This window comes from Paralichthys olivaceus, chromosome 1 (assembly GCF_024713975.1).
Source record: "Paralichthys olivaceus isolate ysfri-2021 chromosome 1, ASM2471397v2, whole genome shotgun sequence".
Classification (NCBI taxonomy): Eukaryota; Metazoa; Chordata; class Actinopteri; order Pleuronectiformes; family Paralichthyidae; genus Paralichthys; species Paralichthys olivaceus.
This window is the reverse complement of record NC_091093.1, coordinates 25648309-25709256: the sequence shown is the minus strand read 5'-3', so window position 1 is coordinate 25709256 and position 60948 is coordinate 25648309. Positions and strand designations below refer to the sequence as shown.

At 39.8% G+C, this 60948-nt stretch overlaps 2 protein-coding genes across 3 annotated transcripts; both read left to right on the top strand.

The window, feature by feature from the left end:
- The first annotated feature begins 1168 nt into the window (after window positions 1-1168).
- glceb (glucuronic acid epimerase b) lies at window positions 1169-44425 on the top strand. The gene is made up of 6 exons (XM_020099526.2): window positions 1169-1338; window positions 15897-15996; window positions 25697-26226; window positions 31818-32063; window positions 38802-39094; window positions 39597-44425. Exons 3-6 carry the CDS (start codon window positions 25710-25712, stop codon window positions 40326-40328), a joined length of 1788 nt encoding a protein of 595 aa, XP_019955085.2. The 5' UTR covers window positions 1169-1338; window positions 15897-15996; window positions 25697-25709; the 3' UTR covers window positions 40329-44425.
- A 7447-nt stretch (window positions 44426-51872) lies between these two features.
- paqr5b (progestin and adipoQ receptor family member Vb) lies at window positions 51873-60186 on the top strand. Of its 2 annotated transcripts, XM_020099455.2 has the most exons (8): window positions 51873-52026; window positions 52718-52845; window positions 55279-55484; window positions 56026-56152; window positions 56609-56653; window positions 57365-57461; window positions 58202-58346; window positions 59341-60186. In XM_020099455.2, exons 1-8 carry the CDS (start codon window positions 51973-51975, stop codon window positions 59619-59621), a joined length of 1083 nt encoding a protein of 360 aa, XP_019955014.1. In that variant the 5' UTR covers window positions 51873-51972; the 3' UTR covers window positions 59622-60186. The 2 variants fall into 2 exon arrangements, with proteins under 2 accessions (XP_019955014.1, XP_069381973.1); XM_069525872.1 differs by lacking the exon at window positions 56609-56653.
- Window positions 60187-60948: the final 762 nt, after the last annotated feature.

Below are 60948 nucleotides of genomic sequence, written 5' to 3'. Positions count from 1 at the left end.
TGGAGATATAATGAGCCAGGCTTGGCCTGAACAAGGGGAATAATACATTATACAGTGAGTAATGCTGGGCAAGATATGTGAAGCCTCCTGTGGTGCAAGTGCATTTTCTTTATAAAGTAATTAAATATTGCCTTTCGACTGTTCATTCATTTTCAGATGTCATGAAATGAATGTATCACTTAACATTAATCTCTGTACGTCAATGGGTGATTTATAAGAGTGATTTATGTTACAGTCTGTTGGTATCTTTAACTACATGTTCCACCAATAAACACAGACTAGAAAGTCTTCTGTCAGATATTGACTGATCGGTCTTCATGGAATATTTTATTTTTATTTCATTTTATTGTATTTTATTTTATTTTTATATTATTTTATTTTACTTCATTTTATTTTATTTTATTTCATCTAATTGTATCTAATTTTATTGTATTTTATTTTATATTATTATTATTACTTTATTTTTATTTTATTTTATTTTATTTTATTTTATTTTATTTTATTTTATTTTATTTTATTTTATTTTATTTTATTTTACTTCATTTCATTTTATTTCATATAATTTTATCTCATTTTATTGTATTTTACTTGATTTTATATTATTATTATTACTTTATTTTCATTTTATTTTACTTTATTTTCTATTATTTTATTTTATTTTATTTTATTTCATATAATTTTATCTCATTTTATTGTATTTTACTTTATTTTTATTTATTTATTTATTTTTAATTTTATTTAATTTTATTTAATTTAATTTTATTTTATTTTACTTTACTTAATTTTATTTTATTTTATTGTATTTTACTTTATTTATTTATTTTATTTTATTTTATTTTATTTTATTTTATTTTATTTTATTTTACTTTATTTTATTTTATCTCATTTTATTTTATTTTACTTTATTTTATTTTATTTTATTTTATTTTATTTTATCTCATTTTATTTTATTTTACTTTATTTTATTTTATTTTATTTTATTTTATTTTACTTTATTTTATTTTATTTTATTTTATTTTATTTTATTTTATTTTATTTTATTTTATTTTATTTTATAACCCTCTCCTGAGAGCTCCAGCCGGCTCCTGTGATTGGTTAACAGAAGTCTCGCAGCTGTCGCCACATCTCGCGAGGCTGCGGCTCCTCGCAGTGAGAAGCGGACCTGAGGCTTCGCTCAGTCTCAGTTGTGACTGAGCAGGAAGCGGCGGAGCTTCCGTGGAGGAGCCGACGACCAGAGCCGAGATCCAGAGCTGAAGCTGGACTGTTTCAAACTCACCCACCGAACCGAACCACCCACTGCGGAAGAACTAACTCCTCAGGACGGGTTCAGCCCTCCAGGTAAGCCCGCTACAACGTCTCCTCTGGTCCAGACCCTGTGTCCGCAGAGCTAGCTGATGTTTCCCCACACTTCACTTTTACATCAGCGGACAAACGTTCAAACCGCAGCCCGCTCCCGTCCCCTCCTCTGTCACCGCTCGTCCCCGCCGATAAGTGTCCGATTCAACCTTCAGCTCGTCGGCTCGTGCGACCAGAAGCGGAGGGAGAGCGCTGCAACTTCCCATCTCTCTGTTGACTGTCTGGGAAATGCACACACCTCTGTTAGCTTCTATGCTAACTGCTTAGTATAAAGTAGCTGCTGGCTGGCTGGCTCCCTAGCTAGCTGTCTGTCTGTGTCGCCACGTAAATAACGTTTTCTCCCCCGTATTGTCCTGAGGTTGTGATGAGGTGGCTGCGTGAGGAAGCCATGACAGACGTGTTGTGTCTGAATGAAGCAGGTTAGAAAACTGACAAACTAAACTTGAGCCACTGCTCTTTGTTTTTAATATGTTTGTTTTTAGCGTCAGTTAGCTGATCTTTTCCACTTAACACGCTTTTATCCATTGCAACAGAATCGCTGCAGTGCTGGGCAGAAGTTAAAAACACCCAAAGTAAACAGAGTGTGCTTTTAAGTGTTTTTCATTGTCAAAGTGCAGTAAAATGAAAAAGTTTAATATCAATGTTCAATCAGTGTTTGTGGTGACCACATAGATCCTTTCCACGGTTCTGTCCTGAGTCTTAAATCTGCTTTCGTGTCCTCTGCCTCTTCGTGTAATCCCAGAATTGTTCCACGGTGTTGAGATCACAGCTTTGGTGAGGCTCCACCATCTGTTGCTGGACTCCTTGTTCTTGCAGCTGAAGATGGTGACAGTCACATGCCTCCCTGATGTAGAATAATCTAAACATTAAAAGCGCTTAAAAGTTTTGACCACTATTGTCCTTCTAATTGCAAGAGTACTCCTTGTCACTTTAGTATGACTCCTTAATGTCTCTTTAATCTGCAATAACTTCATCCTACTCAATGGTTTCTTTAGCCCCCCCTCACACGATATCTCCACCCACAAGCTGCACACATTTCTGCAGCTGTGTTGTTATTACAGACTGAAGGGAAAAGACCACTTATGTCAAATTGTACTTCCAGGAGTAAAGTAATAACAGATGCAATGACACAAACTTTACCTTTTAGTTGTAAGTAACACACTTGACTACACATCTTGTTGTGTCTGTCCACACCAGTTAGTTACAGTCTGATCCCAGATCTGTTTTGGTAACATGAAACATTTCCTCTTAAAAATATCCAGTATCTTATTCACAGTTCTTTAACAACCAAGTTTTAACGATTCTTATCAAATGTTTTAATTTCTGCATATTTTAATATTATATATTGTCGCATATACATCTCTTTGCAAACTCAAATGACAAATAAACCGAAGATTTCAGCGTTTACATATTGTAATAAGATTTAACAAAATACATCCTGTATTTGATTCTTATATTAAATACATGGGACATTCTACATTTAAAAAAAATCTACCTTCGACTCGAGACGTTCATGAGATATGTTGAAGAGAATGGTACGTACATACAGACAGACGGACATCCTGAAAACATTCTGTCTCCAGCCCCGGATGTTGCCGGCGATGAGGAATAAAGAGCTTTGAAACACATAAATCTTCACACCTGGCAAAGTAATCCTTTAGTCATTGGTATCAATCAACAGCTCTACCCACCCCTCTTAGATGTTTTAAGGCCATTTCCTGCTGTGGTGCAAAATGTACCTCATCAAAAGTTATACCTACAACAGAAAGAACAGTGCAGCCTTGATGTTGTCCTTCACGCTACAGTTCTATTCCATATACGTTGCAGTATTATTAAATCACTGCCAGTTTGATACCATTTTATGTTTGTGTATTAAGACACACATCACATAAAGAGATAAAGAAGTCGAAAAGATTTTTGTGGATGCTATTTCCCTGTATTTACATACATGTTAGGCCGACATTCTGACACGGTCATAGGTAAAATCACAAAGATGCCGCTCTGGTCTCTTGGCATGTTGCTGTTTTTTCACAGCTTCTCTGCAGAGTCTATTGCACAGTTTTACTCAATCCTAATGATTGAGTGGTATAAAACATGCCACAATTCTAGTCTGAAACCAATATCCCCTCATTCAGTTTGTAAACTCCAGTAAATATTAAAAACATAGGGTCTACCTGCAGAGTTTGGCAGAGTGCGGTTTTATGTCTCCGAGCTTTGATTTATTGTTGATGCATGTCCTTCCAAAGCCATTTCAGTTTCCTCCCTGATGAGTGCCCTTAATCAGCACATTTCACCACACTGCATGAAGTGTCCTTGTGGATGAAGTTCTCTCATCTTATTTCAAATGAGTGGGACAGTGAGCTGTCAAATGCTAACTGTGTGTTAGGTTGGACTCTTTTTCTGTGGTATTTGTTCTGGAGAATGAAAGCAAAGTTGAAACCAGTAATGTGACTTGTAGCATGTCCAGGCCTTTGCTTTGTACACCGTAGTAATTATGACCCTTAAAGACCATTGCTAGTTGACTTTCATCTGCCCACTCTCTGAATTATGCAGTAGTCTATAAAAAATATAATTCCTTGCTTTTTGCCAAGTCTAAACCTGTTTGTCTGAACAAGAATCCACAGGAGAAAGATCTACTCTATGTCAAGGCCTGATTACACATTTTAATGTGAGCGTGACATTTGTATGCCCGTAGCTTTTTATAAAACACTGGTCACTGTGTGGCACTAATATTAAAACCTACATAATCTTGGCAACAATTGCAGCAGCAGAGTCTCATTGTCCAGCTGTCCTTGAGAGTCCACACTGTCATTGTCTGGACAAACCACACCCTATTATAAGAATGTTTTTCATTTAGTCTCTCACGGGGCTCTTAAACATTCCCAACTTACTTCCCCTTCCTCTCTCCACATTGGTGCATCCATCGGAAATGAAATGCTGTTAAACCAACATTATGTACGTTTTATTGAGTAGCAGCACCCCCTGCAGCCACATGGTGATTTATTCTGTTGGGCAGTGTGTCCAAGCGATTAAGGGGTTTTCATGTAGAGAAAAAACAAAGCCAATCAGTCTCTTAACCGGAGCTCTGACTGTGTCTCACTGAACTGAAACACAACTGAATGGTGACTATTCCTTAAGATCCAGGCTTCCTGAACCAGAGCAGCTGTCACTGTTACAAATACACCAAACTCTGTTTAGAAATCTTGATATTTTAAATGTTTACTTGCTCAATATGAGAGATAAATGCTAGTTTTAATGACTTCTAAGTCTGTTAACCAATCTACAGTTGGTCATTATTCTTAAACTTACCGCAACTATCTGTTAGTTATGCACTTTGAGATTGTGCCCACTCACTAAAGTTACATAGTACAAGAACAGCTGTTCAGAGTGATTCTAAACTATAAAGCAAACCTTAAAAATCAGTAAGTGAAAGTCAAAGAAGACTGTGGCCTTGTAATTGTTGGTTTCCGTCAGCATTGCACCCATTTCAAAGACTAGATAAGAGATATTGTGTTGGTTGAGAGGAAGTTGCTGATGCTGAGTTGTTATACTATCTTCCTTCAACTTCCCTAAATGAGTTTGATGTCTGATAATCACTTTGCGTCTGGCCCACTGCTGCAGAAGCTTGAGCCTGCTCATGCTGGGATTTTTGTCTGTAACACAGACAAAGCCAGAGTGCCCCATGGAGCCTAATAATAGGCTAATAGAAAGAGGTCTGCATGCATAACACTTCCTAAAGCCGTAACCTCTTTAGCCCAAAATTTACCCCAGTCATTCACCAGGATTGTTGCAGTCCCTGATGACTGGCTAACATCTGTGCATGTAAGTGGGCAGGTGGAGGAATATTTTGACTGCTTTGTGAAGTTTGTGGGTTTATTCAGGAATATTATAGGTAACAATTAGATGACATTTAGATTCTATTGTGTGGGTATTAAACAAAACAATAATTTTATCATTTGAGATGCTAACTGTGTGTTATTAGACGATCGGAATCATAATTTCTTGCTGTGACTTGGCAGAATACACAATGGACCAACCAATCATGGGATGCCGTCTTTCGAGATTAGACGATTGATTTTCTGGAAGGAGTTGCATGGGACTGACCTCGCCGTTCCTCCTGAAAGCACCAGCATCCTTTTGTGTTTGCTTCTGCATAGTTATGAGTATGCTGCTTGTGCTCCTTTTCGTCAATGCCATAAAACTAGGGAATCGAAGGCCAAAAGTTTGTATTTGCTCATGTTTTTTGTCTGGATGCCATGAGATGTCAAGACGCTGCTCCACTATGAGACACTACATGTATTAAATGAACAAAAAGTGCTCCAACCATCCATATTAAAAAACTCAGCCATTTTCTTATTAATGTTGTCAATAGGTATTGCAAAGCCATTATAATTGTCAGCATTAAACTTCAGGGTGATCAGCAAACTGTAATTTCTAATTAAATTTCTGAATATTCAACAGTTCACAACCCAACAAGCCCTTCACAATGGCTGCTTTTGTTAGCATTTAGTCAACATGTTTCTAGTTATTCTAGCCTAAATACTTTTGGCAGTAGGTCAAGGTGGTCTGATGAGTTCAGGCTCTCTGTGGGACTCTGTTGTTCTAAACCTTGGCCCTGTGACCCTCTCAGTACAACCAACCATGGCGTGCTTTGAAGGCAACTCATGCACAGCTTATGTCTGCATACTTTGGAGCCATAACCCTCCCCCAGGCATCCTCCTCTATACCCCCCACCCGCCCATTTCCAAGCACCAACCATCCCATACAACAAAAGAAAAGTGGCCCCAGATGCCCTAAGGCACACAGAGAACAGAGACGCTTCAATCTTCTCATTCCTCATACTTTTAGCTTTCATTGAACAAGTCTTTCAGAAAAAAAATTGTCTAACAATGGTTTTGTATTGTGTGTGTGTAGCCAGATTGAGAGTTGGTAGATCCAAAAAAGCTTTCCAAGGAAACGTAACACTCCACAGGGCATGAGATGCTCTGGTTGGCAGTCTCATGATCATGTGTGGACTGCTTGTGCCTTTGCCTTCTGTGCTATCTGTCACAGCATCAGTACCTGAACCCAATAACCTCACTGCCCTGCCCAACTTAAGCCAATAATATAGTGCAGCTCTTCTCAGCCAGAATTGTCAGTTTATGTTCTGTGCAACCAATGTTAATCACCCTCACCGTGTTGTAATAAAAGGTTGAACGCTTCTCACTCCATTTTTACACACTTCAGACTCCTCGTGTCATTCTCTTTTCCAAACAATTGTCACCCATAATGGAAGTGAGGTTAAAGAACTTGGCACCAGCTAAACAGAGTACTTGTCTACCCTGTCATTGGTTGTTGGTGCTTGTGCCAATGAAGTGTGTGCTTTGACATTTAATTGGTTTTTCCTGCATTGTATGCTTAATGACTTCAAAGTAGAATTCCTATTTTCACCAGTCTTTTTGTGTAAATGTGTGAACGCAAATGACAGAATGAGAGCCACCAGAGTTTCTGCAGACTTTCTCCACCATGATTTTTAAAAAAGATTTAACACACGACAAATGCAAAAAACAATTAATTTTGACAGTTCTTGATAATCTTCTTATTGTTTGAGCCAATTTTAGCAAAATGCTAAACATTATTTAATTCCAACTTCTTATATGTGAAGATATACTAATTTCCTTAAACGATGGTAGTCAGACATATTTGACACTATTGTGTAGTCAGTCAAAGCAAGTATTTCCACAAAAAGCTTGAAGTAATGATATAATTGTTAGTTACAAACATCTTTAATTACAATTCAGACAGATCCATCTGTCACACAAACATTAAAAATAGAAACTGAGAAGTAGAATGGACCCCTGCTTTGTAAGGAGCTACAAAATCACTGAACTGAACGTGGACGTTAGAGCAGTCAGCCATGATCTCAGTGTAGCTCAGTTGGTGGTTGTCATTCATTGGCATGAAGCAAGACATACAAAGTCAGTGAAGCTCTGCGCTGTGATTTATTTATTTTGTCTTTTTTCAGGGAAGTAGTTAGTCAGAAGACTAATTTAAGACTATAATGATTTTGTGTGAATGAGTTCTTTTCCATCCAGCTTGATAACTAATGGGCTCAGTGTAAGAAGCTTGTGTAGTGAAATGTCTCTGGACTGCCATTTTACATTCACTCTCAGGAGAGCAATCCAGTCTTACTCCCCAGTGTGGATTAAGGATGTTTTTGTTAATTGTTTTAATAGCCATCTTTACAACCTGACTCTCCAATATTGGAAAACTGGGAGAGTCTGATGCTCTCTCATCTTCCCTGAACAAAATGAGCCTTCCTCAACCTTCCTTTGCTATGCCACTGTGACATTCACACATGATTAGGCTTGCAAATTAAGTTTTCCTTCTTTTGAGGTAGGAGGCTCGACCTTGGCCCCAGAGACCTGTTAAGTCTTGATTGGATTGGCTGGACATACTAAGCTAGGACGATGTCCCAGCAGTGTTTTGCAGCAGCCAGTTCACCTGCTTCATCAGCACTTGATTCAGGCTTTCTTCATGGCTCTTCTGTAGTTTCATGTGTGGACACCTGATATACAATTTGAGATAAAGATAAACTACTCGGGGTCACAAGAGCCCTCATTTGTTAGTTGATTTACAATAAATCAATCCAATATATCAGCAACTTCAGTTCTTATACGGTTAGTAGCCAATTGGTCAAATGCTTGTAATGTTAATTTTAAAGTCAGTTACATTCAGTTTAGTGGGTGTTAAAAATAATTATTTCAAGTTGAAGTGTCATGCTCATACAATTTCTGTCAGATACCATGCCACAGCTCCACTTATACTTGTCAAACTAGGAGACTATACGAGCTGTACATGATTATTTGGTTCTGCACAAGAGTTTAATGATTCCCGTTTTTTTTTTATTTTACATTTTTTGACATCTGCCTCGTCATGATAAATGGTGCTGAAGTCAATAAGCCCCAGGAATGCTGACTCCAGAAAAGGGGGTGAATTCACTGTGTTCCCCTCATATCGAAGAAGTGCTGCTGAATAAATAGGCTTCGCTGTGCTATCAGAGCACAGAAATGTATCTGCTGCTCATCCACTGCCCATTACGACCACATACCCACACCCATGCCTGAGCAGCACATTTACCATTCAGCTCAGCTCTGACAGCAGTGATGATTTTGATGGACCGTGCACTGTCTCAATGTCATGTCTTCAAACCATTGTATCCCTCTAATGTAAAAGAGACTGTGGCTGTCCAACCAAAGGGAAGGCCCTTATTTATGTGGGATGCATCATTGAATCATGCTGTACAAGAGATGGGTTTCATTCATATAGGTAAGAAAAGTGATCAAGCACAATTACATTTTTAAGCTGTGCTTTGAGATTTAATCAAGTTGACTTTTGGACTTTTGGTTAAGCATCAGAGAAAAAAGTTGTTATTGGTCCATATTAATTGATATTTGACTTTGGGTCCATAATGTAAATGGGCCACAGGCATCCATACCAGTTAATTTCATTTTTTTAAAGCAAAAATGAAAACACAGATGAACATAAACACAGACAAAACCACAAGAGCACATACAACTAGTAGGATAATGACATGACGAGTCATAGCAGAGACCAGACCAACTAGAAAGAGACATTTTACCTACTCTCAGGCTTTTATCTTTCCCTCTGAACAGCTCTTTTCTCCTTTGCCAAACATGTTCCACCTTGTTGCTGAATGGCCCACAGGCTGTTGCATTCTTTAGCTCAGGGAGACGAGATTTTACTTATTGAGTATCACACAACACATTCTGTCGTCATTATCTGTGAAGTGACTCTGAAAGTCTTGACCTTTTTCTCAAGTTGAAAAGTTTTGTCTGTGAAGCCTCTTTCAAGGACAGCAACCTATTTTTTCTGCGGGTGAATGAAGGACATGTTATCAGGCTGAATCTAATCTCCTTGCAAAGTGATTGCTTAATTTTCTCACTGCAAAAGGAGTGCCCTTTATTAAATCAACTTGTTTGTCTAAGAGTCACACAAAGAAATACACAGTGCTCGTTCATGACTTTCAGGAGGATTTTGTAGTGTCTGGAAACATTCCCGCGAAGACCTCTTGCGATCTAATAATTTAGTTAGATACTTGAACATAGATTCCTCTAAAGAAAAATGAATGAAACAATTCCTTCCATACAGAGATCATGGTAAGGATTTCTGATATGCTTCCCACCTTCATCCTCTTTACAATGAGTATCGTCACGGTCTTAAACCTTCCGCACCCATCTATGAGGAAAGGCTAGAAATCAAAAGTGAATCCTGAATCATCCAAAATTTCAGTACATTAGGTGTTCTCTTTCTTACATTAGCTTCCTTTTCAATGCAGAATAGAGAAGTAGCGTTGCTAGGCATGATAGCACAGACCAGCACTGACGCGTAACTTATTAATGTTGTAAATGTGGTCTGCATTTGGACATTACTGAATGTGAGAGTTTGCCTTACTTGAGAGTGCCTGTTATGATCAATGACCCGAAACATTTTGGTGTCCCACTTTCCTCTTTTTCTATTTCTGTCTCTCTTTCGCTCTCTCTGTCTTCTCAGTCAGAAGTCTTGACATTTTAAGAGCAAGACTCACTGATTGAGGAATAATGATATATGCATAGGCAGAATTCTGAGAGCAGAAGAATAACCCCTGTCACCCTCCTCTCCCTGCAGCTCTTTGTTTCCCTGTCTTTATTTTTCAATTCCCTCATATCTGTTGGAGATTGAGCGATATATACCATCAAAGCCATTTTGAAGCTTCCCACTCTCTTCCAAAAACCTTTTGATTTCCGACAGCATGAGCTGCTTAATATTCCTAACTAGTCGGTGGCCTTTTCAGAGAACTAACAAGGTTCTGAAGCTGCAAGTCTTGTCTTCATGTGAAAGGCAGCTGCGGCACAGCCCTCCTCTTTTTCAGAGCCCACACCGAGGTGTCTGTGCTACTAAAAAGTTCAGAGCTGTTCGTCAGAAGAAAAGGGGCAGATAGGACATGTTGTCATGTCATTTGTCTTTTTGTACTTGGGGTTTGGTCCTGTCAAAGACAAAATGTGTTTTTTCACGCAGTCTTTGTCTGATTCTTTATTTAGTTTTTTCTTTGAAAGAGGGAAAGTCAGGAAATAGTTCTGTTTGTTTTTATTATTTAAGTGTCTACTTCATTTTAGAGCTGAAACTATTAGTTGATTAGATCATCAGGAAATTAATTGGCAACTATTTTGATCATTGATTAATGATTTAATTATTTTTCATCAAGCAGAAATGTCACACATTTCCAGTTTCTAAAATATACATTTTTGTTGTCTTTCTCCATTTTATAATTATTGTTAACTCAAAAACCAGCAATTTCAAGTCACTTTGATCTCTTTAAAACTTGTTCAAAACATCAATTTTTTGGCAATCTATACAGTATATTAAATAGATTGATATATTAATTAATTAATTATGCAGTAAATATGTGTATTAAATGTAGTATTTAATTTAAATGTATTAAATTACATTTTTATTTTCAGTCCATTTTATAGAAATCAAGATTAAAAGAAATGTTACAGGATGATCGTCACCTCGAGGTTAGCCAAAGTGGTGAAGTCTTATGTAGAAAGATACTTTGGTGTCTGGAACTTCACAAATTCAGCTCTTTTTTGAAACCTACTTCATGAGATAATGAATAATGCCATACCAGCTTTATTGCTGTTGTGTGTGTGCTTACTCTGTGGCTTATTGCTGGAATCTAATGGTATATTCTTTTCATTGCCAGCTTTTGCCGACAAGCATGAAAGCAGAGTTCATTACAGAGAGCACCACAGAGGCCTGACAGGCACCAAGGGAATTTACTCAGCTTCCAAAAACTTTCAAACTCTTATTTACTTTCATCTTGGCTTCCTCTTGCAAGCTTGCCTTTGCTGCCTCCCACTCCAAGTTTCATCCTCTCATCCTGTTTTCTTCAGTGTGGAGCTGGAGTGCAAAGCAGGAGTGGCTCTCAGACACGCTTCAGTTTTCAACTTTCTCTGCTTTGTACTGCATTTGTGCACCGACTCCATCTGCCTCTCCAGAGCCTGTTTGTTCTTGTTGCCTCAGCCTTAAACTGTGTCACTCCAACGCTGATATTACCATGATCTAATGACTGAATGCAAAAAGTGGCTTAGAGTGTTTGTTTATTTTAAGTATAACTAACGAAAGATGCAGTTTATAAAGCAGTGTTTACCATTGTAGACTCGGCAGACCACTCGGGTATAGACCTAGTTTGAGCTTTTTTTTGTTGCTTTTATTCAATATTTGTCTGATAATGGCACCATCTGTGATCGATTAACTAGTCTCTTTGGTCGCTCTCTTTGGTCGCTCTACCTCTTCTATACCTGTTTATTCTACAATCACAAGAAGGTGCATTGACAATGGCACATTCTTGATCATGAGAGGGGTCCATGACAATCACACATGCTGTGCAGGCCGGTTAGCTTCTGCCAACAGTATGATGTAATTCTTTGGGAAACACCTCAGTGTAGATGTATGTCTGTTTATGAACATTTGATTCTTTATTGGAAACAAGAGACCAAACTGTGAGTGAACAGTTGCACATGATATGGGTGTAAGTCGCTTCAACAGAGCTGCATTTCTTCACAGGCACCAAAAGGAGCGACAAAGCCCTTAAATGTATGCAAAGCACCACTAAATAACATCAGAATTTACCGTCTGCATCCCTGAACACTTGTGACAGCCACAACACATCTCTCGACATGTGATGCCGGCACACTGAAACCCTCTTTGTTCGCTAAATCCAGTGTGAAAATTGCCCTAATGTTTTGAGAGTTGGGAGACGTTGGCATGGGGCCAGTGGAGTGGAAGAATATGCCTAGCATTGGTGAAGAGCTTGGGCCCTCAGGTTTGTGGCTCATTAATTAAACTCTGGTGAAATAATAACATTGAGAGGTTCATAAAGAATAATGAATAAAAATAATGAAGTAATGTTTTCATGGTGGAGTGTAGGGGATTCATTCAGTAATGAGGAAAGAGACAGTTTCGAAGTCTGCCGTACGGCAGCGAATCTGCATCGCTTGCCAGACCACAGCACTGTGAACCGTTTTTAGGGTAATTTCTTTGATTTGACCAGTATTAATGAAGAAGCATTATATTATTTCAGTGCAGTCCATAATAAAAGGTTGTTGAAAATAGTTTCCATGTCATTGCTTCTGACATTGAGCTGGCTATGAGCTGGAGTTACAGTTACTTCAATCGGATTGGTATGCATGATCTAGGATGGAGTGAAACTCTGCCATGCACGGGTTCTTCCTGCTTAAAAAAGTTTCCTTGATATGGAAATGTGACTTCTTTGTCATTAAATCCAGGATTATTTCTAAATTTACGACTTTATTCTTGAAATCCCTGAATTCCATAAAAAAGTCTTCTGAGAATGTGATCTGTGATTTTTCTGACTTGGGTGTGTATGCTTGTGTGTTGTGTGTGGATAAAGGCATAGTTGTTGTATTTTTGTATGATAAGTTAGCAGATTTAATCAGTTTGCTCTAACTCCCCCATAACTCTATTAATTGAGCTCCTCATTCTGCAGATTCAGACTTCTTGGATGTCGCTGTGGGCATCAGATGGTCAGTGATAGCTGGCACCATGGTGGCATCAGTAGTGCGATCATTCAATGTTTGGCCAGCCATTGATTCCCTTGAGAAAATATATAGAATGCCCAACAGATGGGCCCCCCTCTCTCTTTTTTTACCCTGAGTTCAAGTCCTGATAGATGACTGCCTTTGTCAGAATGGTTGCAAATGAGGAGCGACTGAAATAATTAATGACCTAATATCATTCCCAGTCAAGCAGCTGTAAAAGAACTATCCTCAGCCTAATGTTCAAAATGTATTCACGGGAGAGTGCTATAAAGTTGATGTCCATGATTCATATTCATGGTGTTCGTCCATTGCTTAAGAAAGGTCGACTGAATAGGACACTGTGTAAAGGCTATGAAAATGGTGTCAGTGCAGTGCTAAGCTTACAGAGCTACATGCTAAGCCACCTTGAAGAGGAGCTAGAGTGCTGCTTGGCTTTCCTTACCCTTGATTATGCATCCTTAAGAGATTTTATTATGACTCATACTTTGCCCTGGTTAAACTTGAGAAATGAAAATTCAGCCGCTTTGACTTCTCAGTGGTTATTGGACAGTTAATCTGTGTTAAAAGAATTCTGCATTTGAATATGAATAGTCTGTAGGCGAGGGACAGTATTTTGGGGCTGGAAGTCTTGTAGTTTGACTATGTTTGAGCAGGCTTTGGTTGCTGAGAGCATCTTGACCGAAATACACTGTCTATTGTTTTTTTAGTTTATCCCCATACATATGCAAATAGCTGTTGATGGAGGTTAGCCATCAGATGTTTCTTTATGCAATTAAAGGTTACATCGAGATGTTCAGAGGGAGGATACCCAGAATGCAATGTTTCTACTGGATGCCTGGATGGTGCAGGAGTGGTTGCAGAAAGAATGAGCTAGGGTGACATTTGCTCTCATTTTCTACTTCTCACCATCTGCCTGCAGCACACCTGCCTCAAAAAGCATCAGTACACCAATACAGTAGCCAAGGAATATTGATTAAGACTGCTGACATTTCAACTTCCTTTTCACACAGGCTGGGTACAACATGTGCCATCTTTCGGATGAAGGCAGGCTGCACACAAATACACTCACCATCCTCCCTTTGTGTCATCAGACCTTCATTATGTCTCAAATATTTACATAAAATTGAATTTCAGGTTACAGATTTTGAACATAAATTACTTTTATTCATTTTAGATTCATTTTAGGAATTTTGCTTCTCTAGCCAAGGCTGGGGTGCAGTAAATCTGCTAACAGACAGAAAGGCTGGAAAGCAGGTCTCTGCTTCTCATGCAGTCACTTATTTGAAGCAGACAAGCTGATGTATATTAATGAACGAGTTTTGGTTCAGCTCGGCAACAGCATGCTGATATTTTACTGGTAAATCCTGCCAATCCATCATTCGCTTGTAGTTGAAAGAGAAGACCCTGAAGAAGAAAGACAGCAAATAACATGTATGTGATTCAACGCTATTTCTGATGTTATTTTGGGATTACTTACAGTGGCAGCTAGAATGGCACTCAGTAGAGCGCATACCTCCACTAAGGTCCAACAGCCCCCTTTAAATTCCATCAAGCCGCACTTTATTGAACACATTCATTTATCAGTCTCCTAAATATGTCAGATTTTTATCATCAAGATCTATAAATTATTCCCTGGGAGGTTGGTGAAAATGTTGAAAAACGCCCCATCTCACAATAATAAAAGTATGGAGCAGATTTGCATCAAAATTGTCTTTTTTCTCTGAGTCATGCCTCATCATCAAGTTTCATGGAAATTCATCCAGTTGTTTATTATGGAGTCTTGCTTACAAACACACAAACGAGCTTTGATTCATACATCATACTTTTCTCTAATTTGACTGCATTATAATGTGATATTTTAACTGTCGTTTTCATCTGTTCACCTTCAACTGCAGTGAAACATACAGTGATTTCATTTCATTTATGGTTTCATTTCAACAAGATCTAATTTAAGTGTTTCGTCAATAAGCACATTTCATGAGAAGATCAATATTCTCTCCTTGATATGGCCATTTAGCACCCTTTTTAATTTAATTGCCTGTTTCAAAAGGGGCGAGAAATACATTGGTGAGATTAATTGTGGAGTAAAGTATCCATGTCACTCTGCATATTTGCGCTGATAGATTGGTTGTACATTAATGACCCTGCTGTCGGAAAGCCTATGAATTCATCATGGCTGCAATTACAAATATGAATTTGTTTCCTCATCTAAATTTATAGTGCATCAGTGTCAACCGTCTATGGAGCATTGATTTAACGTTCTAATTAGCACAATGAAAAAAATGACTACAGTGGACTTTGTTTCGCTCCAAAAAAATGTTTGTATTGAAAAGCTGCTTAGTGTGCAGCAGCAATCAGTCATAATTTGCATCTAGAAACATTTGACGTGTCGAAGGATTTCATGTGAGCAGAGTCCGGTAAAGCTGAGATGAACGGAGAAGGGAGAATTTAATTCTTCTGTGTGATTACAAGCTGATCAACAACTGTGACTATGGCTGTCACAGTCCCTGACATCTGAAGATCTGACTTGACTGAACTGAGCCTGTGATCAGCTCCAGGGTCCAGTATTTTTCCCTTACTTGCACTCAGTGCAAGCTAAGAAAACCCAAACTAACCTTTCTTCCCCTCCATGTGATTTTGAATAGCTATAAGCACTTATTAAGTACCAAGAAATTGTGCCTGTGCCAGATTAGGTTCAAGGTACTTAAACACCACCTACATTTCATACTTTTTCCTGCAGAGATCACTGAAGAGTTGATATTAAATAATGTAAAATTCAGATCAGTACAAAATCTCAAGTAAATATCAGTCAGGCTTTTTTACATACCCACAAATACATGCTCTAGCATGTCTTGCAATAATACAGATTGGATTGCATGTTTATTGACTGTCACACACCCTATAAATTTTAAATCCACCTTCTCCTCTCATGTACAGGTGCTGAGGAAGCTGCAGAAGAGCCAGCTGTGTCAAGACTCGGTGGTGACGTTGAGAGGATGTCCAGCCAGTTGGCCTTTTCTTTGTGAATGGAGTAGAGGTCAGTGCCTATAAAGTCCTCACTGTCAAGAAGCAGGGAAACGCAATGGTTTCTTTACGGTTACAACAAGCTCCAGCAGAGGAAAGCTTATTCTTTAGATGTAATTTTTGTGCAGAAAATGTGCTCATGCACGCTCTATATATGCAGCCTAACCTCTTATGCAGGCAGATTTGTGCTAGACTTCATTACATAGACAAATTAAATCCTCTACATATCCACTGTGAAAGTGGCCTGGTCTTATTTGTATGATAGAATAACTAAGCATAGCTGTAACGAGTCCCCCAAGCTCTGCATTCCTCCTCTTGTCAACATTGATTAATTTTTGATTGCATAAGGAAAGACTGGGCTCTGAACAAACTCTGGCTGCATTAGCTTGTACAGCAGAACTGTGGTGATTTTCTGTCTGCACAACACACACTCCAATACAACAGTATTATTATTATCATTATGTGAGAGGCCATTACGTCCCATGGTCTTTGTGTTATTTGTATTTTAATAATGTTTATTTTGAAACCTCCATGTACAGTAATTAAAGTCACCAAAGTGAACATGCAGTTTTTTTCTTTTTGGTTAACATGTATAAAGATAACAGTGTAAAAAGTAATTGTGTTTATCGTCAAATTTGTACGTATATTACATTCAGTAATCCTAATGTTGGGATTTAGTCTAGATTTAGCCATGTAATTAAGCAGATTTTAAATTATTTGTTGATATCAAGCACAAAGAAAAGAAAGAGGAGCTATTCACTGCAGCACAGTCCAAGTCCAAGAAAAGCAGAGACTCTGGATTGCAACATGTTTTAAGTCTGGTTTTCCTATGAGCTTAATCTTAACCCAACAAGAAGAAAAAGATGAGAAGAATATTGTTTAAAATTCTTACAGCGTTTTATTCACTGAACAGGACACACCTGCATGATTCATGTTTACTTCAGTAATATGAAAAGACATAGAAACCAGTTAAATCTGTCAGGATCAACATACAAACACACGCATATACTTCAGTATATCGGATTTGGAAATGTAATGTTTACCTTTAAAGTGAATGTATTATTTGTCTATCTTAGCTTGTTGATCAGCCTGTGCATATGCAATATAACTGAAATCTAGAACACTTCTCCGAAACAGCCAGACTTTATACAGACCAGATTCTTGTTGCATCACTCGTAGACTTTGTGCAGTAAATCCTAATATAGTATTATTTTTTTCTTAGCAATGATGTTGCAAGACAAACAGCTAGCATGGCCTGCCTCTAAAATGATGCATAAATGTTTCTCTTGTCTCCCGTCCCTTTGATTAAGAGTTTGCTTAATCCCTGAGTGGGCCTCAGTTTTAGTAATGACCTGCTTAATCCTCCAACTGGAGATAAAACACAGGCACATTAATTCAAAGCAGTCTGCTCTAGTATCACTGAGCAGGGACGCAAGTTTACTAGTTTGGCCTGTTGTGGTGTTTTAGGTGTATTTTTGTATAAGCATCTGCCATTTTTTTAGCAGTGTGTTGTTTATACGCCTGGAGTTATTTGTCTAAAAGTTTTTGTTATATATTTAACAGTTTAACAGAGATCACACTCAAAACTATCATTGTGTTCATACATTTAAACTTCAACAAAGAATTAATTTGTCAATTGATTAAAAATGTTTCTAAATCATTTTTAATTAACTGATCATTACATTTTAAGTGACCTCGACTGCTGGAAGATGACATAGAAAAAGCTGACAGCAAAACAATATGGAGACATCACAGTGGGCTTTAGGGAATCATGTTTTGTGTGTCTGCTTGCAGTTTACAGACTAAATAGTAAATCTGATTGAGATGATATTCTGAAAATTATTTTAGAATATATTATTTATTATTATACTCAAAACAGTTTGTAGTTGCAGTCATGTTGTCTTTAGAATTTGTGAATTTTAGGTCACTTTTATAAACTACATAAAAAAAAACGCTGCTTTGTTGTGAGGCAGACATAAGTGTCAGTATGATTGGCAGTTCTACTTGAAGTGAATCCTCAGTGCTGTTCCATGAATATATGCATTTGTCTGTGCTCACTGCAGCTCTGGTGTCAGCTGCAGTCTGTGACTCTGCAGACACAATGACCAGGCTCAAACATATAACTACACCTTCTGCACAACATTTATGAAATTGCATTGGTGAACTTGTCCTGGGTACTTTGCAACTTTGACTTTCCAGGGAAACTGGCCTTCTGTTTTCTTGCAGCCTTGAGTTATTGCCACATTATTTTGGCTGCCCACGACCAAGTGGGCAGTAGTTATAGATTCAAGCCATTACTTGACCAGTCTTGACATCTTTATGATATAATTTCAGTTATTATTATAGATAGAAATCCGTTAACACGGTGCTGTATTAAAGAAATACACGAACAACTAACCTTTTAACGTATACATTTTAAATGCACACGTATAGTAAACCATCTGGCAAAAACAGCAATGATTCTAAATCTGTTGGAAAACCTGGCTGACTATGACTCATCTCACTGACTCATGTTTACTCAATAATTCGCTATCAGACATATTACATAGTATCATCTTGCTTAGCTGGATTTATAGTCTATGCGAGGGGTTAACAGGAGTCCTTTATATAGTGATTTGTAGACGTAGGTTTAGATTTGTAGTTGAAATTTCTTTACCTCTACAAGAGAAAACATATGTTCAGGAAGTACATACTTGATATTCCCTGCAGCATTCCTGTTCGCTCTGTATCACAAAGTCAAAGAAAAAATGGAAAGGGAAGCTGCACATATAGATTTTTAGACATTAGAGGAAAACCTATGAAACCAATCACAGTTAATAACTGACCTTAGATCAGTGCCAACTTCCAGATGATATTTTGGACAGAACCTTGTTTTTTTGTTTTTTTTACAAACCTGTTTCATTCCTGTGATCTGTCTGTTGTTGAAATTTTGTTTTATAACAATAATTAACATGTTTATATGAACTCACATAAAAATTGTTGTGGGATTAGGCAGCATTATTTTTCCCCTGTCAGCTGTTGCCTTGAATTCACCCTGATGCCTACACATTATCATAATCAGGCTGAGAACCACTGCAATACATATATATGCACACACAAATACACAGACCCACACAAACCCACACAAATCATCCCATATGCACAGGAGCTAACACACAAATAAATTATAGTCAGTCTAAAATCCTTATTTCACCCGTGCAGGAGAGCAGTGAAACCATCAAGAGTTTAGTTCAGTCTGCAGCACCTGCACCTCACACATACACTGGGCTTCTGCTCCAATAGCTCCCTGAGGGTGGCTCACGAGCTTTTATTGCTGTGATGACTGCTTGTGATTTTAACGCCAGAGGACATCAGGAGAATGAAAACAACTCTACTCACCCATCCCTTCGCTCAGTGCTGCAGCAGGTTTGACATTGTTCTAAATGCACCAGAGACCCAGACAGAGATTAGCAGCTAGTTCAATTTGAAGTGCAGCAAACAAGGTTTTTTTGTTTTGTTTTGCTCTTAAAAAGATTTGATTTCATACACTGCTCAAGCCGAGATGTTGATGAGGTAGTATTCAGGAACCTGCTACAAGTGTCAAGCCTTTTCACCAGGAATTTTGGGGGATAAAGACATCCAAATAATTCTGTGTTTAAAAAAAGTGTGGTTATCTGTGTCAGGCAGGATTAGGTCCCATAGATTTAAGACTGGGATCACATTCCATTTGATGAAGCAATCATCCAGGCTTCCAGCTAGCCCTCATATGTTACAGCTCATCACAGCTCAAATCCCCACAATCCAAGTCTCTAAGTCTTTTTCATGATCTGTAGAAGGAGCAAAAAAAGGAGCGGTTCATTATTGGACATGAGAGCGGCCCGAGACCTCAGGGTATCACAACTGAGATGTTGCTCACCCTGTCGGTTTGTTTGTTCATGCACCCACAGTGTAGAACTGTCAACATTATCATGTAGGATTTATCAGCCTCATACAAGCATTGCATCTACACTGGAGACATTTTGTAGCCAATCCCAAACTGCATTCATCTCAGTTGTGTGTTTTCTTTCTCTCAATAGCACTTCAGTGAAGTGACAGGTTGTGAACGAGCTGCCAGTTCTGAGTTGATCTATTTTTATGTATAAGGATTAGATAATCAGTCCTTCGCATTATTTCCACTCGATGACTGTCACAGGTCAGTGACAAGCTGGGAAGTGTAATATATATTTCCTTAAAGTACAATACTGAAAAATCCCCAATAACTGTTGTCATAATTGCCACTTCCTCCAAAGCACAGCAGTAAAATCTACAGCATAATGACCCTCATCATGTGTTTTCTTTAAAACTACAGGTTTTTGTTGTGGTATGAAAAATATTAAGAGAAATGTGGGTTTATTTGGGCAAAAACACAAAAAGCAAAAACCTCCCTTCATTCCGCTCTCTGCATTTATCAGTACACATGTTAAGGTTTATCGTTCAGATATTCTCAAAGAATATTATAATCTCTAATAAAGAAATCTCAATAAGTCACCACCAGCTATTTCAGGCACTTTTCAATTTCTTCAGGCAGGACACTTGGAGCATGTAAGCTGCAAAGCTGCTTTTGTTTTCCAGTATCTTTTGCCTTTATCTGTCAAGCGTGGAAGACTTTTATCCTCTGGCAGGATTGTCTTTCACCTCCTGTCCAGTCTCATCTATCTTTTTTATGTCCGGGTAGTTTTCCTTCCAGATCAAAACAGTGTTATTACCAGAGGGTGTTATATCCATACAAGGCTTCTCAAGTGCTGATAACTAGTAGATTAGACACAGGTCCATCCATACTGTATTTACAACATGTAAAATCTACATTTTTAACAGTTTGCATGCTTGGTAGAATAAATAAAATAGAGGATCGTCATCTCCATTGTTGAACCAGTCCAGTCTTCATTGGCACTTCTAAAAGGTTTAGCTTGTCAGGGATTCAGTCTGAGCTTCTGAATAAGCAACCACTGCTGTTGTGTTTCTGCTGAGAGCAGACGTCTAATAAATGTAAGTGAATGTGGGTCAGAATACACCAGGGACAGTTCTGCTACTGTCTAAGTAGCTAAATGTTGTTTGGTTGCCTTGTAATTAACTTGTACATAGCAGCCGATTTGTCAAAACACAGTCGAGAGGTGTTAAACTGAATTGTTTGCAACAACGTAGTTCGCAGGACATAACAACAAATGTTAATAATCTATGTGGATTTAAAAAGACTGAATGAGTGGATATCCTCTGCCAAAGCAGGGATTCAGACCATAACCAGCTCGACTAAAAGCAACACCAGTGTGACTGAGTTTGTGGGGGATCATATAGTGTAGGCCCCTGGAAGTTCAGTAACAGATGAATATGTCAGGAGACTTTTTAAGATGCCACAACACTGGAGAAAGGTTTGTATATATAGCAAATATATAGATTTATGATGTGTCTCAGCTTCCTCCTGCTGTGCAAAAAAGAGAATTTAGGTCTTGCGTGCATGCGTGCGTGCGTGCGTGCGTGCTGGACTTTTTTCAGTGTGTTTAAATACATTTCTCAAACTCTCGAGCGAATCAAAACACCAAGTGAACTTCAGCACGGCTCAGAGCCTAATATTGTTAATAATAATTTATTGTTAACGTGTAAAGCGAGTGCACATCAGTGGGGGGGTGAGGAGGGAGGGCATGTGGTAGGGTAATACAGTGCTGTACAAGGATACTGGACACTTAACGTGTGTCTGCTCTGATCTTGAAGCAGAGGTGGCAATAATTTTGCGGCGACGGGCTGGTGTTGTTCGGTACCTACCTGCTGAGCTGCAGCACAAGGTCCTCTTCACAATGATTTACAGTCTATTGCTTTACCAGCTTTTGACTTTGCACAGTACATGTGAGCATTTAATAGCAGTTATTTGGAACAGCCTGCTCACTGTTCTGTAATTGAACTCATACTCCATTCTACGATCTCTCCAGTTAACGTTATAAAATATAATATGGAAGTATTTAATAAGGGTAAGCAAAGGCAGGAGAATATGCCTTGACCCGTCTGCATTTAACTCGTCTTCTTCTCCCTTCTGTCCGAAGTTGTCAGCGTGCACGTCCGCAAAGTATATTACAATTACAATCAAGTATAATTGAGGCAAAAAACATTCTTGATATTTGCAAGACTTCCGGCCAAATCTTTTGCTTTCTGACAAGTGGATTTTCAACAGTGAGTCCTGCAACTCATTACTCTGACTGTTGATGAGTGATATCTGCTGCTATTTTTTATTCATCACAATGAAATATGGAACGAACTAAGTTTTGGTTCCAGTTTAATTTTCTTGCTTGCACTCAGTTTGTCTCTTTTCTCTGCTCTCTCTTTTTTCTTCTCTTTTTTGGTCTTTCTCTTGTTTTTTAAAAAATAAACTCCCATGTCTCCAGTGAGTTTCTAGTTTCTTTCAGCCTCTAGAACTAGTTTCATCCATATCGCAAATGGGTCAATACTTATTTGTGTGTCAGATGTGGATGAGACAGACTCTGAGATCACCTGAATCAAATCATTCATGACTTTTGATCCATAAATCAATGGCTTTTGTAATTTACTTGCCTGTGACTCCTTCAGTGAACCCACTGTTCTGTCGTCTGGGTAAATTGCATTTGTGAAATGGGACATGGCTTCAGACAAATTGTCTCCTAGTCATTGGAAAGCATTAGGATACTCTTTATGCTGCAGTGCTTAAGCCCATGTCTATCCTCCTTGAGCCTGAGCTCAACACTAGCGACAAATTACTATAAAAAGAGCCAATTATTTATAGTTGGTTTCCTGACAGGGTTGGTCCTACTTATCTTTCAGGGTGCAGTCCTCAGGCCTTCCGCCTCCCATTTCCAGCACAGACAGAGCTCTGCCGGTCCAATCTGTTATCAGCAGGCTGACATTTCTCCAAATATCAATGATAGCTTTTATGTGTGGCTGTAATTTATCAGCCGCAGACCAAAGTTTTTTTCCCACACCAACTCGAACGCAACAACAAAAAGTTTAAAACAGGATCGATTGTGCTTTCACTTATTTTCAGTCATATGCGTAATGTTGCAATGTTAGATATCCATTTTGAATGTGGCCACATTTTCCAATAAGGAGGTAAAATGTGTGAAAGTACTTCCTGTTACAAAAACCCAGCCATCAGATTGTTTGCTTTCAGTGTATTTTCTTACTTCTTTAACAAGCTGATCTCAGCTCACCAGGGATTTCTTTAAAACTGCTCCAAGCACATCTTATTCTCACAAAACAGTCTATTTCAGTAGTTTTAAAGGCATTTAATGTACTTCAGTAAATAATTGACTGTACGGGTTTACTATACAGTCGTTTGGAGAAAGCAGAGTAGCATTTCAATGGCTGATGGATTTAAAAAAATTGGCCTTTTAAATCTAAAATCGTTATTCGTTTTATTTGCTAGTTACTTAGCTTTACAGTGAAAAGAATGTGTGCTCTTAGTAAGGACTGTTTTTGACCTGAGAATTTTTCATAGCGTCTCTAAGCATCACAGAAAAAAAAATATAGACCTTGAAATGGGCCGAACAGGTCCCCTTTACACAAGAACTTATATAAAGCAGTGTTATATGTTTTTTCTTCCTTTCTTGTGGAAAAACAGTGAATGTGAATCTGTTGCTTGGTGGAAAAATGTGGTGCTCTACCTAATTATGTGATACATTTTTTATGTATATGTATATTTATCACATCATACAGCCTAAATTTACTGTTTTGCTTTTACACTTTTAATCCTAAGCCTTAATTTAGAGGAACCTTATTCATCATCTTCTGTTGTTAAAGCACTCTGGAGGTCCATTCTCCTATTTAAGAGTCAGACATTAACTTTGTTCTAAAAGCTGCTAGCAGTATAATTTGACTGCAGTTCTATGGCTGATAGCAACTTTCCAATTAATGCACCATAATCAAGCTGACCTTTTAAGTAGTGGCTTTGTTTAAGCTGAGATATTGAAATTAACTTGGAGAGTAATGATTTTCCTCCTCTCCCTCCTCCGTCATCAGAGGACCTGGTTCTGTTGTCACGATAATAGTAAATTCTATGAGCTGCAATTAGTGTGGTGGAGGAGACCTCAGTGTGTACATTGATTTCTTGCTGGTGTGGTGAAAACACCAGAGACGCACTGAGAACATTTAAATGTGAATCAATTTGACCATGTCTGATTCGCTTTGTGCTGTACGAGATCTCCATCCAATTAGGACAGTTGACAAAGAATTTGGTGCTTCATTACATTCACTTATTTAAAAAAATAACTTAAACAGGCCTGTATTTTGCCCATTTATAGGTTCTTCCTTATGGTTTCTTTACATGTTGTGTTGTTCCAAATAAATCTTTTCTCTCAAATCATAACGTACATTGCTGCCCTCCAGCCTACTCTGTTGTGTTTGGTCAACCACTTAGAGGATGTATGAAAAATGTCATGCCCCTTACCCAGATGCTTTCTGGTCAGCTGTTAATACAGTACCAAGATAGCAATGGTTCTGCTTTACCTATTAAAGCCAAACCAGCCATTAGGCCTGCATGTTATGTTGCTTTGTTGCAAAGATGCTTTACTGTAGAAAGACAGAATTACAAATTAGGCATTTCAGGTTCTTTGGGATTTGGATTTTAGAATTTAGACTTTTTGCCTCCTAAAAAATGAATTTTAGATTTGGCTTGAGGCCACTGATTGAAAGCACCATCAGGGAGATATGGTCTGTCTTGCCAGGACTAATTGTTTCCTGAGCTTAGACAAACTGAACTGAGAAATACCTTCATGGTGAAAGTAAGATGAGAACATTGGTTACCACAAATGAACTGCATATAAGTAATTCACTTTTTAGCTTCGGGGAGGTGGCTTTTGTTTTCTTTGGAAACAAACAGGCAAGCTAGCTTTTCCCCTTATTTCCAGTCTTTGTGCTAAGCTAAGTTAACCTGCTGCGTTCTCCAGCTACATATGTAGTACCACACAGAAACCCAAGTACTCCTTTTAAGTGCTGGTGAACCAGAAAGAGCAGCTTTTGAGTGTCAGTAAGGAGCAGAGCTGAGTTAAATTAGATACGAAATAAATATGAAAGAAGTTCACAGAAGACTTGCAAGAAATGCAGCCATTTGCAGAAAATGGACTTGTTTGTTGGGTTTACTACCCAACAAACAAGTGAGACATATGAACACAGTGGCTATCAAAGCACAATCCACAGCTTGTTGGTCACAAACCAGTTTTTTTGCATTTGCCATCTCTCATCCAGAGCTGGACAATGGCTCCTTGTTTTTCAAATTATTTCATTCAAAGTCTGACTAAAACTGTAGCTGACACTAAGTAGCCTCTACAAGTCTAGAAGACACATTCTTGTTGAGAGGACAAACTGTGCTCTCTCACTACAGAGCCTGTCTTTCTCACTGCATTGGCAATAGAAATACACAGCCAAAAACATCTTATAAAACTGTGGCTTCAAAGTCTGGGGAAGAAAGGAACTTGAATTCCGCTGTTAAATTACTGGAGTGCATGAAAACATGTCGGCATGTTGCATAACCTGTGTTCTGGTATTCATGGATTTTTTTTATTTTTATTCTCGCCACCAAATGTTCTGCTATATGTTCTTGAGTGTATTTAAGTCATTGTGTTTAGATGTGCTCATTTTACACTTTGTCATTTGTTCTCTAATAATGATAATTCAGTAACATATAATGACTGTGAAGAAATCATTATTAAATTTGTATTTCATGTGCTTTTGTCCTACAGGTGACCTGTGACAATGCGCTGCCTGGCTGCTCGGGTTAACTATAAGACCCTCATTGTCATCTGCGCCCTCTTCACACTCATCACTGTGTTGCTGTGGAACCGATGCTCCAGTGACACCTCGGTGCGCTTCCTTCCCCGGGCCGCCCTAGTGGCTCCAAGTCCCAGGGTGGGGGACGCCAGCATCAGCAGCCAACAACACCCTCCCCAACCTCCAGAGCCCCCGCCTGTTGTTGGGGGTGTCAGCGGCATCAAGTATGAAGAAATCGACTGCCTGATCAACGATGACTCAACGATCAAAGGGCGCCGTGAAGGTGGAGAGATCTACCTGCCCTTCACTTGGATGGAAAAATACTTTGAGGTGTACGGAAAAGTTGTGCAGTATGATGGATACGACCGTTTTGAGTTCCAGCACAGCTACTCAAAGGTTTACACGCAGCGTGAGCCCTACCACCCCGATGGAGTCTTCATGTCTTTTGAGGGATACAACGTGGAGGTCCGTGACCGCGTCAAGTGTATTAGTGGAGTGGAAGGTAAGACTTTCATTATTGATGTTCACATACTTGAACACAGCTCGAGGTACATAAAGTCAAGTTAGCATGCATCTAAACACCAATATATTTAAGAACTCATATATGAATTGTGTTATTTTAAATACTAGAAAAACAAATGTGAAAAGATGTCGCGTGTTCACAACAAAGATCAGTCATCTCATCCTACAGGAAAAAATACCCTTAGCTTCAGTTTGGATTTGGATTTTCAGTGTGCTGGTATTTTTTCCCCATGTGACACAAGAGCATAAAATATTCAATATGCAAACACACTGACAACAGTAGTCACTCAGTAGAGCGAATAACTCTGGAAATAGTCCCCTTAAATTCAGTTGAGCTGCACCAAAATTCAAACACACATAGATATAAGTAACATAAATCTTCCAGATTTTTTTTCTTTGAATGATTATTCCAAGGGACGACTGTGAAAATGTTAAATAATCTCACAATATTTAACAAAGTGAAAAAAATTCTGCATCTGCTCTCAGAATCAACTGCAATTTTAATTTGTTTTTTTCTAACCCGGTGGGTGCTTCCTTCCACCAAGTGTTATGGAAATCGAATCAAATCATAACAGAGATAATCTCAAGGCACTTTTACAAAGTGAGGTCGAGCCAAACGAACAGGGTTGAAATCTGAACCCTATTGGTGCAGGTAATAACATGATCTAATCTTTAGAAGACTTTCCCTTTGACTCCAACCAAAGTAAACCACCAGGTTTCCTCATTCATTCATCACATGAACCATCAACACAACAGAAATGTAAAGTGTGCCATCCCAATACATACAATGAGTATTTCATCATAACCTGTGATTCAGTTTTAGGTTTTTAATACAATTAACGCCACTGAGAAATATATGGTGCATTCAATGAGGTCTATTTCAGCAAAATGATGCATCATGAATGAAATGACTGGATTTCTAATTGTATTTGAGAAGCACTTACTCAATCGCTGCCACACATTCCCAAATGAAGTATAACTTTTCTTGATAACTGACACGGATATCAAACACAGATTAGAAAGTCAATAAAAAATGTACGTTGTCTTCAGTCAGACATTTGAACATTTCTTTGTGTAGATAATCCGGCTGGAACTCTGGTGACTGAATACATTTCTCTGCCCTCCCCCCACACTTAGTCCTCAAAGTTGTTTCCCTTTCAATGTTCCTTTCAAAATAATTGCCAGGAAGAATCAATAGCTCATTTGAAAAGACTATTAGTTCAAACCACATTGTCATCAATATAGTTCCGTGCCGTGCTTACTTGAAGAACTACTTCTTCATACTTGTCTAACATTCCAAAATAGATTAATTATGCATCCTTTATTGTCAATTAACAAAAGTCACCATTAAAAACACAAAAATCAGGTCACAACAGGAAGTCAAAGTGAAGCGGTTGTCCCCCAAATTCTTCCCTTACATAGTCTAACATTGGTTTTATCATTGAAGTTGAAAGGGTGCAGTTTATGGTTATTCAGGCACAGTCCTAAGTCCTTTTCCACTGGGTACACGTAGTAAATGTTGATTTATTCAGGAGAAAACAGGATTGTGAGGGAGGTCAGAAAACCCAAAAACACATTTGTCCCATGAGTTCCATTAACTTTGGTAGTTTTTCAATAAATTGCTTTTTATATGTTTGTAGCTCTCCATCTTTTTTTAATCAGAGCTGCTGCCCATAATGACCTTTCTGGGCGACAAGTTATGTTACCTTCACCATAGTTGTGCCCAAATGCAACACGGGTGGGACGGAACATACATAGTGGAAAATGGGTCAGACATGGAATATAGCCGTCTCTCTGGGCTGAGCAACAGGGAGCCAAGTTATTCTCAACCTCCAATTGCTTTCAGATCGTTTCTCTTCGTATAGAACCGAGGCAACATTTCTACGCTGCAGTACCCACACACTCACACACGCACAATTTATCAAGGTCCATTAATTAAGCCCAAGGCTCTTTGCTATGTAGCACTCCACATCCACAAGCTTAGACACCTCTTTTCAACTTACCATATTTTTATAGGTGAAAATAGCAGTTCATTAATTAGCCTGTCACAGTCAGAGGCACCTTAGGGCTCAGACAAGGTCATGGGAGCTTTCCTCTCCCGATGCTTCCTCCTACCAGTGGAAAGTGCTTTAACAGGAATATGAGAAATATGTTATAATGACCACTTTACATCACTCTCGCATTGAATCACTGGACATCACGATAAATTGTAGTGATATCCGCATCTCAAAAAGTAATTTCTTTCTTTAAACTGTGTTAGTATTGGGACGAAAAAAATTTAGACTGAGGGTGTTTGTCTTTGAATGCAAATGTATGTTGTCTGGATTCATGAAACACTTGCAGCTCTTTTATGGGTCATTAATCATCCCATCTACTGGAGGGCCTGTGATTCTACTGTAGTTTTAGACATTTAGGTCTTTAATTCCCCAGAGTCTCCATGACACAGATCAGAAGCAGGTTCCTTAAAAAGTCTAAACACACACTGAGTTCATTAGTCTAAAATATAACATAAACTGGTTATAAAGTGTCTCTAAAAATGCTAAGACACAGGATGTAGAATTTTAGGAATCATTTGTTACTCTCATTGCAGTTAGAGAATCCCAGTGAGGGAAATTCAAAATTACATACATGCAAAATTCTAAGTGCAAATTCAAAGAAATCCCTGTTGTGTTCTACGGTCATCTCCAACACGTTCACCAGGACCAGCGGTGCTGGATCTCCAGACCACATTCAGGTGTATGCCCGTACTGAAAGCAGAGGTACTGTGCCTGAACACAGTGACAATACACCACGTCATTCAAGTTAAATGAGAGAGTAGCATACTTTGCCCACACGTTTTCATGCAGTTACAGCTTGGTCTCAAATTTGATTCTGAGTGGCATTAAAAGTCTTAAAGTCTTAAAAAGTGTTAAATCAAACTTGCCTTAAGCCACAGGAGCCTTGAGAAGTTGATAAAAATGAAGCTCCAGCAGTCGGGCACTATCATTAGTGGATGTAGTTAATCCTCCCAAACAACACCCTCTTAAATCATGATACGTCTCGTTCTTTGTGTCTCCCACTTCCTCTTGCACTACCTTTATCTTTGCTCCCCGTTCTGCTGCAGACCACCATCACTTAAACATTTGTTCAAACACAGTAATAAAACTTGTCTTATAGCTTTTAAAGTGCTTGATAAAATGCTCACATTATCACTTATGCTCTTGATGGCTGGTTTCTTTTAACTTAACACAATAGATCACTTTCTAGAACCGAGGGGAAGTAGTCTTAACAGAATCAAGGGCACTGCTGCAAACCACTGTGGTTACAGCGCGATTACATTGACTCCAAACCACAGAGCAATTTAAATGGACAACATTTCGATCCCATTTCAATCTGTGCATTTTAAAAATAGAATAAAAATTGCGGTTTGGAGACAGTGAGCGTTGTTAGTTTTTTCTTTTGTGCTGTTTTCAATAGACTTACACCTGCAGTGCATGTGATTTTCACATAATTACTTAATACAGCTGGGTTAGAGCCAGATGAGGCATTTTGTCGAGTGTTCAATCCCCGTGTTCTGCTGGGTTTCCCACTGAATTGGATGGAATCTGTGGCGGTAGCTGCCCGGGGGTGGGGGGGCTGGGGTGTGCCACAGTCTACTTAATTAATGGGAAACACTGCTCTGTGAAACACTTAGCAGCAGGAAGTGTAGTATCCAGCTTAATAATTATAGTATTATTCCCCTAAAGTGTTTCATGATGAACTCAGCTGTATTCCAAACATTAAAGCAGCGTTAAGACAGTTTAGCCACCAGGAGGCAGATAAGCTACAAAATAACTAAGGGAAAAACAGTCCTGATAAACCATTGGTTTCTTTAACTATGATGGAAAATGTATTAGCAAACAATTATCAAGAATATGTCCAGTATTCATTGGCCTTTAGTCCAGCTTTGGTCTGCACCAGCAACATCCTGAACCTCCACCAGTTTACTTTGGTTCCTCACAGTGAGATGGTCTGAGCTTGTTCACTTAAAGAAGTTTATCTAAAAGAAACTGCTGAGTGGGTCAAGCACAATAATCATCACTTTCTTGACGCGGTGCAGATATTCAGCTTTAAGGTTCTGCTCACATTCCGACCTGTTAGAGGTCAGAGACAAAGGTAGTATGTAGCAATATTAACTTCAGTGGGTTGAGAAGCTGCTGTAATAAATAGAAGACCTAGTTTTTAAGATTTTGAATTCAAGTTCTCTCTCTGGAGTCACAAAAATATGCGGAGGCTTAACAGTCAATTCCACATGGATTACTCAGAGTTATTCAGCGAGAGTAGCACAGTGCTACAGAGTTAGGATTTTGACAGTCATTTGACTTAAGTTGTCAAGGGAGATGCCAGTAACAAGACAGGCATGGAGAAAAGTCTGGCAGGGAATTGGAAGAAAGTGTGTTTGTGGAGATGAATAAGTGTGTATGTGTGTTTATGTATTTCTTTCTGTGTTCTTTTACCAACGCAATCAAATATATTATGATAGTTATCAGGCGGTGTTGTACAAATTCTTTTTTATACACATTTGCGTTGACACCCAGAAGCATCATGAGTTTAGTTGTTTACATACTCGCCATGTACTACGCATGCTACCTGAGTATTCCAGTAGAGTTTACACTGCAGAATTCAGACCATATATAACCTTTGGATGTGCAATATGAAAACACTGGAAGAGGTTACTTATAGTTAAAAGCGACCACAGCTCCATGATAGACGGTATGAGAGGCCGTTAAATCAACAATGTTGTGACAATCGAGAGTATCTGCCCCCACTGTTAATATGCGTACTGCATCGTGTGGATGCATTCATTTCTGAGGACATGCACAATCCAAGAATCAAACTTCAGGATATGCGAGCTCCATGATGCTCCTGCATAGGGGTAGTTCAAAGCAAGTATATCTCCGGCAGAAAATATAAGTGATCAGCTATGTTTGGAGGGGTAATTATTTTATAAAGAAGGAGGCACATTATCACCAGCGTTAATCTGAGCATATTATGTTCTTCACAGGAGGATGGGGTTTAAATCGCACATTTGCTCTCTCTGTCACAAGGTCCTGAAGTGAACTATCTGTTAATCAGAGTGATGCTCCTGCCTGAGCTATTTCTGGCTGTGTGAACAGAGAAGCTCGCCTCCGGTTAAATGCAGTAGATTAGCTTGGATTTCACCATACTGTGAAATTATTAGCTGTAGCTGCTGCTGGTGTTTTTTTCACTTTGCTCTTTATTTGTAATGACCATTTTCTGCTCTCTTCTGTTTCTGTGTTTACAAATTAAGATTTTACAGTTATTCATTTTGTCCAGTGTTATTGATGTAATCATGGTTATGTCAGCTGCCATGTAAAAAGGATCTGCTTTATACCCTGCAGAGTTAAAAAAAAAAAAAAACATTTCATAAACCAAATCATCATGTGACCACAAGATTTAGAACACCCCAGAAGTAACAGCTAGAAAATGAAACCCAACTACAGAGACATAATGTTTGCAATATCTATGGTCTCATTTCGTTTATTTAATTTTACATCCTTCTCCTTATAACCCTCCCTCTTTTTCACCCAGGCGTGCCTCTCTCCACTCAGTGGGGCCCTCAGGGCTACTTCTACGCCATCCAGATTGCCCAGTACGGTTTGAGCCATTACAGCAAAAACCTGACTGAGCGCCCCCCCCACGTGGAGGTCTACGACACAGCCGAGGAGAGAGACAGCCGGGCCAGCACAGCACCCTGGAGCGTGCCAAAAGGTTGTGCTCTCAGCCGTGTCCACGACAAGACCCGGGCTACCTCCGTGCGTCAGTTCAGTGCCCCAGGTAAGTAAACCTGCCACGAGCCCGGATAGCCTGCAGGCATGCAGCTTATCTCCTTTAACTGTGGCTTCAAGAAGCTCGATATGCAGCTGCACCCTCAGGACAGGATGAGTCACCAGCACAGTCTGAGAATACCAGCAGATGATGTTGGGTGACAGCGGACACTCCACATAATGACAGATTCCTTTAATTACAGCATTGATTAAAGAAGCAGCTTCACACATTTCATCCTATTTCAGACGTTGTCACATTATGTTGTCTAAACGAAACTTGAAAATTCCTGCTGATGCTTCAGACTCCTCTTTTTAGTGAGAACACGACTATCAGAGGATGAAATTATAACCATAGTCTTGTTTTTTGCTGTAGGAATAAGTTAGATCGGGTGTTTGACAGATTGTCTTTTTATTGAATTTGTTGATTCAAAATTATGTAGATTATCATCACGTTATTTCCTGTTGTCAAAAGGCTTATATCCTTATCTTATTAACATTATCTCAAGGGATTTATATGTTATTTTATCAATTTGATTAATAAACAATTTTTTGTTATTGTAATTAATTATTAGAAATTTGTATGGGCTCATTACACAGGCAGTATAATGACATGTTCATACACACATGTGTATATATATATATATATATATACTATAGCTAGAGTCACAGGTTGAGTTAACATCTCAAAAATGAAAATTGAAAATTGCAGGCAGAAGTAAAAGATCCTTACGAACTGTTGAATTGTCGCCCTATTGTCTCTTTATTTCTCCTCAAGTACATAATTAACACACTTTCATAAAATTTAATCTCTTGTGATAAAGCTTACTGACTTTGCACCGTTTTACCTCCAAGGAATCAAATTTAATTCACCTCACTCACATTGCATCCAGGGCTCGTATGGTACTGAGAACACTGTGCTCCAGGTGCCTCGGACCATGTAGTCATTCGTTTTTGTGTGCAGTTTTCTCACTTATGCATCTAAAAATTGATCTTGGAAGAGGGAAAATATCAAATAAAAACCTCTTGTTCATTGAATTGCGTCCCAAACAGAATTACTTTCAGGGCAGCAGTATGAGTACATGTCGGGATGCAGACTCCGGCACTGCATTTTTATCATTTGGGATTTTAATTCTGACCAAATGATTCATGAACACAGATACAGCTGAGCGAATCAGTGCACTGCATGAAACACTATGCTAGAGATCTTTTCTGTTCATTTGAGAACGGTTCACAATAATTTGGGTCATTATCTCAGTCTGGCATGATTTAGGTCACTTAAGGCAAACACTGAGCTTGTGATAACTTCCATCAGCATGCACTTCATCCAGGCCATATGTGCTGTACTCCCTGGACTATAGTCCCGGCCATCTCAGGTCCTCCTACAGGAGACTAGTCCATGTTCTTCTGGGATGTCTGGACCATCCTCAGGGTGGCAGCTCCCAGAGCAGTTGAGCAGGTTTAATGGGAGGATCTGGCCCTGATCCTTGCTGAGACAGGTGGCTATGCATTGAGCTGCTGCAGTGCAGCATTGGAGATACTGTGATACCACCTCAAGCTTCCTATCCTGCACAGACAGCTGGTATCAAAGGCAGCCAGATGTCGTCTCAGGTCTGAGGTCAGTGTCTGGATAAGGACAGACGGGACCAGGCTGATGCACATTCTCAGTTTGAGTTTGAACAGCTTGGCTGTCTATTCCTCTAATAAGGGAGAGGGAATGGCGAAGGTGTCAGAAGCAGGACTGATCCTGCGTCTCACATCCTGGTCACTCCTACAGCTTCCCAGCTGACAAATGGACATCATGGCCTCTACTCCTTAGTCAGCAATGGTGAGCTGTGAGCATGTGGGGAGGAGCTCACTGAAGCACCAAGCACACCTTTGTCTGACCCCAGTAGATTGAGAGGCCTCGAGCTTGAGTTTCAAACCTCAGCAACAGGGCGACATCATCAGCATAATGAAGTCCTGTCATATAGACCTTGCTGAAAACAGCTCCAAACAATCCACAGGTGGCATTGTGGGTCATGCCCTGGTAGAACACAGCCCTGTCAAACCCCACTGCTGAGCTCAGAAGCTGTTTTCAGACATGAGCTCTGGCAAATGTCTAGAAAATTGGGTTTGGACATTTGGGCCTGGGAAAGAAGTTTGCCTTTCCCATATGAAAAATGCAGCAGGAGATCGTCCGGGTCAGACGTGTTCACAACAGCATGAACATTTACAGAGAACTCTGGGTAGAACATGCAAGAGGCGGGACATGATGGATGAACAAGTTTCAACATGGTGTCTTCTACAGGTATATGACTCCTGAGATGTTTGTATGTTTCAATTTTGCGTCACTTGGTAGAAACCTCATGCACACCCCCATGAAAATCTGGACTTTTTCCTGTATAATTCTCTCATGGGCTCATTTTGACATTTTCAGAACATTTTACTCTGGGCTGGCTGATGAAGGTTCGGGAAATGTTCAGAGCAACTGACTTGGACATTTGCATTCTCTCATACAACTCCTTCAGTACATGTCTGAAAGCAGCTGGAGTTAGTAGACTGCTGCCTGTTGACTCTCTGGTGTTGGGGTACCAGAGCTCAAACATATCTGCTGTAAATCTTATGACACCGAGTCTTATCAGAACGTTCCACAGGATTTCTTGATCCTCTGTTTAAAGGTCAGTTTCACAAACACGGAACGGAAACTGTCAGATTTGTCTCAGTTGGATGAATGGATGTTGTTTGTGCTGTGATGTGAAACACAAGAAATGCAGTGACTGTGCAAATCTATAAGTGGTCTAAATAAATGACTCGAACTCTGGGCTAAATTTTCAAGTGTAAAAATACGACAGCCACAACATATTTTGCAGAGATAGTTTTGGAATCGGGAGAGGCGATGACTGTGAACTCATTATTCTCATTTGATCTGCTGAGATTTCCAGGACAGTCTCATTTCTCTGATGTCTATTGAGTGGTTGTCTGTCTCTCCTGTAATTTTCCCCTCCTCCTAATTCTTCAGCTTTTCTCTCATCATCATTATAATCAATTTCTATTCATTCCACTGCTCTACAGCTTTTTGTCTCTGCTCATCGCTCAGCTTGTAGCTTACAGCTTCAGCTCTCCATCGCAGCTCTCTCTTTCCCTGACATCGTCATGTTTTCATCATCATTCTTCAGCCTTCCCTTGACAGTCTTCATTGTCCATTAATCTTCACTGTCTATCAACATATTTCAGTCTTCAACCTCTATTTTATCATTTCCACCTACTTATCACCCCTCAACCCTCTTGTGCGTCCTAAACGTTGCAGTCACATTTGTCTGATCCATTTTAATGCCTTCTGTTCTCGTACATATTTTTTTGTTTTATTCCTCTGCTGTCAGTTTCTCTTTCTGTCCTCTGCCTCCCTTCCCTTCTCCTCCTGCTCCCTTCTTTCTGTTTGAGTTTTTTATCCCTCCGCACTGTATCTAGGGCACCTGTGTTGAACAGCCCCTCAAAGCTTCTGACAAGTGGATCAATCGTCCGTCCCCTGATAATAACCCACTGTCTACCATCTGCACATTGCTGCACGAACACTGTCCTCCACGGAGCACCTTTATTTTCTGAATCCCCTCGTGGTCCATTATTAGTATAGAAATGCAGTTTGCACAAACTAATCACTGTTAGAATTAGTGTTCACTTTGTGCAGATGAAGTAACATCTGTCACCAGCTGTACTTCGTCTGAAGTTTTCTTCAATCTTCAAAGTGTTACTGCACCAAATTAAAGAGATTTTATGAATTTATGAACAGTGATAAACATACAAAGTCTCTTTAAAGTTGTTATCCTTAAGATTTTAGTCCTTGAGCAGCTACTTCATCAACAAATGCAAAGTCAGTAAATGCAACTGTGATCCACTTACCTGATATTAGAGATTTTAGTTGTATGTTCTTGTGCTCAATCTCCCAGTAAGTTTGGTTTTGATTAGTTATTTGATATTATAAAAACAGGATTAAACTCGACTGACTCTGACTCCGGTTGATCAGGAGCATTTATCGTCTACCGTTTCTCCACTATCACCACTGGGCAGACTCAGGTTCCAAATGACGTCATCCCAAGGTGGCAGCGTTCATAGCCATTATATTTTGACTTAATCTCTGGTTAGTGGGAGGAAGTCGAAATGCGTCGTCTATCTTTATATACAGTTTATGGTACAAAAACCCAAGGCTGAAAGGTGAAATGTGCAACTGACTTGAAGGGAGTGAATACTTACACAAAGATTGTGTAATTGTATTCAGTAGGATTTTTAGATTTATTCATATAAAAAAGCCTAATTAAATCTCCTTTGATTCCTTGTTAAAAGAAATTGAAAGAAGGTTACGGTTAACTATTTTTATAATTTTTTCGATTTCTTTAAATCAAAACGTACAAATTTAAAAAGGCCAACGGTCACGTTGTCGTTATGGTTTCAGTTTCTTGAATGTTCAATTTAGGACTCTTGCCAAAATAATTTGAATTAATCACCTTGGCCTTTGGTTAATTATAAAAGGTATTCTTCCATATTTTATAATATTGCATGGACAAAAGATAAATTGAAGAAAATAATTAATAAATTGATAAAAAAGAAAAATCATTGACCATCAACCCTAAAAACATTAACATTTCTCAAGGTGTTGAATAAACACGATGTCTCCAGATGCGTCCAGAGATTCTGGCTGAATCCTCTACTCTCACGATGTTGACTGTTGTCTTGTGACTTGGATCTTTTGTATCCTCCGACGCACAACACGCACCGTACATGTGTTTTCAAGTGTTGGTCTCACACGCTCGCTCATGTAAACAAGCAGGGTTTTGCGCTGACATGTGCTTCTAGCTGCACGTCTCCTCTGTCTCCTGCCTTATTGCTAAACAGCCAGTGAGCTGAGCAGAGGAGGTGGAATCTCCTCCTCTATATTCCCTGCCCATCCTTTATTGATGGCAGAGTAATCACAGGGCCAGCGTACAAATCCACTTACTCTCTGCATTGCCTTAAGTAATGGATTTATGAGTGCATTAAAGAGCTGTAGTCAACCAGAGGCCCCTGCCAGACTGTCTCTCTCCTTCACTCTCCTGCTGATCAACTCTCTTTGTGTCTCCGTCGAACTCGTCTGCTCGTGTCTTGTGAGATCTCTCTGTCTCCGGTTCTCAATTGTCTTCTCACTGTTGGCTCATTTTCACTCTCTCCACTCTTCAGCTGGCCTTAAGGGCACTTGTGCGACCCATCTTTCCATTACCCTCCTTTTTCTATTTCCTGACTCCTTCACGCCGTCCTTCCTCCATCCTTTGGAGGAGCATTGATTAGAAGAAAGGTTTGTTTAGACCCAGCAATGAGGCCAAAGGGGAGATCAATCGAGGAGCTTGTTGTGCTCCAGGGTGTTGAAATGAACTCAACTGAAGTTTAACTGGCTAAGAGATGATGGGGTGTGAGGGGAGCCGTGGCAGGGTGTTGAGATTTGTTGGAAGGAAATTGGAAAAGTAGAAAAGTTGCACTCTGTCATGGAACGGCTCATGTGAGAATACAAATATCTCAGGAGGAAAACGAGAAAATATATAGAAGACAGACGCAGACAAATATGTCAAGTTGGAAAGACAATGAGATTTAAGAGCCTTTGGCGATGAGGGCAGACGACATTGTGGATTTGCTGTAAACAAAAATCTCACCCCAACGATCTCCTGCTGCTTTCTGCACATGTGAAACGCAAACACCGTAGAGTTGTTTCTGATTATGCCTGAAAACAGCATTAATAGTGAGCTCTACAAAAATCTACTGGGGAATATGTAGGTCAGTAGTATCATTTATGTGGTGAGAGCTAGAAAGTGTGAAAGTGTAACTCAGGCTATGAAATAGAGAGAGAGAGAGAGAGAGAGAGAGAGAGAGAGAGAGTGAAAAAAGAAAACTATCAAAACATAAGAAAACAAAAATCCGTCCTCCTGGGAGGAGAGAGAGAGAGACAACTGATTTGTCCAAACCTTTAGTATCACTATCAGGAGAAATGGATTCAGATGTGGCTCATCTTCTCCTGACATCCGTCTGTCACTCTGATTTCCTCCTCAACAGGCAGAGGACAAAGGAACACACACAAAGGCTGCTGACGAAAAGTACCAAAAAACATGAAGTTGAGTCACGGCTGCAGCTCAAATACTTCTGGTTTCCCTCAGTTTGGAACTTTGTTAACTAAAGTAGACGATTCGACAGCCGAGCCACAGTCGCTACGCTCTCTTATTCCATCCTGCTGCCTCTCACTTCTTTTCCTCTGTTCTCCTAATTAATTTCAATGTGCAGTGGAACATCTGTACTCTACTTCCCATGAGAACCTTGTCTGCGGGTGTCTGCGTCTAACTTCTCTCTCTGCACTCATGCACACGCACAGTTTTCATTCACACCTCACACACACTCACTCGTCATACACACTTCACACAGGTAATAACGATTCATGACCCCAGTAATAAAAAGCAGAGAGTATGTCTGAAGCTGTCTGTCTGTTATTGATTTGACAGTGTGACTACAGAGTGAATCTTGGGAGCACGAGTAAAAAGACGAGCTCTCATTGAAGCATCAAAGACGACTGTTTTCAGAGACAGACTTCCAGTCACTGCGCTAAAAATAACCCATTGTCGTCTAGTAACTGTCTGAAGTTCTTAAATTCACTAAGTCTTTTATTTTTGAAGGAACGCACTTGAATATGAGCTGTGAGATGTACCTTCTCCTGCCATTCTCCAGCTTCAGACACGTTTCTTTCTCTGCTGCACCACAGAGTCGTCAGAAGGCGTCTCCCTCCAGCTGGGAAACTCCAAAGACTTTATCCTCAGCCTGGACATCAAGTTTATCTCCAACGGCAGCGTGTCCGTGACCCTGGAAACCACAGAGAAGGGCCCGCCCTTCACCATTCGCTATGTGACCAACTCGCAGCTCATCGCCTTCAAAGATCACGAGATCACCTACGGAATCGGGCCGCGAACCGCTTGGAGCACTCTGACCCGCGACCTGCTCACCGACCTTAGGAAGGGCGTCGGCTTGTCCAACACCAAGGCTGTGAAGGCCACTAAGGTTGGTTCATGTCAGATGTCCGCTGCCGAAGATAAAATATCTGTGTTCTAATAAATATGTAACTGGAGTGGAGCTGAAACAAATCCTCAAATATCAGTAGAAAATGAATCAGCACTCACATGGATAAAGGAGAAATCATTTCAAATCAGGAATCCCCAGAAAGAGAGTTAATGAAAAAACAATGTAAAACTTTTTCTTGTTTCAGCTTCTCAGTGTAATGATGACTGGTTTTATGTTTGGTATAGAACAAGTCATTTCTCATTGATAAAACCAATTATTGATTCAACAAGAAAATAATCTGCATATTAATCAATGACAAATCATTAGTTGTCGCCCGAAAACTGGAGCATAACTAATAATTAATTCTCTATCTTTGAGTTTCAGTTCCGGTGACTGTGCTCTCTGTTTTTTTAATTTAGTTTACCAGTGCAGCTCCTGTGAAATGTGCCCTTTCATTCCACCCGTAGATGATTTTCTCAACCTTTATGTCATTTCTTCTCAGATCATGCCCAGACGAGTGGTGCGCTTAGTTCTACATGGACGCGGCTTTGTGGACAACGTCACCATCTCCACCACTGCCCACATGGCCGCCTTCTTTGCTGCCAGCGACTGGCTGGTGCGCAACCAAGACGAACGAGGCGGGTGGCCCATCATGGTCACTCGCAAACTGGGCGAAGGCTTCCGCCCTCTGGAGCCCGGCTGGTACTCGGCCATGGCTCAGGGCCAGGCCATGTCCACCTTAGTGAGAGCCTACCTCCTCACCAAGGACCAGGTTTACCTCAACGCTGCCCTCAAGGCAGTCGGACCCTACAAGGTGCCTTCAGCGCAGCACGGGGTCAAAGCTGTGTTCATGAACAAATACGACTGGTATGAGGAGTACCCCACCACACCCAGCTCCTTTGTCCTGAACGGCTTCATCTACTCCCTGCTGGGACTCTACGACTTGACTGAGACAGCCGGAGAGAAGGTTGGCAGGGAAGCGGGGCAGCTGTTCAGCCGCGGCATGGAGTCGCTGAAGGCCATGCTGCCGCTCTTTGACACAGGGTCGGGCAGCATCTATGACCTGCGACACTTCATGTTGGGCACTGCGCCCAACCTGGCGCGGTGGGACTATCACACCACGCACATTAACCAGCTGCAGCTGCTGGCATCCATAGACAATGCTCCCATCTTCAAAGATGTGGTCAAGCGCTGGAAAAACTACTTAAAAGGGATTCGTGCCAAGCACAACTAGGCAAACTGTTATCCACAAATATGATCCAGCTGAAGTGACGTGTGTGTGTGTGTGTGTGTGTGTGTGTGTGTGTGCGTGCGTGCGTGTGCGTGTGTGTGTTACTGGTTGAGGTTCAAAGTGTAACAGATGAGTTTAATCAGCTGCAGCTCACAACTCTAAAACTTTCTCATATCTTCTGCAGGTTTTATATTTTCTGCCGACTGTAGCTCTCTCCCCCTTTTTTCCTCCAGCGAGTGTTTGTAATTATGCACAGACCTGGTGTGTGTGTCTGTGTGTGTCTGTGTGTGTCTGTGTGTGTCTGTGTGTCTGTGTGTGTGTGTGTGTGTGTGTGTGTGTGTGTGTGTGTGTGATATACAATATTAGAGAAAGATGAAACCCTTCAAATAGTTTAAATTGAATCACATCTACGGTCTTCGATAAATCCATCACTACTTTTTTACCATTTCATCCCAGAGTTGCAAAGATAATTGAAATAGATAAACTGTAAATAACAGAATATATGATAAATTATTAGCAGAATGTTGCCAAAAAAAGAATGATATCAATATTTTAAACTTTTGCATTTTATTTCTCAAATGCATCGTTTTATCCCGTAACCTTTGGACGTTGTTTGAAGAGGAGTCAAATGCTTGACGCTTCAGAACCAGTAGCTTCCAGGTCTTTTCTGAAGCACTCTTCTTTATGATGCAGATAAAAAGTGACAAAAGTTTTTTAGGTGATTAGGTTTTTTTCTTCTTCGTGAGCTGAACTCCTTTTAAGTATTTGTGTTAAATCTAAATTCGACCGTGTGTCTGTTAAAGCACCATCTTTTATTTGAAAGGCTCAGCTACCAGATGCTCTCCTTGGCTCCTACTTTAGACTGTAAATATAAATGGACGACTCATCCTCATTTCTACCTTCTATCTAGAAATGAACCCAAAATATCCCGAATACAAACGCCATCTTGCTCATTTTGTAACCAGAGTCTGTAGAAATGGAGGAATGGAGCTGCTACAACATGAGTGTTCCTGTTACAATTCATGAGATGAAACCACCAATAATCAGAATGAATCATTTGTCCTAGTTTGTCACCATTGCTGTAGTGCTTGTATCTATAACAGGAGTTTAAAGACAACGTGTGCTGTTGCCGCCATTCTCAGCTGTAACCAAACCCCCACTTAAGTCTGACTGGTCACAAAGAATCATTAATAATTCATGTGGCGTTGAGGAACACGGCTAAAAGTAATTAGTTCTGCATCACTTTGAGTTCAGCTCAGTTTGTAAAGCATAAGTTTCCCATCTCAGAGAACCTGGCTGTGAATCCCAACTCGGTCCAATCAGTTCTGTGTGTCTGTCAGATTCATTTAACTCCTTCACGCACGTGTTCCACCTGTAGAGGTTAGATTTCTCATCATTTCCTCAGAACTAATGGATTTGTCCTATTCGCACAAGGAAGTACGGATGGAAATGAGTCAGCAGTTCGGATGAATGGAGATCAATGTGTCTGATGCACAAGACAAATTCTAATGGAAGATCTGACTGAGATCAGTTTTATCTGAAGCTCCTTCATCAAGTCGTTATTTATTTTCATATCAGTTTACTCAAACTGTTAAATGGCAAAAAATGAACTGAACTCCTGAAAATGTCCAGAAGGTCTGAACCTAATTTTCCAGAGTTTGTCGTTGACATATGAAGAAGCAGCAGGAGATTGTCTGGGTCAGAACATTCAGACGATGCAGGAGTCAGAATGTTCAGACGTAAAATTCATCAGTGGAAATCAGGTGTTTTTGTTTACAGCGCATCATCACTGGCGTCTTGATGTTCACCGACAGCTCTTACTCTCGTCTTTCCAGGTGAAATTTAGTTGTCTGCGTTTTCTACGTTTCTTTCATCCTGAGATATTTACATGATTTTTGAGTTTCGTGTTCGTTGCCCGGTAGAATCGTCATCTAAACGCCCACTCGCTTGCCCACTCGCACCCCCCCCCCAGATAATTTCAGGAATGTGTCTGAAAGCAGCTTTACAGTCGTCTGCGGAGCACTTCCTCTAAAACTGAACTGCAGGTGAAGCGTAAACATCTGTGTTGTGTATCAGAGCAGATGAGGAGGTGAACAGCAGAGGCGCAGCTGCATCTCACAACCATGTCAGCTTTTAACGTTTAAATCGACAAAGCCAGGAGAAGTGTAGCCGGAGGGGAATTCTTTATAAACACAAAGAGGCTCTCGTTTCTCTCTCTCTCTCTCTCTCTCTCTCTCTCTCTCTCTCTCTCTGCTGTTGCGGGTGCATGAACTCAGCGTTTTTAATCTGAGCGCTGCCCTGTTGACCGCTGTTCGAGGAGAACCTGACTCGCCCAGACACCAACAATTCACCCTGCTAATAGGCTGGAGAGGCGGCCGGGCGGCGAGGTCGCTCGTCAGGGATGAGTCAGCATCCACCGGCATCACATTTTACAAACAAAACGGAGTGGAGCCCTCGGCTTCAATGAGGCTTTCATCGATCTGCTCTAAAGATTATTAATGAGAAGCAGGAGAATGTGGCGCCGTCGTTCGTCTGAAAGTGGTGATGGTGAATTTTCTTTGGTTGTTTTCATAAAACTGGTGGAAGATAAACGCATTTTCCCGCAGAGTGTGATTTCAGGTGGTCGTGGTGTGAGAGATGAAGGAAAAGCTTGTGATTCATTTCGATGAAAAATGTTGGTTCCTGACACATTGAGCTTTTTTTCAGTTTGTCTTTGCTCTTGTGTGTTTTATGGTTTTTGTGAATGTAAAAGTTAAAGTTAAAAAGCCCAAAGGAAGTTTACAGTGAAGCTACTGAACTTCACATGAGAACACGATGTCCAATATTCTCACATGTGCTGGAAGTGGTTGACCAATCACAACAGAGGGGGTCAGCTGGCCAATCAGAGTAGACTGAGGTTTATCGGGAGGGGGGTCTTAAAGAGACAGGAGCTAAGACCAAGTGTTTCAGACGGAGACTGAAAAGAGGAGCTGCAGAAATGGACGGTTTGAGAGCATTACAGCTTTTAAACCTTTTCAAGTAATAATAATAATAATTCAACATCTTGTTTTCGGTGTTAGAATCAGTAATCTGAGATTCTTTTTTCTTTGTCATCACTAAAACAAACATTGAATTCAGAGGTTTATATAGTGGACGCAAACAGTGACATTAACACTTTTATTCCAGAGTGGATGTGTGTGTGTGTGTGTGTGTGCACATTTTGGTAATGCGCAGTTTTTATTTTGTTTTTTGGTGGTGGCATTTTTTTTTCCCATGAACACTTGCATTATTGATTCTTTGTCGTTTAAAGGGAACTGTCAGGAACTGATGTTTTCTCTGTTTTGGTTATACCAAAGTCATTGATTTAAGTACATTGGAATTTGTATATTTCTGTGCAAACTCATTTCCACTTAGTATTTAATGATGCGTCTCCTCGGAGATGTCGTGGAGTGAGACACTGCCTTTTGAGACATGCTGGTTTTTCAAATGTAGGTTAAATAGATTATAGCAAAAACAACTTGCTGGTAAAACTCGCTCATGGTAAACGGGGGATGTGTGCAACTAGAGATTAGCATTTAGTCAGCTACTGTTTAAAAGGGAAATGAGCCAATAGCTGCAAATTATCCTTGAAAGCTTTTGCTGATTTTACTTTTTTTTTTCTCAGTTTGTTTGTTTATTTTTTGAAATCATTTGCATTTGATTCTTTTCTAGACAAAAGCACAACTGCCGTGTATAATCACTTTATTTTTCTTTTTTTAGGACAATGTGCATCGCCTTCATTAAGAAAGCTGCTATGATTGTTCACTGTATAATGGAGATGAGAACTTCCTTTTCCTCGTTCTTGGTGGTATTTTTTTTTTTCCCGTCTTTCCACTATCCATTAAAAAGACGTCAACATATGGCCGCTGAGGTCACATGTGATTTATGCAATAAAATGTTTACTGGGGTCGTTACACCACAGGAGACCCAGAGCAGTTGTATAGACTTTGCAATCTAAGCACAATGTGCAAAAGCTACCGTTTTTTAGCCACAGGAAGAGACGTGTTTATATACAGAGTAAATCTTTGTGCTATAAAAGTTGCTTTTTAAAAGGTGTAAAAAATAAAAGCATTTTTCTTAAAGTTCTGGTATTTCTCTCACGTTGAACAGGAACTCATCTGTGTTTTGAAGATCTTCATACCATGAATGAGACTGGTGTGAGTGTTAATTATCTTTCCACTGGTGCAGTTAGTTGAGTAGTCGATCAATAGAATATTCATCAGAAGATGAGAAGAATTAGAGAATCAATTATTGATCCGTTCCTCAGCTTTAATTAAATGTCAAAAATTGTTATGTGAAGACATCAACGCTGGATTATTGGAAATCACTTTTCTTTTTTTTTACACTAAACAGTTGATGGATTAAAAACGTTTTCTTCTTCTCAGGTCTGTAGCTCTAACATCAAAACCTTATCCTCTGTTGAATTGTTCTTAATTCTGAACTTCAGATTCTATAGAAAATGTTCATTTCTAATCTGTAAATAAAGACGAACATCACATCTCCCCTCTATCCAGGACTGAAGCTAAAATAACCTGCACCTGGGGGGGGCAGGGTTTGTGTCCTATATTGTAGCCGGCCACCAGGGGGCAGTGGAGATGCTCTGGCTTCAGTTTTTGACACTCTTTATCTACGGTCTCTGGTTCTATCTAGTTCCTGGTATATATGTATTTATAATAAACACTAGAAATAAGATATGTGCAATATGAACGTTAGATATTTAAATTTGATGTGTGCACAGAATGAGAAGAGTTAAAGTATCACAGGTGAGGACATGTAAACAGTCACGTGACTCTGAAGCTCTGGTTCAGATCCTGTTCCGTTCATTCTTCTGATGTTAAAAACATTCGGTTGATCCGCTCTCGTCTGTCGTCGGCTCTGCGGTGGAGAAACAGTTTGTTCTCGCTGAACGTCCTCTCTGAGAAACGGCTGAGCAGAAAAACAATAGTGATTAATATTTGATTCTAATCAGGCTGATACCTGAGAAAGACCATCTCCTGCCGCCGCCTGCATTTTTCATTACCTCCTGGCATTTCTACAATCCTGACGGTTTCTCCCTCACAGCTCCACACTTCACCCCACGCATCTCATTCCTCCTCTTCACCCGACATTAATGATATTAGCGTCCCCCCTGATGGCGGCTCTGTCTCCCAGCCCTATAATTAACCCAACGTAAACCCAATAAGCTGCGGCTCTCTGCAGCCTCTGCGTCGGCCTCTCCTGCCTCCTCCGATGGTCGTGATGTCATTACAGTGAATCCTGGGTAATCTGGCATCTGGAGGCCTCAGCCTTTATCCCGTCAATAAATTTGCCCACTTGATGGAATTAACACAGCGTTGAACCCGGCGTCGTTGGGTTTGTTTGCGGCTCTCAGAGGAGAGAGTGGACCTGGAAGCATCCGGAAAGAAAATCAACTTAAAAAAGTGCAGCTCGACAGTTCAGGTCCCAAAAGGTTCCTGAGGTTTCTGATCTTTTAACCTTGACGAGTTAATTTCTCCCAAGGTTTTAATCTCAAGTTTGATATTTTGGGGAATATGTTTTTCTTCCTCTTTCTTGCTCTCTGGCAGTGAGGGAGAGATGAGAAAATCAATACTTCATTCACATCCGTCCATTAAATATACACCAAAGGCTACGACCGGCAGCCGCCTGGGTTTGCTGAGCACAAAATCTGGAAGTAAAGGGGGAAACAGCGAGTCTGGCTCTTTTGAAACTTTGAAAAATACATGTTACACGCAGACGATTTATCGGTCTGGCGGCTGGCTGCAAGACAAATTGTCGATTTTACACTTTGGTATTAGTGCAGATTCCAGCAGCGAAGCTATTTATTAACTGGAGACGTGCTGACAGGTGGATTTTTGATAGATGTGGTGTGATCTATTCTCCAGCCCTGCACCAGGGGGCGATCAGCATGATTTGGCTTCAGTTCTGGGGAGCCGTCACGTCGTCCATGTTTATGAACAGTCGATGTTTATTAGCAGCTCCCTGAGTCGTCTTCTTCTTTTAGCTTTTATGAATCATTTAATAATCTTTCTCCTTCTTCTCGGCCGAATAATTTTCAAACTTCATTTCTGGATATTGGTTTATATTGACAGTTTTCAAGTTCACCTCGATCTCCTCCTCTCTGCTAAATGAACACCAGAGAAATGGTCGTTACGCTAAAATGAAAATAAATCCACTGTCTCTTTTCCCAAACCTGGTATCAGCTGTATGTTGTTCATTCATGAGCAGCTGACACAGTTTTTTACTTTTTACGAGACAGGAAGGATGAAAGTCTCCAGCAGAACCGTCTCCAGCCAAGTCCGAGATGGTGATGATGATGCTGGAGGAGAAACGATGAGGAGACAGCGGCAGTGGGGGGGTTGAGTAAAGAGGGAGGATGAGAGATGTGCTGGAGAGAAAACGAGCCTGTGGTTGGAGGAGGGAGCTCCGGAGTGAAGGAAAGTCTGAAATCCCACAGAGAGAAAACAGGCGCCTGGAGTCGAACGATTATTAATAATTTATCAGTTGCACACATTTGGAGACGCAAACTCTGTGAGCAGCTGCAGAGCAGGAGAACTCCCATCTGTCAGCACGGTAACATTCTTATTAATGTTGTTATTATCATCAATATCAGTATTAATGTTATTAATATTACTGGTTCAGGTAAAGAAAAACATTTTGTTTGATGATTAATTCAAGGAAAATACAATAAAAATAAGATCTATATTTATTATTATCAGATTATTATTATCATTTCTGTTACATTTGAAATATTACTGTGTAGTTTTTTCTTGTTTATGATCACATAAACTCAATGAGCACTTTATTAGGAACATCCAGAGACTATAAATGTGTAAATAACATTTATAAAAATGGGAATCGAATCCAGGTCTGGAAAGTGAAGCCGATGCAGAACTCCCTGAAACCTGTTTTGAATGACCAGCAGAGGGCGACTCCACTATAATATATATATATAGAAAGAGTCATCGAGAAAATGATTTAATTAAGAGTTTATTGTCTCAGTCTCTCATTTCAAGTCTTTAAGCATGATGTTCATTTTGTAAATCACGGTCCCATTTAGAGTATATATATATATATATACACACACATGTGTATGTATGTGTGTTCGTGTGTGTGTGTGTATGTGTGTATAATATTCCATCAGTTGATCATTGAAGTGATTTTTAATAATGACACCACATTTACTTTTTCTGACACGTTCACTCCAGGTCAAGAATATCAGACAGAAACTGAAACGACTTGGTAAACTCTTAGAGGATTTAATCTCTAACTGTGCTTCTGTTTTTTGTAAACTCACTGTTTTAAAATCTGCTGAGTAATGATGATCAGTTAAAGTAAAGAGATATTTCCCTGTGAAACGATGTGATGGAGCAAGTACAAGATATTTTCCACGTCAGTGTAAATTAAATTAGAAACCAAGTGAGATTAGAAAATAATTAATTGTACGACTTTTGGCTCCTTTGGTCGACGGCGCTAAACAAAAACAAAATTCTCTCCTCATTAAAGAAAAGAACATTTGCCTCAGTGACACTGACTGAATATCTGATGCGAGGAGCTGCTCAGTCGTTGTGCTGATGCCACACAAACAGTGTTTTCCACAGAGGGCTCATCTTTTTCTGGGAGATGAAGAGAGAGAACGAGGTGCTGAGTGTTTGGCCCGAAGCAAACTTCGTACTTTTTCTCATTAACAGTCGATAAGAGGCGAGCGACGCTGCAGCATCATGAAGAACCTGCAGAGATGCACTTTAATTCCCTGGGACGCTTCCACAACTTGGAGCTGTGAGCTCTGAGCTGACTGATGCATCCAGTAAAACACGTGTTCAAATGAAATCTGTTGAATCTCAGGTCAGAGTCTGAGGATCTCAGTGATTTAAAACATGTCATGAAGAATGAACCTCAGTGTTCTTCATCATGAATCTTCATCATGAAGCTTCCAACCTGAGCACAGCTTCTGTGTGAAAACACTGACACCCTGCGGAGAGACTGGGTGGTACAAGTGTCAGCATCAATATCAGTAACTGCTGGATCTCAAATAATTAGATAGATAGATAGATAGATAGATAGATAGATAGATAGATAGATAGATAGATAGATAGATAGATAGATAGATAGATAGATAGATAGATAGATAGATAGATAGATAGATTACTTTATTCATCCCCGGAGGGAAATTAAGTCGTTTAGAAATTACATTTCTAGATAATCGGTGTCTCACAGAGGAGAGAAAGGAAAACATGAGCACACGCTGTCTGATCAAGGATTTGTTACGTTCTTATTTTATGATAATTGTATTGAGGATTGATTGTACAGCAATTTCTCAGAAAATTAAATCCTGAATCTGGATGAAATCAAATCGGTCAAGTTTAGGGCACCGATAATTGTGAGTGTGTTCAATATGGTGCTGATCCAAATCAAATCTGGATCTCGTAAATGTACACGTGGTTTCGTAAGGAGACTGTTGGGCCTCGGTGGAGGTCAACACTCCACTGAGTACCATTAGTTAGCTTGTCTGTTAGCACCATCACACAAAAAACACCACACTGATTACAGCAGGACTTGACGGAAAGATGCCGAGAGTCAGGAGAGAACCGAGGAAAATTTAAAGTGGATCTGAAATCGGGGGTGGATCCTGGAATTGTTTGAACATATTGATTTTTAATGTTTGAATAGTTCCTGGATCTCGATGAGAAATCAGGCACATTGAGGTGACTGATATCTGTGTGTGTGTGTGTGTGTGTGTGTGTGTGTGTGTGTGTGTGTGTGTGTGTGTGTGTGTGTGTGCAGCCTGATTGAATTTACTGTAGAACCTTAGTGGATATATATATATACGCTCTAGTTGTTACTATCATGACTCATCATCAAACAGCAGCCGGTGGTGACGATGCTGTGATGAATTTTGATTTCCAGTTTTTCTGATTCCTGCTCAGGTTCAGCCTCGTGTCCCGTCACATTTCTTTCCATTCACCTGTTGTGTTTATAATCCTGTTGGTCCACATGTTGTTTTGCCACTGGGAGCCCTGAGCTGAAGTGTGTCGGTCAGGTTTTGGTGTGTGAAACCACACAGCTCTCACTTGACCCCACCCAACCACACCCAGCTGTGACGCCACAGTCCTGAAACCTGCTGAGGACAATGAAACACTGCTTTTGATTCACATGTCAAAGAACGAGTGGTGAAAACAAACGACGCCAAAATATTAAAACAACAAGTTGAAATTAAACTTGAATTTCACACTAAGAAGCTGCGTCTGTTTGTTTATCTGAGGAAATCCAGGCGGCTGAGTCAGTGCCTTCCAATAAATCAAATCTTCAGACTTTTACCATATTTCATTTCATTTGACCTAATTCTAGTTTTGTTACAGTCCTGGGAGGTCTTGCTTATATTTTAGTGATTGTATTCTTTTATAAATTCTTTTATAAATTATTTTATGACTATTTTTTATTAGTTTTTATGTGATTTGTTTGTATTTCTACAGATGGGTCTTTTACTTGTGAAGCACTTTGTAACTTTGTTTTGAGAAGTTCTCCATAAATAAAGATAGTAGTAGTAGTAGTAGTAGTAGTAGTAGTAGTAGTGTTGTTATTATTGATATAATCTGTTTCTCTCCACTCAGCAGAGTCGCCTGTGATCGCTCTCTCTCTCTCACATTGATATTCCAACATTAAACTTGGTTGTGACCTTGTTTTCTATCCTCAGACTCTCTCTTGACTTTGATTCCATTGTTTCCCCTACAAAGTCTTGATGACTCACATATTAACTCCACTAACTGACTGCACACCAAACATGCATCTGCTGCTGGTTCATTATTGTTGTTGCTCTGACTGCAGCTCTGCTCCTCTGAGAGGAAGCAGAGTGAGATCCCATGATGCTCGTCTGCAGCGCGTCGTGTGCGCGGGTTCATCACAGCGAGCTGCTGTGGCTGCAGCGTACAACTCAACATGGTGGATCACTGAAAGAAAGGCTTTGACATAACTACACCAAGAGCTTAAAGGAACTTTAGGATAAAATGTTGATGCTTTAAACACATTTGATGAAGAATCATTTCGATGCACTTGTGAATAGAAGCTTCAGGATTAGGTATTTAAAACCATTTGAGTTTTCTTAAAACCTAAAACATTAGCGTCTAAGCTTCAGCCAGCATGACGTTGGTTTGAGGTTACCGATTACTGTAGATTTACCACAAATCAGAAGAGCTCAAGAATTTTATCCTGTAAATCTCTTTTCTGTGGAACATGTAAAAAACATTAACTACTTTGTATTTTTTAATTCTGTAGGGGCAGTGAGATGTGTTTGCTTTCATTGCTCCAGAGTTTGAACAAGATAAGCTCGGCCGTCTCCGCAGGGTGTGACGGCTGCCGTCGGTCTGAGGGCAGATGGTCACATGTGAGTTCAACAAGAAGATGAGCGAGAAAAGTGGCACGAAAGGAACTCTGTTGACTTTTCTGATAGAGAAATTCACACCCTCCATTCATGAAGTCATGCAGCCTTGAAACTCAGACTGAGCCTGATGATAAGCTGAGCTGAGCTGAGCTGAGATGAACTGAGCTGCAGCGTCTCATCTGCTGCACTTGCTCCGAGTTTCTAGAAAGAAACTGGAAAATGGCTGAAAACACCAGCCTCACAACAACAGTAAAGTCAATCACAGCTGTTTATTTTGCCATTGAACTGAGGTTTTCACTGAAACCTGCTCTACAGGCTCGTGTGTCATCACTCGGTGACAGGAAGTGAACACAATTCTAAACACAAGACTTTTGTTATGAAAACAACAGTTCTCATGTTAAAATGCTGTGATTATAGATGTTAAGACATTCAACACTGACTTTCTCAGAACCAGTAGACTTCATGGAGACTAAAGCCTGGTCCTAATGAGGCAAAACATCATTTCTGAATGTAACACAAGTCCAAGTACGGACACACCACACCACAAGCCTGTGTGTGTCATGTTGCCGGGACCTAAATCTCTGTATCACATTATGGGGACAGAGACAAAAACACATGTTCTTAGGCTAGGTTTAGGTTTAGCTTTGGGTTAAGGTTAGACAATGGTTATGGTTAAGGTTAAGGTTTAGGTAAAGGTTAAGGTTAAGTTCAACAGTCCCTTTAAATTCTATCAAGCTGCACACACACACACACACACACACACACACACACACACACACACACTCATGGATATCAGTCCCTAAATGTGCCTGATTTCTCATCAAGATCCAGGAACTATTCAAACATTAAAAATAGAAATGTTAAAGAAAGTAGAAAAAAACAAAATGTGTGTGTGTGTGTGTGTGTGTGTGTGTGTGTGTGCGTGTGTGTGTGCATGTGGAGAGGTGTGTGTGTGGGGGATGTGCTCACAGGTGTATGCTCTCTCTCTCACACACACACACACACACACCTCCACAGAGACACAGCAGGAGGACAAGGAGGAGGCAGAGGTGTGGCTCAGCTCTCAGGTATACTGGATATTCTAGCTGGGTTTGAAGAAGGAGGAGATGGAGGGGAGGAACCTGGAGGACGGCATGGCAACACACAAACTGTATAAAGACTGAGGCACTCCCTCACTTCAGCTCAGACCTCAGACCTCAGCAGCAGCAGCAGCAGCAGCAGCAGCAGCAGCAGCAGCAGCAGCAGCACACAATCATGCTCAGCCTCATTAGATTACCACGAGTCTTCACCATCAACCAAGTACCCAAAGTAAGTTCCTCTTCACTGTATCTCTACATGTACGACGCTGCAGTCACCACACACAGTAAACATCAACCACAGCTCACCTGTGTGACAGACAACACGTGTCTACGTGAGAAGGATCCACTTCTGATGGGAGATGAAATCATTGTTTCTACCAAGCCTGAAACTGCTTTTGACAAAATCCGCTGTTTAATGTCATGAAGAGAAAAACTGTTAAATCACGGCCTCCTAATCTTTTGAACTTCTGAACACAAAGATCACTGTCACATGTCCGTCACCTTCCACACCTTCAGACCGTGAAGCGATTTAATAAATAATGCAATTTATTATCTGCATAAATATTCAACAAACAGACACAAATGATAATTGCTCAGCTTTTCATTGTCATTATTACAAATTGATTTGGTTTTTATTATTGTTATTATTCTTTCTTACTTTGCACTTGTAACTACATGACACCTGTATAACCAGTGTGACGAGAAACATTTCGAATCTTCGATCTTGAATCTTGAAGTTTGGTTTGAACATGAGCAGAGAGCAGTTCAAATCAAAACTGATTTATTCTTCATTCATTTAATATGAAACTTTTTTAGAAGCATAACAAGGTGAAAGCTACATTACAAGAAAATATTAAAATCTCAAGATCAAAAAAGTAAAACTTATAAAATAACTGACTGAGGTGTTTTGTTTTTTTGAGGTTTTCCACGAGGACAGCATCATCTCTGGGTACCGACACCCCCGCAGCTCAGCCACCGACTGCGTCCTGAGCCTGTTCCAGCTGACCAATGAGACGCTCAACATCTGGACACACTTTTTACCCACATGGTAAAATACACTAATGTTGTTCTTCCTGCGAAGCATCACAATATCAATATAAAACATGTTCTAGGCAGATTTATTTGTTCTCGAGAGGCCACAAGCCGAGTCTTAGTCGGCGTCCTAGCGTTTTTTCCAAATTCTCAGCAGTCGTACACTTCTGACCTTCACTACAGTCAGGCAGCCGCAGAGGAATCTGCTTGTAAAGGATGTGACATGTAGACAAGATCAAAATGTATTCTATATCAATTCATCGTGTGGTGTTACATTCTTAAATGTTTATGAACATATCTTACATATCAGAGAAGTCACATGTTCTCCCCCATTGAACACCATGATGAAGATAAGAGTCAGCCACTCCCTGCGTTCTTTCTCCATCACACAGAGAAGAATTTACATCTGAATGAGCACAAACAGAATTTAAAGAACTTGTTCAAATTCACAGTGAGTGAGGGGCCGTGTTGATGTTTCAAATGCACGATGGACACGAAACTGAAAAAAACAAAGGATAGAAATATCTCTGGATGAAAGAGGAGTCGAACACATAGACGATGTTGTCAAAGATGTCAAACTGTCAAACTCCAGCCGCCTGCTGCTCTGCCCAGGCTCCACCCCTCACCTGAGCGTTCTGGACCTTCTCTTCTGACCCGAACAATCTCCGGCTGAATATCCTGAACCAATTTTTCGGAGTTCATGTCAGAATAAATTATCAGATTGACACATGTAGCTACAAAAGACCCAGCAGCTCCTGAATAAAGACATGAGGTGAGTTGAGGTGAAGACGAGCTGTAAAGACGAGGAAGAGAAAAAGAAAACCAAAGAGTGATCGCTGCAAAGTGGGAGACAGAAAGAGGATGAGAATGAGGAATATGCCCCAGAGCCACCGACTGTACATGTCTACAGCATACGTTCATCTTAACACCATGAAGGCAACACTGTGGCATCAGTGTTTGTCAAACACAACTTTGTCAAACACTGATGTTCAGGTTCAGGTTCAGGTTAAGTTCAACAGTCCCTTTAAATTCTATCAAGCTGCACACACACACACACACACACACACACACACACACACACACACACACACTCACACTCATGGATATCAGTCCCTAAATGTGCCTGATTTCTCATTAAGATCCAGGAAATATTCAAACATTAAAAATAGAAATGTTAAAGAAAGTTAAAAAAAAAACAAAAAGTGTGTGTGTGTGTGTGTATTGTGTATATATATACTGAGGGAATATGGATGTGTGTGTCAGGGGGCACAGACCTGCAGGCCAGACACTAATGAGCAGATCCGTGCTCAAGGCTTTCATATGAGCTGCCACAATTAGTTAAGTGCTCAGTGAATTGGAAAAGCACAAATAATGTTGATTTGTTAATGAGGTGCACTGAGCCGTGGAAACAGTGGCTGCGATACACAAAGCAAACTACAGGCTCCTGATAAGATTAAGCTTTTTGTGCAGAGCTGTTGTGAAACAGCTGCAGACCAACGTGCATTTTTAATGAAAATGTACATGATGCTTCACAAAGAACATGTTGGTTTTTCAAACATTGACACGTGACATTAATAATGAAATGGTTGTTTATCGTTGAAGTCTGCTGGAGAAGATAATTCAACAAACGACAGGAGGTCTGAACCTGTCTGATCTTTTGTTGCTCTGCTTATTGTGAAACGTTTCCTCTGTGTTTACCTCTCAGCGAGGAACTGGTTTAAAGGTTTGATCCAGTTTGTTTTGGTTGGTGTAAGATCATTCACAACATTGCTGAGTGTCAGATTTTCAGATGGCATTCGAGATTAGAGGAAGTTCAGTCCACAAGTATTTATTTATCCAGACTCATCTGAGGTCATTGTGACTTGACCTTTGACCTGCATGCAAATCTAATCAGTCAATCTCGAGGTGATCATTTGTGTGAAAATCTGAAAGGATTTTCTGGAGCTTTTGTTAACGTAACACATTCACGGAGCAAAAATTACTTTCTACCACTAAAATCTACCAAGTTCACTTTCAAGTCAAACTGAACATTTGTACCAGATGTTTAAAAAATTCCCCCAAAGCATTTTTGAGATGTTGTGTTTCTAGGAAAGGGCCTGAAAACATGATGCTCGGTGACGACAACAGCCAGTGGCCTCGACACGAACTTCCAAACCCACAGTCACACTTGTTTGTTAGAACCTTCAACAAACTGAAATGTAAAATTGAGAAGTTACAGGACGTAAACTTGATGGAGCTGTTCCTCTGTCGGAGCTGAAGTCTGGAGGGGAAAGTTTGTTTACACTGTTCTTACACACACGTGGTGCACCATGAACTAACATGTTCAGCTCCGCCTTTATTATCTCGTATATCTGCAGATATTCCAGCGAACCTTCCAGATATTCAGACGGTATTGTGCAATCTGCCATAATTATTCCTGTTAATTCATATATATTCTTTCTTCTGGCAGGTACTTCCTGTGGAAACTCGTGACGGTGGTCCTGATGCAGACGGCGTGGCAGGACTCCTTCACTTGGCCTCTGGTCATCTTCCTGCTCTCGTGCTGCATTTATCCGCTGGCGTCCAGCTGCGCTCACACCTTCAGCAGCATGTCGGCACGGGCTCGCCACATCTGCTTCTTCTTCGACTACGGTGCCCTCAGTTTCTACAGCCTGGGTGAGCGCACGTGATTCAGTGACAGTGGTTGACTAGAACTCAGTGTGAGAAATGGCCACGGTGCACTGAGCTCTTGATACTGAACTGTCGTCAGTGACTTAACAATTTATTTTCAGTGACCTGTGGCAGATTTAAGAGTTTTTCAATCAGGGACCATGAAAGGTTCAATTATATGTCCAGTAAAGTGCAGACGTGAGACTTTCCTATTTAACTGTTCGCTCTAAAGCTTCGAGTAAAGCCGCTCTTCATGTTCAAGCACATCGTAAACTTCAAAATAACTTTGAAAATAAAAATGGTCAACAAATCAACTTATTTATTGGTAGAGATTGACTCATTTATTTAAAAAGGAAAGACACACAGGATGGGGGCACCTGTAGATCCAGTTGTCAGAGCTGATGTTGTGTTGGTTGGTTTGACAGCTTCGACAGGTTTATACATTTTGCTGAACAACACATTGTACGGGATGACTCTGTCAGAGTGGAGTCTACAAATACGTGTTCCTGATATAAAACTTCCAATAAAGAAAGTTTTACTTGTGTAGGTTCCGCGACCATCTACTCAGCTTATGTTTTCCCGGACAAGTGGGTGAACGGTGTCTTCCACCATTGCTACATCCCCTTCGCTGTGTTCAACACGCTCATCTGCACAGGCCTGGCCTGCTACTCCAGGTATGGTGAGGAGTACACAGCTAACGCTAGCACCTGTCTTAGCACTACGACCTCCTCACGCATGCATTCATTCATTTTCTGTTCTTTCCTGTTGATCTTTGAAAAACCTATAAAGTATTTTTTCAACATCGACCACAAATCACGATTCTAATTCCTTATCCAGACACAGATCCTGCTCATTTTATAAAACATGAATTTAAACACTGCTCTTTGTATGAAAATAGAAATGAATGGAGAGTAGCATCTCCATTATATAATAATGATAAATACAATTGGCATTAAAACATTTCACTTTTGAATAACATACTCTGTCGTTTTGTTTTGTTAATGCTTTTTTCTTTCTGTATCCGTTCTGTTCCGTGTCGCCTCTTGCATCATGTTGTTGCCACTGTTTTCTTCTTCATGTTCCGGAATAATGTTGTTCCTTGTTCTTCTTTCACTTTCCCCGCTGCCAAGGCTTGGTTTACCATTTCTACAGTATAATCATGACACCATGATGAGGTAAAGCTCTGCCTTTCTCTTGTGCCTCAAATGTGTGAGTGTCAGTCACATTTAAGTTCTACCTTTGCAATGTGTGTGATTGTGTTTTTAGATTCTTTACATGTGTTCATCCCTCACACATTATCGACTGGGATTTCAAAAACAGAATTGAGCAACTGACTACTATTATTAACAATGGGTGTTGCCTCACGGTGACTATAGTGACCAACCCTACACAGTGATTACCCCAGAGTGTCTTTTCAGCCAGGCATGTTAGACAAAAAGAATCGTAAAACGTGTTCTGTAAACACACGACACTGACTCTAACTCTGAGAGAAAGATAGTTTAAGTTTGTGTGCTGCTCAGAAAAATACATTTACATAAACTACCACATGGAATATTTAAAAAAGATTTCATCTTTAATTTTTAATCTTTAATTATTTAAATCTCTTTGATCTAAATGTCTGTGGTAGATGAATTTTAGATATAAAACTGGTTATGGATGACATAACATTTAAACTGTACCCATGTGTATCACTATATTTGAGTATTTCTATATTCTGGTACTGAATTAATGCATTTCTGTATTTGCTATTACCATTGCTGCTGCTGAATAAGCTGTGTGTGCACAGCTCCCTCTGCAGATATAACATAGTTCACCCTGAGGATTATTTCATGAGTGTTTGCAGGATTTATTTCTCATTACTGAAAACATTTTTTTTGTAATTTCAGATTTCCAGAGTTTCAGAGTCCAAAGTTCAGCAAACGTCTTCGTGTGGTTGCCTTTGCCTACACCTACCTGTTCGTCAACATTCCTCTGTTCTACAGGGTACGGCCTTGTCTGTGCACTTCACTCATCCTGTGTCCTCACACGTGAAAAGACACAAACAAGTGTTATAATGACTCTTCATTAGAGTTTGACACCAGGATGTGGCCCAAGATTATTTTCATACTGAAGAAAACACTGCATGTTTTCTGTTGAATAGGATTTTTAACTCAGATCCAGAATGTTGGCTCAGGTGCTCCCAGCTCACACATACCATACACATGTTATTACTCATGTGGTTTTCAAATACACACGTGACACTGTGATGTCTGACATGAATCTGGTCCTGTTACAGTGACGTCGTTGAATTGTTTACATGAGATGAATGCAGTTGACCGTCAGTACGTGTAAATGTGTAAAAAAGAATACACACTTGATGCAGACAGTGGCACCTGCAGAATAACTCTGCCCCTCCGACAAGGCCCAACTGTCCCTTTAAACTCAATCAAGCTGTGTCACATTTCCTTCATTAAATAGATTAAATTATTTTACATCAACATCCGCTGAGTATTCCCTGGGAAATCAGTGAAAACGTTGAAACTGACACAGATTTAGAGAAATTCCTGAATTCCCGCACCAAAATGTAATGGGTTCGTTCCCTGCCCGCACTGCACCCCTCCACTAAGTTTAATGGGAATCCATCTTGTAGTTTTTGTATAATTGTACAAAAGAAGTCACTTCTATTTTGCCCACTGGAGTGAAAACCTGTTTTGTGGCATCACTCTGTTAACTGTGTGTTGCAGGTGTTCCTGTGTGTAGGAGACGGATGCACAGACAACGACACCAACTTCCTCCACTACAACCACATCGCCCTGGCCTTCCTCACAGGCTTCCTGTTTGCCACGCATTTACCTGAGCGCCTGGCACCGGGCAGCTTCGACTACATTGGTATGAATGAGTAGTTATTGTTGTCATTTGTTTATTATCACCTTGTCTTCACAGAGAACCCACAGGAAGAGACACACACAAAGAAAAGAAAGACAAACAACCAAATACACATAAAACCAAGTGCCAGTTAAATATGGAGGGGTGAGGTCATAGATCCAGGTGAGGTAGATTATTAACAGATATAAATAACACAAGTTCCATATCCACTTGTGTCAATGTTGTTTACAGATTTCTCTACTGCCTCCAAGTGGCCAAAAAGTATATCTACCTTTGTACCAGACTTGTTTTTCAGTCATAGAGACAATTCCTTAATCTCAGTTCAACTTTGTGAAGCATTTTAATGATTCCATACTGTTGGTTTAGTCAGTTATGTTCCATTAATGGTTATAATTGATTTATAGTTTTATTTATTGATGGAGCCCTCTCCAACAAGAAATCTAGCAAATGACTTTACAACCTATGTGAATCATGTCACTGGTCAATTATTGAACAACATGATCTCATATAATATAAAATGTGAGAGCACAAAATACATCAGAGAAGGTTGTCAAAACTATTTGAGCAACAAACTGAGAAACTGTGATCAGGCCAAGTCAAAGATTGATGAAATATGAGAAAATCACGAAGCTTACTTTGAATGAAATGTGCAACATGTTTCAAAGAAGAATGACACAAACTAATGCTCTGTACCTTTGTTTACCTTTATTATTGGAGGAGTTTTTGATCAAACGTTTGCATAAAAAAGAAGTTGATTTTACAACTCCCCACTTTTTTTATCCATTTAGACAAAACAAACAAAAAAAGTGAATTTAGAGATTTTGTCTCACGCTGGAGTTGCATTGATAAAAGTTAAACGTTGTAGAATACTGCTAATAGATAACCAGCTCTGTGTTTGCATTCTTTCAGTGGCAATGTGAATTATTTGCTAAAAGCTTGAACTTTCTTCTTTTCACTGTGACTAAGCTCCAACACGACTCTACTGCTCTCTTTGCAGGTCACAGCCATCAGCTCTTCCATGTGTGCGGTATCCTCGCCACCCACTTCCAGATGAAGGCTGTGGAACAGGACATGGCGACACGACGCCCTTGGCTCCTCGAGCACTCCATCCCCATCACACTTTCCAACTCACTGGGTGCGGCGCTGCTTTGTATGCTGGTGAATTTGATTATCATCGGCCTCTACAGTCTCCCGCTCCTCTCTGCACCAGTCTGCCAAGAAAATAAATATAGTAAGAGTCTAAATAAAGTCCAGCACAAGGTCTGCAGTTGCAGCTAAACCTCCAGCTTCATGAACCATCGCTGTGGGATCCCAGCTGTTCACAAGACACATGTGAAATGAGTGCATTATGGGTGATTTAAAAACTCTGTGAGGACAACTCCAGAACCAAGAGGGGCTGAATGTTTAAATGGTTGATAGATTGCAGTCTGCACTAAACCTGTCCGGGTGTTTGGCCGTCAGACATCATGTGGAGGGTAAACTGACAATAAAACCATCACTTGCACAGATATGTAATTTGAATTTGACAAACATAGTTGTTACCATAATATGTGTTTCTAAGGAAACTTATCACAATGATGATTTATAGAACTTGTGCTTGGACTATAAGGAAGTGTGAGAGAAAAATATCAAGACAAATGCGGCAGTTATGATAAGGGAAGATGTGTTTTGCTTTGAGTTGCCTGTAAAGTAACTAAATTAAAAGTTCAGTTACTAATTATGTAAAAAATGTTTAAACAGAAGAAACAACAAGAAGCGTTCTCACGTTGTTCCTTTGCAAAGTTGAAAGTATTTAAGTACAATGTTATTTATTATGATGTTTTCAAATAAACTTTAAACCAAACTGACTCTGCACCAAGTTGATTCTAAAGAGGAGTCTCCCGCCTGACATCACAGTTGATGTTGATTCTTGTGAACAAAATATCTTAGGATCATTTTTTTCATTAATGAACTTTTCAGAATTCAAAGGTCAAAGGTCAAGTTCACTGTGACCTCACAAAACACTTGTGAATGTTTTAACACCTCAAGGGATTCCATTAAAATGTTCACAACAAATTTAAAATGGCGGATTGGCTGTTGCTTTTAAGGTATGGCTCATACAGGCTTTTTAAAAGTCTTAGCCCAATAGAATCTCATCATTCTTGAGCAAATGTAAATAGTAGAGGGTGTAATAAAGCAATTTCACTACTCTCCTTCATGAGATCAATAAAATGTATAATTTTATACCAGACTGAACATTTGTGCAAAGTTTTGTGAGATTAGAGCCACATTAAAGCTCTGGGAAATTAATGTAATTACAGCAAATGATCAAAAAGGCCGTAGAAATACAGTAGGGCCATTGCACTGTTCACCGCTTCGGCCCAATTGATATGAAAAGATTTGCAAAATATTTGGAAAAAACAGGTAGACAATATATGCAGTTCAGATTCCATCAAAAGATTATTAATTGTGAGATATAAGATTAAATAAGACACTTACTCTTTTACTTTCATTTTTATTTTCAGCATTGTTTCAGTATTTTTAGACTTAATTCTTTATTGTTTTTAGTCACTGTAATTTATTCTACTATCTATTGTATTGTACTGCTACTGTTTCTTATATTTCT

Excerpts from the sequence above, each read along its gene's own strand:
- glceb (XM_020099526.2), top strand. The coding sequence starts at position 25,710 with ATGCGCTGCCTGGCTGCTCGGGTTAACTATAAGACCCTCATTGTCATC. Across the intron at positions 26,227-31,817 it reads GTGTATTAGTGGAGTGGAAG|GCGTGCCTCTCTCCACTCAG; the intron begins GTAAGACTTTCA and ends TTTTTCACCCAG. Across the intron at positions 39,095-39,596 it reads AGGCTGTGAAGGCCACTAAG|ATCATGCCCAGACGAGTGGT; the intron begins GTTGGTTCATGT and ends ATTTCTTCTCAG.
- paqr5b (XM_020099455.2), top strand. The coding sequence starts at position 51,973 with ATGCTCAGCCTCATTAGATTACCACGAGTCTTCACCATCAACCAAGTA. Across the intron at positions 56,153-56,608 it reads GGCCTGGCCTGCTACTCCAG|GCTTGGTTTACCATTTCTAC; the intron begins GTATGGTGAGGA and ends CCCGCTGCCAAG. Across the intron at positions 58,347-59,340 it reads GGGCAGCTTCGACTACATTG|GTCACAGCCATCAGCTCTTC; the intron begins GTATGAATGAGT and ends CTCTCTTTGCAG.